The sequence below is a fragment of the Myodes glareolus genome, chromosome 3, assembly GCF_982192425.1.
Source record: "Myodes glareolus chromosome 3, mMyoGla1.1, whole genome shotgun sequence".
In the NCBI taxonomy this organism is placed as follows: Eukaryota; Metazoa; Chordata; class Mammalia; order Rodentia; family Cricetidae; genus Myodes; species Myodes glareolus.
In genome coordinates, this window is record NC_142028.1 from 78,746,129 (window position 1) to 78,807,958 (window position 61,830).

The 61,830-nt window shown below is 40.4% G+C and overlaps 1 protein-coding gene across 6 annotated transcripts; it reads right to left on the reverse strand.

Annotated features, from left to right (window-relative positions):
• Positions 1-9,816: 9,816 nt before the first annotated feature.
• On the reverse strand, positions 9,817-60,368 carry Stil (STIL centriolar assembly protein). 6 transcript variants are annotated; one of them, XM_048453405.3, is made up of 17 exons: positions 60,206-60,368; positions 56,691-56,776; positions 54,481-54,588; positions 49,530-49,642; positions 49,049-49,236; positions 46,728-46,975; positions 44,543-44,626; positions 42,970-43,056; positions 39,597-39,747; positions 38,629-38,738; positions 34,074-34,173; positions 31,081-32,019; positions 26,021-26,186; positions 23,348-23,576; positions 16,433-16,625; positions 14,112-14,362; positions 9,817-11,630 (listed from the first exon to the last, which is right to left on the reverse strand). In XM_048453405.3, exons 2-17 carry the CDS (start codon positions 56,699-56,701, stop codon positions 10,844-10,846), a joined length of 3,765 nt encoding a protein of 1,254 aa, XP_048309362.3. In that variant the 5' UTR covers positions 56,702-56,776; positions 60,206-60,368; the 3' UTR covers positions 9,817-10,843. The 6 variants fall into 6 exon arrangements, with proteins under 6 accessions (XP_048309362.3, XP_048309360.3, XP_048309361.3 ...); XM_048453403.3 differs by having other exon boundaries at positions 34,062-34,173; XM_048453404.3 differs by lacking the exon at positions 60,206-60,368 and adding an exon at positions 59,729-59,822 and having other exon boundaries at positions 34,062-34,173.
• Positions 60,369-61,830: the final 1,462 nt, after the last annotated feature.

The window sequence follows — 61,830 nt, forward strand, 5'->3', positions numbered from 1 at the left end:
ATCTTTCTAAGAGGAAGGAGGTGGAAGAGAGGGTATGAGTGTGGATGTTTTGTGCGAAATATTAAAGGTAATATTTAAGACCGAGTTTGGAAGAACTGGGGTGGAGAGTAAGGTGGAAGAATCCAGGCAACCTTGAGTTTCTGAGCAGTTACTTAAAAGGGGGCGTGGTAAGGCCTAGGGACTTGGAAAGGTTATGTATTTTATCTTGAACTCGATGACCACTGGATCCTTTTCCCGGGTGTGAATGGCTTTCTCCGGTGCTTCCAAGGTCGGTTAAGGAGTAGGGTTGGATGGAAGGTGCCGGGTTGGCTTCCCCACTTCTATACAGGCCTCTGGCATAGATAACTCCTGGGCCCAGGACCCCAGCCTGAGGCTGGGGGCTTGTGACGTGTACAGGCTCTGCGTTCCTTGTTTCCGACGGTGGAAAAAACGGAAACTGTGAGCTAAGCCGGGCGCCGCCCGAAATAGCATCTGGTGCCTGTCGGTCAGCGCTTTGTCCGAGCACCCCTGAGCCAGTGACGCGGCAGCCAGGAAATGCCAGCCCTCCTCCACCCACCCCGAGCCCGGCCTGGCCTCGGTCGGACAGGAAACTTCTGAGAGCCTCAGTGGGGGTGGCGCGGGTGTGGGGAGGTGAGGACCCAGGGAGTGAGTGAGTCTGTAGTCTGGTCTGGGTAGGAAAGAATGTGGGGACAGAACTCTGCTCTCCCAGGTCCTAAGTTGTCTGCACTCTAAAACCCAGGGTTAGCAGAGTTTTCAAGCCATTATAGCAAGAACGCATGCACAACCACCAACTCTCTGTAGCAGATGCTGATGGTCACCAAGACAGTGCCCAGACTCGTGACACATCAAGACAGTAGATGTGACTCCAGGTTCTGAGCACACACGCACTGAGCACCTACTGTGCGTACCTGTTCTGCACGTCTCCACCTGTCATCTGACTGTTCACAGTGGCCCTGCCTGCTGCTGGGGTGATGCCGCTTTGGAGGTGAGAAAACAGGCTCATTCACCCTTGGTCACTTAGCTGGTATGTTCCTAGGGCAGCATGACCTGTTGTCTCCCCCACTCTTGCTGGCTATATGACATTTCATCCTGTGTGAGAACTATTTTAAAATCCTCAGCTGAGCACTGTGTATAACTGTAATAAGTCCGAATTTAATTTTTTTGTGAATTTAGAAGCCACAATTTTCATGAAAAGAAACAAAGTTATGCCAGAGGAAAGGAAATTAAAGCAACAAGGAGCTACCATGACACAACCATTAAAATGGCTAAAATGTGAAAGTATGACAACACCAAATGTTGACAGGGATGGAGGTCATCTGGGATTGTTTTTTTAATACTGTACTCTTTTTTTTGAGATTTTTTTAATGTTCATTAGTATCTCACCTTCATGTATGTCAGATATCCTAAGCTAGAGTTACAGTTGTGAGCTGCCATGGGTGCTGGGAATTGAACCTGGGTCCTCTGGAAAAGTAGCCAGTACTCTTAACTGCAGAACCATCTCTCCAGTCCCTCAACTGGGATTCTTGTATATTGAGTGAGTGCAAGATTTACTCAGCCATCTTGGAGAAGACTTTGGTGGCTCCCTATAGATGTCTGCTTAATACATACATATTTACTGAAAGAAGTAAAAACGCATCCACAAGAACATATGTACATGAAGCCTTCTGCACAGTAGCAAAAAAAAGAAAAAGAAAAAAAGAAAAAAAAGCTGGGAGTAATGGTTTACAACTTTAATCCTAGTGCTTAAGAAGCAGAAGCTGGTGGATCTCTATGAGTTCAAGGCCACCCTGGCCTGTATTGTGAGTTTCAGGACAGTCAGAGCTACATAGTGAAACTCTGTCTCAAAAAAAAAGTAGAAATAATTCAAAAGTGTGCCACCTGGCCTATATTGTGAGTTTCAGGACAATCAGAGCTACATAGTGAGACTCTGTCTCAAAAAAAAAAGTAGAAATAATTCAAAAGTGTATTAACAGGTGGGTACATAAACTGGTACAGGCATGAAACTGAACACTGCTGAGCAACAAAAATAACTTCAGGTATATGTAAAAGCATAGAAAACTCCCTCCCATGAATGTTTGGTGAAAGAGGTCAGACAGTGTCTATAGTATCCGGCTACATTTACATAAAACTCTAGAAAAAGCAAAATGAATCCACAGTATCGAAGTTCAGAAGGGTAAGGAGCAATAGTGGAGGGGGTCCAACTTCAAAGAGACACAAAGGAACATTCCAAACAACATTCTACATGTTGATTATGGTAATGACTATAGAAGTGTGTGTTTGTCGAGTCTCAATCAATTGGTTACTGAAATGGTACATCTTATTGCACATAAAGCATGTCTTAACACAGCTGTTTACAAACATTCTTTGTGCCCTTCTTCAAGTTTACCTAGTCGAGAAGAACTTCCCTGTCAACCTGCCCTGTCTGTATTCTCTCTTCCTCTCCCTGGTTAACTTGTCAAGGAGCCTTCCATCCAGCAGCACTGGTGTTGCTCAGCCCTAGTGCACAAGGACAAGAGGAAAGCTCTGGAGATAAGAGAGAACCCGAACCGATGGTGTTTGGAAGAGTGATGTGCACATCCGTAGGAAGCAGGGCTACTTCTTCCTCTGACCTTCAGTCTTCCATCTGCAGCAAGGATGCAGCGGGGGACCCCAGGGTCCATTCCTTTCATCTGTTATCTTGTTCACTCTGTTTTTCATTTCTCCAGTCTCTATCTTAGGCTCGGACAAACCCTGAATCTGCTCCTCTTTCCTGTATAAAGCCCTTGTCTCTGCATCTGTCTTTAATCTATCAAGTCTGCTTCCTTCCTCTGTAGCCTCTGCTTGGGTTCTCAGTGAGAGCTCCAGTTCCACAGAGGCACCTGTGAAAGCAAGCTTCCAAATCTCCTCTTCACACTCTTCACCGAATGAGACAGTCATTCGCTGGATGGGGTGGGGAAGGAGAGGAAATGAAAAAGGTGTGTAGGAGGAAAGGTAGGGTTTTTAAAAGCGTCATTAAGGAGACCCATAGGTGTCTGGCAGACTGGACTCTTCCAGGCAGCTTTGGATCACCAGAAGCTGTGACAGAAGACATCTATCTCCTCTACATAGTCCTGGGTACCTGGCCTTGAACCCAGACCCCATGACATGACCTTCTAGCATAGGTAAGGGTGAATAACTGATCATCAGTGCACTCTAAACTAGAGACTCTCCTCAACCACTCTGTGCCTCAGTCTCTTCATCACTAAAAACATCACTATTCACAGGATTGCTGAAAAGACTGATATAGCTGTGTAAAAAGCACCATGTCTAGGCATTTAAGGAACAGATAGTTGTTGTTGCTGTTTTTAATGAGCCTTACCCTGTTCAGACCCTGTATTTAGGTGTAGAGACACTTTTATGGAGGAAACAGAAGCAGAGGCAAAGCGTTACCATGTAGCCTGATATGTGTTCTGCTAGAGAGGGGCGTTAAAAAGCACCGAGAATCCAGGAGAGGCTGCATATCAGACAGGCCTTTACCCTGGGGCTCTTAGCTTCGGACTATAATGGGGACAGAGTAGGAAAGACAATGAGCAAGTGGAAAGACACAGCACAGGAACTGGAAGAAACACTGGAGGATGGAAGAAACTCAGTGAGACTGTGGCTCAAGTTGTACGAAGTGGATTTGTGAGGATGGTGGGCCTGGACGAAGCAGTTTTGATCATTCTTTTGTTCCATTTACTACAAGCCTAGTTTTTGTCAGACAATGTCCTGCTGCCTGTGAATCAAGGATGAAAGCTCCCCTTTCTTGGGTGGCAGGCTATGTAGGAAGATAAATCCCTGGTTGGGGCTGGGGGACAACTTAGTTGGTGGAGTACTTGGCATGCTGAATCCCTGGTTTGATCCCCAGCAACCCAGAAACTAAGAATGATAGAATGCCCCTCTGATGCTAAGACCAGGGAGGTGAAGGCAAGATGATCAGCAGCTCAAGGTCATGGTGTAGGAGCTCCTTCTGTTTGTGTGTTGCCTTCATTGGGTAATGAATAAAGAAACTGCCTTAGCCTAGTTGATAGGACAGAACTTAGGTAGGTGGAGAAGACAGAACTGAATGCTGGGAAGAAGGGCAGAGTGGCAGACGCCATGGATAGCCTGCCTGAGACGGATGCTGGTTAGAATCTTGCTGGTAAGCCACAGTCACGTGGCGATACACTGATTAACAGAAATGGGTTAAATTAGGATGTAAGAATTAGCCAATAAGAAGTTAGAGCTAATGGGCCAGGCAGTGTTTAAATGAATAGAGTTTCTATGTGGTTATTGAGGTGTAAGCTAGCTGGGCGGCCGGGACAAACAAAGGGCCCCCACTCTCCTCAGTGCAACAAGGTCATCCTCAGCTGAGTGAATTTCAGGTCAGCCTTTGATATAGACCCCGTCTAAATGAAAAGAGAAAAGAAATTCCAGAGGGCAACCTCTGCCCTGCCTTGAAATGGTCTCCTCATTCTCACTCATTCTCTTCTGTCGGTTCATTTCGAGCAGTAGTGTGGCTCTTGCTGACTACCAGGGGTATGAGAGGTCTGAGTCCATCTAAGCTGTTCTCAAGGACCTCTTATGGTTTCTGCCTACTATAGGCTTGAGGGAATTTGTGATGTATTAAGTGGGCATTTTGCTTCTCTTAGGCTACCCATCATTATCTTGTTTCCCCAGGCCTTGAGGAAATCAGCCTTACCAAATTTGGGACGGGGGGGGGGGCAGGAAGAGGATGGTAAGCACCAATTTTCTAGGACAGAGGAGAGCAGTAGCAGCAGCAGCAGCAGCAGCAGCAAGGTTGGCCTGAACTCCCTGCAGAGCAGAAATCCCTGTATTCCTTGATTATTCCCAGCATGGTGCTAGGCACAAAGATCCTCCAAAGATAGGGTCATGCCCATGGCTTGTCTTTATATAGCATATCACAGACTGTGTGTTGAAGAAATCAATGGAGAATGGGGCCAGAGAGAGAAGAAATAAAGAAGATAAATACCCAGCAGGAACCTGGGCTTCACTTGGAGGAAGTGGAATTGTCTAGTTGCCTTGGCTCTAAAACCAGCCACAGAGCTGTCTAAAAGGGCACGCTGTCTGGCCTGGAAAGACAGAGAAAGGGATCTCAGATTGTGGTCACACTAGCCTTGAATGGTGCCCCCACCTGTTGCAGCCAGGAAATGCAGGTTTCCGTGGAGTGGCATAGATGCTTACTCCACAAGCAGTCTTGTGCTGGTGGAAGTCCGGGTGGGAAATCTGAAGTCACTCATCAGCAGTGACTCATCTGTGGCCTACTCCCAACCTCAGCTAAGACCTAATGCCACTTTATCAAGGTAGGGCATGAGTTTTAGGGAACCTAAGTTAATGCCTGCCTCAGCCCTCTACCCTACCTGTGGTTCTTCACTGGACAAGGGGGTCATACACCAGAGTACTCATAGCCATGAGTACACACACAAGATGGCTTAAGAGGACAAGAGGATCAGAGAAAGAGCTATGGAGTTTCAACAAAAGAGGGAAAAACAGTACTCCCACGTAAGGCCTCCAGGTTTCCTGTAGGATGGAGAGGAGGATGCAAGGGGAGGACATAAGCCAGGTTTTGAAGTGTTCTCCAAAACGTGGTTTGGAAGCGACAGCAGAGATAGAAATCTGGAACTGTGTGTACTGCCTTTATTCCTTTTCCGGAATGTCAGGCTTCAGTTGAGGACCTGGGTTGGACTGCTTGATTGCTAACTTGCTCAGACCCTGAGACAGATGATAGCATGCTGTGGAGGCTGCAGCTCTGAGTTCATCTCGGTTGGTGTACCCTGCACTGTGATCCAGACCAAGTCCCTGTTCTCCTCTGGCTGTGTCCTCAGGTGTACAATGGAGAGCAAGTGACTTTTTAGGACCCCACAACCATGACTCCCACGAATGCCTGATGTCATCCTTCCCGTTGTTTTTGATAAGTACCCTTGTCCTGGCCCCAGACCTCCCATGAAGAGGCAGGACACAGCTCTCCCCAAATCCATCCTTTTCCTGGAGTTCAGCCTCTGGCCAGGAAATGGAAAAGCAGGATTTCCTCTGAGGATGCTCCCCCCCTGACCCAGACGGCTCCGGTTACGGGAGATGGGGGTATAGGGGCATCACCCAGGCCTCCACACTCCCAGGCACCTTTTAGTGGGCCTTTCTTTCACTTGGAAATGTGTGAGATGTGGAGCCAACATGGTGGCCTTCTTTCAGCCAGCATTCCTCCACAATTTCTTTGTTGGGAAAAGTAACTCATTTTTTTCTTATTGTGAAGTATATTAAACATTATTTTAAAAATGAGGGAAATCTTTCCGTATCTACACCTGGGGAAACCTTCTGGGACCTTTCAGGGTGAGACTTGACACCACTTGCTCTCATCTAGAAAGTCCTTCCTCCCTCTGGACCTTCTTGGCTCTGTTCCTGTATTGTTTTCTTGTTGTTGTTTTGTTTGAACAAGGTCTGTCTAAAAAGTAGCACTGGCTGTCCCAGAATTTGCTATGTAGACCTACTGGTCTCAGCTCAGAGATCTACCTGCCTTTGCCTGCCAGGTGCCGGGATTCAAGGTGTGCACTACCATACCTGGCTCATGTCCTTTTTTTTTTTTTTTCTTTGTACCAACATTTCATGCACAGTATGTCACATAGGACTATCCTATCGTCTACAAAATCGGGGAACTAAAACCTCTAAGTTACCTACCTAGTGTTGAGTTTGAGGCACAGGAACAAGAACCCAGTTGTTGCTGACTCCCAATGCAGCCTTTTCGACTGTTGGCTCCCCACCCTAAGTCCCCTCCCCCAAAGCGGTCTGTTCACCTCTCCAATACTTTGTCACAGAGAATGTTTTCCATTCTCTTTCTTATCGATACCAAAAGAGTCTGGGAAAATGTCACTTTCCCAGAATACTCTGAAAACAGCCTCCCTCTGTTTCTTTACCATGCTGACATTTTTCTAGTTTTACTATAAACGCTTACCTGACTGCATCAGCCCCTGAGCTGTGACAAGGCATGGTTGCCTGGTTGGTCACTAAGTTCAACATCTTGGTCAATACCTAGCAGGATCCACACCCCTGTTGAGTACTGAGGGGAAAAGAGTGCTGGTGTAGAGGAAGGGGGGGGCAGTTGCTACTGGGTTAGAGGCTGTGGACGGACATGAGGCTGCTGACTTTGGCTCAGTTTTAGTTGGTACATTTTATCTTCTGTAAAGAAGCCTTAAACATGCCTGCTGTACAGGTTTTAGTGAAATACCTGGGGAAACACTTCGAAAGCAAAGTCTGCAAGTTCCAGGCAGTATTCTGAGATTGACTGTGTAGACAAAAAGATACCTCAGCCTGGGAGACTAGTAAGGGTCCTGCCCTTGTGAGCACACCTGGAGAGCAGGGATAGCGCAGACTCTGCTCATCTCGGGCCCCTGAACAGGCTCAGTGCTAGCTCAACACTAATCATTAGTGGAACCCTTGCCCAAAGCTAGGGGTGCCTCCCTCAGGACTCAACAAATGGTGGTTACTGCTCTTGGCCAACAGGTAAGAAATCCGCTCAGAAGGAAAGTGGAGTGGGCAGCTTAGACAGTGCAGTATCAGACAGTAGGATCTGAATCCAGCTCCAGATCCCTGTCCAGTAGGAAGCTAGCTCTTCCCAGATTTCTCTGGCTTCAGGGACACTTTCTTTCCCCATGGCTTCAAACATCTAGATCTTTGACAGTAATTTACATGGATAAGTGGGAATATCTCATTCTTTACATGGGTAAGCGGGACTATCTCATTCTTGAAGGTAACAATAGGAATTGCCAGGAAGAGTCAAAGAAGTAGGATGTGCTTGGTGCAGAGTCATGATCACACACATGTTCTAAAAGATAGAAGCTATCAGTGTGCCATGTTGGCTTACACCTTTAATCCCAGCACTCAGCAGGTGTGTCTCTGTGAGTTGGAGGCTAGCCTGGTCTACAATGGGAGCTCCAGGACAGTCAGGGATGTTACACAGAGAAGCTGAGAGGGGGAGGGGAATAGACACTATCACAGCGCTTTCCATCATATATTCTGGCCATTATAACTTTTTCTTTAGAATCTAATCTTTGCAGCTTTGCCAGGCGGCGGTGTACTTCTTTAACCTCAGTCCTTGGGAGGCAGAGAACAGAGTAAGTCCTAAGACAGTCAGGATTGCACAGAAAAACCCTGTCTTGAAAAAACAAAACAAGGGCTGGAGAGATGACTCAGAGGTTAAGAGTACTGATTGCTCTTCCAGAGGTCCTGAGTTCAATTCTCAACAATTACATGGCTGTTCACAAATCTCTACTGGGATCTGATGCCCTCTTCTGGCATAAAGGCATACATGCAGATAGAACACTCACACATAAAATAAATAAATTATTTTAAAAAAGAAAACACAGGGGGCTAGAGAAATGGCTCAGTGGTTAAGAGCACTGACTGCTCTTCCAGAGGACCCGGGTACAATTCCCAGCACCCACATGGCAGCTCACAACTGTCTGAAAATCCAGTTCCAGGGGACCTGACACCTTCACACCAATGCACATAAAATAAAAGATAAATAAATCATAAAAATTTGAAAAAAAGAAAACACAAAACAAAAAGAATCTTTGCAGCTTTTACAAGACTTATTTAACATGTTTATCCCTATTTCCAAGGGGCTGAGCACTGGGTGGGGTGAGGATATGTGAAAAGAGCCGTCTACAATCAACAAGCAGGGCTCTTAAGAGGTCAAGGGAGGGACATTTGAAGAGGGACAATGGACCAATTGGCCAGAACTCAGACTGGATAATCTAAATTCCACCATCTTCTTATTCCAATTGAAATTGCATCCATGATCTTATAGACAGTATGCCATGGAACTAGGAGACAGAAATTCTGAGAAATGCCACTTGGTGTGCAAATGTCTACAGTCTTTTAATTTAGTTTCTCCTGTACTAATGTTTCTGCCAAGGACACCCAAGGGAATTAACTTCCCCAGTAAAGGGCTTCTTATAGAACGTTCTAGGGTAGGCTTTATCGACTCCTTCCTAGCAAGCACTAAGTAGAAAAAGACGCTTTGTTGAAGTAATCTGTGGTCTAAACTCAGTTTTGTAAACTGCTTAAATATCAATCAGGTGACGAAATTAAACTCTTCCTAGCTCAGGCTGTTTGTACTGTCCTAACAGACAGCTTCTTGTCTGACATAAAAATGAGAGATTCACAGTAAGAGTTGTTGAGGCTGTTGATTAACTCATTAACATTTTTCTTTTTGATTGTCCTTTTTTTGCTCCCCTTGAGACACGGTCTCTCTTAGTAGCTCCAGCTGTCCTGAACTTGTTCTGTAGATAAAGTTGGCTTAGAACCAATAGAGATTCACCTGCCTTTGCCTCCCTGGGATTAAAGGCATGGGCCAGCATACCTGGCTTAATATTCTGTTTTCAAAGTGCAATACAAATGGCACCCACATTCCCTTTGTGGGTGGAACTTGAAGGCTCAATTTAAAAAGAGCATTGACAATTCTGCCACTTACTGGAAACTGCAAGGAGAACATAAAAGGAAACCCCACTGTCACTTCTGTCTTAATTGTGACTTGAAACTGCAGCAAAGAAGGGCGGGAAAGGGGCGCTAACTGCTCCCTGGCTCTGCTAACCAGCAATAGTTCTCCATTAGTATTTTCTCAGGAAGCCACAGCTGGGTTGAAAAACATTCAGAGAACAAAAGTCTTCCTTTAAGAGCCAAACTTTAACACAAGACAACCTCATCATAACCTCAGCAGAAACCTTCATCTTTTAAGCGAATGAGGATATTTTTCCTTTATATTTAGAAATACCAATTTAAAACAACTGGGGGAAGCAGAAGTAAAGAATTACTGACACACAACACTTGGATAGCTCTCAGGACATTATTCAGAGAAAGGCAGTAAATTTCAAAAGGTAAAATGCTTAAAAAAAGAAATTTTAAAAATACAGTTTTGTTTATGTAACATTTTTTAAATGATAAAAACATTCTGATGATGGAACCATCAAGGGTAGGGACTGAAGGGTTTTAGGTTACTGGAAACCATGTGATCTAATTTCATGGGTAGACACAAAGCATGCAAATCAATGGTACACCTCATGGACTCAAGTATAAAATTCAGTGCAAGAGACTTGGTGTGGGGTCCTGGACTCAAACCCCAGCCTGCTTCTTCCCACCAAATAACAACTAAAGGCAATGAAAAGTTCTGTGGTTCACTCAGTATCATGCCTAATGTCATTTCTCAGTTTTGAAACTTACTACGACCATGTAAGAAACCTTCTTTGTGAGACACTGGGTAAGCTGCATACCTGAGCCAGATGTGGAAGGCAGAAGGAGAAATCTCAAGCCAGCCTAGGCTACATACTGAGACCCTGTCTCAAAAACCCCTATAGTTAAGGATGTAGCTCGGAGGTGGGGCTCAGTAACAGAGCCCATTAGTACATGGGAGGGCCTGGAGTACAGGGGGTACATTTGAACTTGATTTGCTGCAATACCTGATCTTAGGGTTATTTTACTTCTGTTTTAGGCTCAGTGACACAGAAGGAGCCCAGCCTTCCCACTAAGCAGCCATTTCATAACTGGGTCATATAAAGGCTACTGTAATTAGCTGCTAACAAGAAACAGACTCTTACAGTTATTAGAAGCCCCAAAGGTCATGGCCAGTGGTGCATGCTTCTAATCCTACCTAGCACTTGGGAGGCAGAGGCAGGTGGATCTCTAAGTTTGAGGCCAGCCTGGTCTACAGAGCAAGTTCCAGAACATCCAGGGCTACACAGAGAAACCCTGTCTTGAAAAACAAACAAACAACCAAGCAAAAGAGATCCCAAAAGTCTGGCTTTCTTAAGTGCCGTCAATACACACTTAGTCCTCACATCACAAAGGAGGAGCAGAGCTAAAATAACTTCGGTAACTGTCTGAGACGCTTCACATCTAAGAAGGTGCCCACTGAATTCATGCTATTCAGATGCTTCAAAGTCTCAGGAGGCTGCAAGGTTTCAGAAAAAACTGCAACGTCACTTTCATTTTCCTTCTCAGGATGTCGAGTAAACTCTGCTTTTCCAGTTCGGAGGCTCACTGCAGGATCTGGTGTAAGATTCCTTAATGAAAAAGCAGAGTCTTCACTCAGCTGCTCTGTTGCTCTTGGCTGCACAGCCTCATTTGTGATATTTCTCAACACTGGCATAGCTGGGTGCATGTCCTCAGAGCCACAGTCAGAACACTGGGCTATTTCACAGGCATTCTGAGAAGGCGCTTTCTGATGATCAAATTGCACAGGTCTGCATGCAGGGTTTCTATTCAACACATGGTCCAGCTCACTATCTGTGTGGCCAGAAGGCTCTTCATCCTCACTATTGTCATTGCTTTCTAAGAGCCCATATCTCTTCATGTATTTTTTGGTTGCAAATGACATGTTGCTTGGCGAAACTAAGCTAAGGCCAACCTTGCTTTTGTCTGAATTAATATGTAGAAGGCCAAAAGATGGGTCACAGTTATTTTGGTTTGATCGCGCAAGAGACAGTTGTGACAGCTGATTTTCATTCAAGTATTTCAGAGCTATAGCATTTGCCTCCATGCTCAAATCCACACCAGTGGGACTTAAGCCGCTCATGCCAACATTAGCAAATGACATGTAGTTTAATCCAGAGATCACTGCTTCCGGGCTGATGCATGCCAAAACACTGCAAGACACAAAAAGTAAGGCAGCTTTTAACCTTATTTTAAGCAGTAAGAGTTTCATTTTGCAAAAGTAACAAAGGTTTCAGCTTTAAGCTTACTGGGGCTTTTTTACTGACTACTCAGACTTAGTCCTCATGGGCAGACACACATTCAGGGTATTCATTATAACTGGGAGGTAATCCCTATTCACAGACTGAATGCAGATTACTGGCTGACCAGTTCAGTGTTTTACACCAACAGCATGCACGTAGGATGACTATCATGAACGTATTACCAAGCCAGGTGTGGTGATGCAGGTGCAGGTCCGCTATCCCAGACCTCGGGAAGCTGAGGCAGGATAATCAGTTCAAGACCAAGTTGGGCTACACAAGAACCTGTCAAAAAGTATAACAAAACAGAAAGCAACAACAGAAAGAAAGAAACAAAGAAAAGAAAGAGAATGAGAAAATACATTATTACATTATCTAATAGTTACCCACTAATGGGGTATTAATCATGCCTGTAATCAGGAAGAGGCTGAGGCAAGAGAACAATGAACCTGGGCTGCATAATGAGTTGCTCAAATAAACATAGATGTGCATAGAAAGCATGGGAAACTTGTGAATTCCAAAGGGTATATGTAGTTTTTTCTCATGCTTTTTTCTTAAAGATTTATTTTAATTTTATGTGGATGAATGTTTTGCCTGTGAGTATATACGTGCTTCACATTGTGCCTGGTACCCTAGGCCAGAAGAGAGCACCGGATCTCCTGGAACTGGAGAAAATACCACATGGTCACAGATGTTCAGAAATAAAACTCAGGATTTTTGAGATGGCTCCACTGGTGAAGGTTCCACTGGTGAAGGCACTCACTGCCGGACCTAATGAGCACACGGTGGACGAAGAGAACTGACTCCAAGCTGCTCCCTGGTCACGTATACACCAGCACACACACACTCACACACACGGGGGGGGGGGAATAGAGAATGAGCAAATAAATAAATAAACAAGTGAATAAATGTATTTTTTAAAAAATGAAAACCTTCAAAAATGTTAGCTTCATTCTCCTGTAATACTGGCAAGGATTAAAATAAATATAAATATTTGGCAAGCAATGGTAAAACATCTATTATTATAACTTTAATTTGAACAAGTACTTGCAGAATGACATTTATTTAATACTGATTTAAATTGTACAGAAAAGATTTGACCTAAAAGTCCAGTGATAAAGGATGAGGGTTCACTATCTTATAGTGCATGTGCAAAACAGAATATTATACAGCTATCAAAAACACGAGAAAGGGGCTGGAAGATGGTTCAGTGGACAAGAGCATTTGCTGCTCTTCCAGGGACCCAGTTCAGTTCCCAGCCCTCACCCAAATAACTGTTCTAGAAGAATACAAAATAAATGCTTAAAGTAACCATGAACGAGACAGACTGAAGAGTTTGAGGAGACAGGAGTTTTTGTATTTTATCTTATATTGCCCCATACTGCTTTAAAAACAACAACAACAACAAAAAAAACGACTTGTTTTTTAAACTAGGAAATTTTGTTAGTTTTCTCATAACAAAAGCAATTATCAGAAAATTTACTAGCTTACTTATTAACTTCCAGATTTTATCCTTGTCGTGGAATATTACTTTAATTAGGAAAAGATGTGTTACATTTGTTTATGCTCCATTTGTTTAACTAGGTGAAGGTTTAACTAGGTGAACTATTTTGCCTTGCCTGGCTGAGGCACATGACTGTAATAAAAAGCTGAACAGGTGGGACTGGTGGACAGAGGGAATAAGTAGGAGAGAAGGAGGGAGAAAGAAAGGGAGACCCCCAGGGTCAGTCAACCAGGCAACTCCAGTCAGACGCAGAGTAGGACTTACAGAATGAAAGGTCAAAAGCCCCACAGCAAAATGCTGATGAAGAGAAACAGGTTAATTTAATTTAAGTTTTAAGAGCGAACGGGACAAGGATAAGGCCAAGCATTCATAACTAATACATCTCTGTGCCATGATTTGGGGGCTGGTTGGTGGCCCAAGAGAAAACCCACTGTATATCCTCTTTTTAACAGGTGTATATATGCTGAGGTTGTCTCTGGTAAAGCATAATTTAGACAGAAGTGTCTAATAGTTGGCTGCACACTACCAAAAGGAATGCACATGCTTTCTACCAGCAGTGTGTGCGGCTGAACACCGGGAACTGGCGGATCTCCACTACCTCCAGGGAGACTTTCAGATTGCCAATAAAACTCATTTCTCTTTTCCAGCATTCTGATGACAACTTTAGGAAAGATAGCACTAAAAGAATAAATCAACAGAGCAACCATCCTCAAGTGACTTTTCTATGTCACCTCATCCCACCAGAAGACTGGAAAATATAGAGATGATATTTGCATTCCAGTATAGCGGGCTCTCAACAAATACAAACCAGTGGACTGAGGGGCATGCACACACCCTCCACAACTGCAGAAACACACTGCCATGCATTCATCCTTTAAAAGTCAAGTTACCTGGCATGGTCCACTTTCTGGGCATTTTTCTTCACTTTAGTGGGGGAATCAATTGTCACTCCCAAGCTCCTTAGCTGTTTAATAGTTGCACTGAGCACACAGTCTTTGTCTACCAGCCCTGAATTGTGCTTTTTTTTCCTTACGTGGTGAGTATTTGGGGTCTTGGTGCATTCATGGTTGATAACTACTGCTTTGGTAGGTGGTTGGTCAATTTCTTGGGAGGATTTATTTAGTAGGTGGTTCACTTTACCCTGTGGAAAGAAAAAGAATAAAAATTAAAAAGATAAAAATTTAAAAATCACTAACAATCTTAAGGTCTTTGTAAAAATAATTTACTCATTAATTTATATATATGCCTGTGTGCGTGTGGGTGCCTTCAAAGGTGGACTGTAAGTGGGTGTGAGCCACCTGACCTGGTGCTGGGAACCAACCTCCAGTCTGCTTAGAGAGCAAGCTTTCTGAACTGCCGAGTCCCCTTTCTAGCCCTCAACCTTAAGATTTTAGGATAATGCCACAAAGAAGGCTAAATAATATCTTGTCAAACTCTATAAAGTGTCTGGTATACTTGCAATTATACAAGTTTCTTTGTCTTTTCTTTCTTCCTTCCTTTCTTTTGAGACAAAATTTCAAGGCTGACCCTGAGCTCATAGAGATCTACCCCCTTTCTGCCCACTGAGTGCTGGGATTAGAGGAATGAGCCACCACAGCAGCTGGCTTATTGTTTACTTTTAAATGGGAGCCCATCCTAATGATTTAATCAGATCTTACAGGAAAGAGGAGATCCACTTAAAAGCCAACCGTGAAGAGGGGAGTGAGGGATGAACATGAACCTATTTGAAGTTCTTTATTTATTTATTTTGATTTTTTGAGACAACTATATAACTCTGGCTGTCCTGGAACTCACTATATAAGCCAGGCTAGCCAAAAACTCACAGAGATCCACCTGACTCTTGCCTTCCAAGTGCTGGGATTAAAGGAGTGCACCACCACACTTGGTTTGTATAAAATTCTGAGAGAATGAAATAAAAAAAAATTCTCATTAACAAATAACAAGTGTAGGAGCTGACACCTATAATCTCAGTAACAAATAACACGTCTAGGAGCTGACACCTATAATCTCAGTAACAAATAACAAGTGTAGGAGCTGACCCCTATAATCTCAGTAACAAGTAACACGTCTAGGAGCTGACACCTATAATCTCAGTCCTTGGGAGGACGAGACAGGAGTCACAGTCCAAGGCCAGCTTGCAACACATAGTAAAACCCTGTCCTCTGGCCTCAAACTTTACAATAAAACAAAAAAGCAAAATGAAAAATTACTAATATACTTAAATCACGCACTTGCAAGCTGGCAATGTGCTTCTTCAGGTTACAGAACAGACTTTCTGTTGTGCTTGCAGCTCGGCTCTTCTTCACATTCTGTAAACACCGGTGACGTAAGTACCCTGGATTCATGACATTTGAGCTGGCAGACAAGCTAGCACTAGTCTATGCACAACTTCACTCTTATCTGTTACCTAATCACCAGCTACAAATAGGGAAATAAAACATTCCAAGTCTTCCAGCTGGATGGATGTGAACCTTCAGAACCCACTCACAGCCGGGTGGTGGCAGTGCGCGCCTTTAATCCCAGCACTTGGGACATAGAGACAGGTGGATCTCTGTGAGTTTGAGGCCAGTCTTAGTCTACAAAGTGAGTTTCAGGACAGCCGGAGCTGTTACACACAGAGAAACCCTGTCTCGAAAAACAAAACAAAAAACAAAAAAAAAGAACTCACTCACCTTCTAAGTTAGCTAAAAAGATCTATTTATTCTGTTTTGCTTTACTATACTTCTCAACCCATCCCGCTTGTCACTGGTGTCCCTGTTAGGATTTCCCCTCTGTTCTCAAAGGCACAGACTACACTGCTAGAATACCTACTTAGCTTAGTCTCCTTTCTTAAACTAAGCAAACGTTTATTAATTGTCTGCTTACCTGAACTGAGATTAGTTAATAGTATCATTAACTATTTTCAAATTCCTCACAAACTTAATTTGCTTGTCTTTTATCCCCTAGTTCCAACTATAGAAGGAATTTAGCAAATAGTAACACTTATATTTTTAAAATAAATATTGCTTTTTTTTTCTGGCTAAGCATCTAATGAATACAAAGCTTACAATTAGTTATCAAAATTTATGAAAAGCTGAAAAATTACATATTGTTAAATATGTCTAAAGTGATTCTATTTCAAGGCTTCAATCAATTTAAAGCTAGGGAAAGCTTAACGAGTATTCCTATATTAAATAACTACCTCACAAAAGATGAACTGGTCTACACTTACCAACAAGTCCTGGTAAATTTTCTGGTTATCTGCTGGAAAGTCAGGCTCAACTTTTGGTCCTTCTGGTGATTCAGCGCTGTTACTGGCTCCCTCTGTTGGCTCAGTCTGTAAGCACATGCTCACACTCTCAGCCAGCAAGGCATTTGGGAAGAACACAGGCACATCAGGTTCTTTTCTCTGCTCTGAAGTATTGCTGGAAAGGGCATGCAGGGAAGAAAGTAGTAAGACCTAAGCAGCACTTGGTTGTATATTGAACTTTTTTGTTTATTCGTTTGTTTGTTTTTTGAGACAGGGTTTCTCTGTGTAGCCCTGGCTGTCTTGGAACTTGCACTGTATACCAGTCTGGCCTCAAACTCAGAGATCTGCCTGCCTCTGCCTCCTGAGCGCTGGGATTACAGGTGTGCGCCACCACTCCCACTGCCCAACTATATATTCAATTCTTAGCAAGGCAAATAAATATCGTCTTGACAGGCTGCTCATAAACCAGACCACAATACTGTTTTATTAAGTTACCTGTTACCAATTTATTAAGTTATATGTTGTCCCAATTAAGATGACTTTCATTGAAGGCTAGAAACAAGGTGATATCGTCTACATTTGATGCAGCAAAACTTTTTAGGATATCTAAACATTTTAAATATATAATTTGCTCACTTTGAACTTTAAAATAGAATTGATCCTTGCCAACTCAAGGTTCACACGCCACAACTATTAATCACATTATTTAGTTGATAGCATTTCTTCTTTATGCTTTTATTTTTTGACTTTATTTAGAGCATTTATCACCTTCAAATTTAAAAAAAATAAAATGACTGGAAGAAGCATTATAAGCTCATTTCTTGTTAGCAAACTAGCCTGTGGGTCATGCGGAAAATAGAGAAAAGCAGCTAGGTATGGTGGCACAGGACTGGAATCTTTTAATTATTTATGTGTTTGTGTGCCTGTGTGAGTTTATATGCACCATGTACATGCAGGGGTTCAATGAGGCCAGAGGAGGTAAAGCCCCAAGGAACTGGAATTCTAGATATTGTTAGATGTCTGAGCTAGGAAAAAAAAAACAGGGTCTTTGTAAGTTCAGTTAGTGCCCTTAACCCCTGAGCCACCAAAGAGTTGTTTTTACATTATGTGTGTATGTGTGTGTTGGTATGTGCATGTGTGTGCGGGCACCTGTGGAGGTCAGAGCCACCATTGGATCCTCCTGTGGCTGGAGTTACAGACCCTTGTGAACCACCTGACTTGCGTGCTAAGAACCAAATTCGGATCCTTGAGAAAGCAGTAAGAATTCCTAAATTCTCAGACATCTCTCCAACCCCCATGGGCATAGTCTTGTCCCATAGGAGACAGAAACAAGAGAATCTTGAGTTCCAGGTGGCTAACAACCATCCCAAGATAAAATCAGAGTTGCTTCTGGCAGTGTTTGCCCATTCTCTGTCATGTGACTTCACTTAGGTCTTTGTTCTGGACACATCACACACACTTTACATTGTGCACACTCATCACACCTTGATACTTCAACGGAAGCTGTTGAAATGCTGTGGCTCAGATCCAAGATTACTGTACGCTATAAACTACAGTGTTTATATTGTATATACAAGGTTTTCTATTCCTATAGAAACATAATGGTTTAAACAAAGACTTTTCTTATTATCCTTCTTCAACGTGTAAGTATTAAATGAGTATAATTTTGGATTGTATTGTGGTGGAAGAGTTGACTTTGAAATGACCCTAAATATATTTGTCATTTTATATTATATGTTTATGTGCAGTAGTGTTCTCAGCACTGACCATTAAAAATCAAAACACTCAACTCTTAAACATGTTGAAGATATGTTGGGCATGGTAGTTTATACCTTTAATCCCAGTGGATCTCTGAGCTCAAGGTCAATATGGTCTATAAATTAAATTCCAGGATAGTCAGGACTACACAGAGAAACCTGTCTCAAAAAAAAAAAAAATTGAAGGTTCTGTCTTCTATACTATCAACTATTCTCTATTCTGCCAAGATTTAATTCTTTACATAAAACAACCACACCCATCTCATTACTATAATATTTTGTTTCTATATCACTAAATGTTTTGTACACCCATATAATATACATATATCCAGAGTCATGCTAAAATTTCTCAGGGGAAAGGGATCATTTGCAGGTTTAAAAAGGCCTTGCTAGCACAGTATCAGCTATACATAGTGGGGTGTCTGTGACTGTGAGTCTTCCTCATCTACTTCTGTTCCCCCATGCTGTGCCCCAAATATATGACTGCATACTAAGTAGCTTCTTCACCTAATAACTGTACCCTCTAATTCAGCCTTTAAGGTTTGTCTGTCTTTCCAAAATACAGTGCCATCAAGATGGGCGATGGTGGTGCACACAAGGTCAGTCTGGCCTACAGAGAGTTCCAGGATAGCCAGGGCTGCCCAGAGAAACCCTGCCTCAAGAAAACCAAACCAAACAAACACCAAAACCAAAACCCAAAAACTATTGTCATCCAAAAGCCAGGCGTGGTGGCTCAAGGGTGGTCTGGCTTACACTGTTCTTTCTAGGGCATCCAAGGCCACACTGTTTCTATTCTAAGGGAGAAGCCATGTCAGCTATCAAATTTGTCTTATTCCAGTGTTAGCTAATCTTGGCCATCAAGATTAAACACTGTGATGATTAATAGTCTTGGCTGCCAATTGGCCTGAGGTGCCCCCTAGGAGGTTCCTAATGCATATTTCTAGGTGCTCTGAATGCGGACAGCACCAGGGGGTCAGGGTGAAGAAAATCAGGACAAAGCCTATTTATGGGCTCAGGTTCTGTGTCCTGCGGAGTCCCACTTGCCATGAGGTGAGCAGCTGAGCACTGCCATGTGTGTCAGAATCACCAAAGGCCCACAGCAATGGAGCCAGCTGCAAAGACTGAAACCTCTGAAACACTGAGCTACATCACTTCTCCATTAACAGGTTCTCAGTATTTACCTTCCACTAAACGCTGGCTGCAGAGCTGCAGACACTGTTCTGACCATTTTATATATATCAACATTTAATTCTCACAATAACCTCAGAAGTATATGCCTTTACTATTCCCATCTTACAGATGAGAAACAATCAACTAGAGACTGTGAAAGCAGTCTATGGCCATATTGCCATGATTTAAATTAGAAGCTCAAACCAGAGTGTACTCATAATCAATGGGCTACACTGTGTGCTCAAGAATTTAAAAAGATTTAGCTGGGTGTCTAAACTAGTAAATAAAAACAAAAGCTGGAAAAAATGACATGAAAAACTTTAAACCTCAAAAAATGTAAGATGAAAACAAAAAATGTAATGGATGATTCCAATGTCAGTACATCCAAAAGCATCCAAAGCATGGCTTCATAAAATTGCTTTAAATAGATGCCTTAAACCATCACTTTCCATTGGGAAAGAGTAATCAATAATCAATTAAGCTGCACAGCCAACAAACTTATCTTCAGAGACTGCTCCAACACCACAAAGACTGATCTAGCAGGGAGCTAAGTGCCAATACTCAGCAGCTAAGTGCCAATACTCAGAGCTAAGTGCTAATACTCAGCCACGAAAGCAACAGCATGAACCAGCGGTCAGTCAGGGTGCAGAGAAATACAAGTCCACCATGCATAGAGCTGAAAATAATTTCTTTTTAGGATAGGGTCTTTCTATTTAGTTTGTGATGGCCTATGACTGTCTTTCCTCCTATTCTAAGTGCCACCACATCTGGCCTAGAGATATTGATTCTAAATCAATATATTATATGCGGAAAAAAGGAGACTAGATCTACATCTTGTTAGGTGTTACAATCAATAAAGCTGATTAATTGTTCTGAAAAAGCAATTAGCTTCAGTCTATCCGTTAAATTAGTTCCTTTTCTGAAGTTAGAAACTATCAAAGGATTGGAGATTTTCAGATCTGAAAACCTTAAATCTAGAAAGCTTTCTTTCTTTCTTTTTTTCTTTCTTTCTTTCTTTCCTATATATATACACAACATTCTGCCTCCATGTATGCCTGCACGCCAGAGGAGGGCGCCAGATCTCATTACAGATGGTTGTGAGCCACCATGTGGTTGCTGGGAATTGAACTCAGGACCTCTGGAAGAGCAGACAGTGCTCTTAACCACTGAACCATCTCTCCAGTCCCCTAGAAAGTATTCTTTAGTTTACAGAATTAAGTAAAAGAAGGGGCTAGAGAGATAGGTCAGTGGTTAAGAGCACTGGCTGCTCTTCCCTGGAAGACCTGGGTTTGGTTCCCAGCACCCACATGACAGCTCACAATCATCTGTAACTTAAATTCCAGAGAACCTGCTGATAATGCCAATAATGTTCTTGTACACTGTAAAGATTTGTCACTCATATTGGTTTAATAAAACAGTTTGGCCTGTAGCCAGACGGGAAGTATAGGTGGGGCAACCAGACTAGGAGAATTCTGGGAAGAGGAAAGGGAGAGAGGCAGTCACTGGTGTTATTCCTTTTGATCTCTGGTCCCTTTAAGGGACAAGCCACGCCCACTCCCAGCGACTCCTGACCTCTTGTCACCATCTTGGTCTCTTTCTTTTCTCTCTCTTGGCGTGTGCACACGTGTTTCCCCATCTCTCTCTCTTTTTTCTCTATCTCTGTCTTCCTGTCTCTCTCCTTTAAGTAATAAATGTTCAGCTTTATGTCTATTTACTATGTCTTGTAAGCCTTTTATCTGCCCACTCGCCTGCTCTCCAGGCCGCATGGCAGAACCAGCCTGCCAGCCTGCCTGGGACATGCTCCTGTCTGCTCTGTGAGCTCGCTGCCTGTTCACATGGCCCCAGGGACCCACAGCTGTCTCTGCCGGACTAGCGGACTAGCGGCTGCTCTGGGTGCCTGCTGGGGGCACGCCATTCATTTTTTAAAGTATAAAAACTGGCCAGATGCAGAGGAAGAGAGAGGAGAATGCCTCACGAGAAAAGGTACCAAGCCACGTGGCTAAACACAGATAAGAATTATGGGTTAATTTACGTTGCAAGAGCTAGTTAGTAATAAGTCCGAGCAATAGGGAAACAGTTTATAATTAATATAAGCCTCTGTGTGTTTATTCAGGACTGAATGGCTGTGGGACCAGGTGGGACAGAAACGTCCATCTACAAGGACTTGATGCCCTCTTCTAACCTCTGCAAACACATGATGCACATACATACATGCAGGTAAAAACATTCACTCATAAAAATTAATTAATTAAAAAAGAGAATTAATTCAAGACAGATAAAAGGTAAATCACGGTTCATTCTTTGAGTTTTTAACATTTTTTGAAATAAAATGTATACAGACTTGGGGCTTTTCTGTCAGGAAACATTTATTTAGAAGCTAACATGAGCTGGATATGGTAGTGTATACCTATAATCCCTGCCCTCAGGAGGCTGAAACAGGAGTATCATGAGTTCAAAGCCAACTTGTGCTACATATCAAGTTCTAGGTCAGCTGGACTGACTGAATGAATAAATGGCTAATGTGGGAAGATACTATGTCAAAGACAGAGAAATAAATATGACCCAGGAATTCAATTTTGCTGGGGAGATGTATGCAAAAGGTTTTTAAATAAACTGCTACTCATATGAACCTTTAATTGAATCTGTGATTTAAAACAGTTTTATAAAATAAAAACACAATTCTCTTAGCTTTTTAGACGTACATATTCATGGATTTAACTATTACATAATCAATAGTTTAGAATACTAATTAGTATCACAAGGCTTTTAACTGAAAAAAATAATCTGCTGCTTGTCCTATGCTATTTCAAAGAATACTTGCTAAATTTTGTCAAGTTTACTGAGTATCTAAATTACTCTAATTTAGTAGAAAATTTCACAATTGAACAACTTCAAATATAACTGAAAACTGTTTAACAAAACACTATATACAGTGTTTTGAAATTTACCATTTTAGCCCTTGGTGTTGGTGCATGCCTTTAATTCCAGCACTTGGGTGGCAGAGGCAGGTGGATCTCAGTGAGTTCAAGGCCAGCCTGGTCTACAGAGTGAGTTCCAGGACAGCCAGGACTGTTACACAGAGAAACCCTGTCTTGAAAAACAAAACAAAACAACAACAAAAATTACCATCTTGTCAATTTTTTTTTGTTTCTGTATTTAGCCAGTTCATCTATTATTTTGAAGCAAACATATAAAATGACATTTTATATTTAAGTATTTAGTTGTCGCTTTCAAATATAATTGCACTGCCACTTGGAATCCTGTATTATCAGAATCTCTGAGGTAATGTCTAAGTACAGAGAATGCTGAAGCTTTTTTTGGATGTTGTGATTCATTCAGATTAATATGTCCAGCAGCTGACTTATGGGTATAGTTGAAGAAAGTTGAGAATTCTCCATTATACTGACACTTATTACATAGACATTAATGAAAATATAGTAAATATATAAATCTCTCAAAGAGGAAGAAAATGTACACATTAGTGACTAAAATAAATAATAGTGCATACTGTATTTCAGAATTATAGAGCACATTTTAAATGTTTTCACCACAAAAAGTATATGAGGTCATAATTTTGATTGCCAGATTTATTTATTCTATACTATGTATATAAATGTAAAAATCACATTCTAAGCTAGGCAAAGGGGAATGAACCTTTAATCCCAGGAGGCACTCAGGAAGCAGATGTAGGCAGATCTCTGTGAGTTCAAGGCCAGTCTATACATAGTGAGGTCCAGGACAGCCAGGGTTACATAGGGACCCAGTCTCAAACAAACAACAACCAACCACCCCACACAAAAAACAACAACACATACACAACCCCCAAATATAAAATATATTCAATCCTAAGCACTGCAAAAAAAGAAAGTGCCATATATATATGTGTGTGTGTGAGTGTATATACACACACACACACACACACACACACACACACACACGTAGGTTGAAACAGAAAATAAAAGGCTCTTACTTAGATTCAGGAAGCAGATGATTAAATTCTTCCACAGCAACGGTGCTTTCTTCAAAACTGGGAATGTCAACTGCTTTTAATGAAGATGCGCTACCAGGAGGACTTGCCACTTCATTATTAATATCAACAGAAAAGTTCATGTCCTCACTGGAAATCTTGGTGTCATCTTGCTTTAGCTGTGAGTCAGGCTCCTGATCATCACCTTCTGCATTCCAAAACAAGCTAGCACCTGGAGGTTAAATGAGTTCAGACACTAGAACAAAGGTTCAACTAGAAAAAAGAATAAATGTAAAAGCTTGCAAAGACTATCTAAGTTATCTTAACAAAATTACACTGTCTCAAACAACCTTAAAAAGAAATGCCACAAAGAGAAAGAGGTAAAAGGCAGGAAGAGAAAAAAACCAGTGGCAAAGGGAAAGGGAATATCCTGTGTCCTGCTTGCTCGAGAGGAGTCTTCCTTCTCAAATTAAGGTACAGAGGTACGCTGTAATTCAACACTCAAGAAACTGAGGCAGGAAGATCTTGGATGGAGGGCAGCCTGGGCTATGTAGCAAGTTCAAGGCCAATGTGGGTTACAATAGTGGAAGTCTGTCTCAAAATAAAATGGAAATACTTCAGGAGAAAACAATATACATGCAAAAGAAAAATCAAAGATCTCTAAATTTATAGGTTTTCTGGGTTTGATCCTTAAGTAGAGTGTTCTAAGAAATTGTATTAGAGGTGTACAAGGCACAGACACTGGCAGGTATTTTAAAATCAAGTGCTTTGGGGATAAGGAGACAGAGCAGTGTGTGAACTGCTTGCACAAGGACCTGAATTTGGATCCTGAGTACCCATGTAAACGCCACCTGCTGGCTAGCAGCCTACCTGAAAGGGCAAGTTTCAGGTCTAAGAAAGGCTCTGTCTCAAAAAATAAAGCAGAGAAGCAGATGAGAAGGCAGACTGATGTCAACTTCTGGCATCTATTCATGCCTACAAGGTTCAGCAACCTGTACACACATGTACACACATGCATATAAAACACATACATGCTTAAACCAAAACAAACACCCAGTGCTTCTCTAACATAAGCCATTTGTACATGCTTTCTGAGCCAACCTACATACTATTCATTTATACTTTGTTACATAAACTCATTTTATTTTTGCCAGCTTCACAATTTCTGTGAAGTCACAGGTTTGATATGCTAGTCATACCTTTTCTATTACACATAAGAAAAACTAACTGGGGCTGGAAAACAGGCTCACTGGTTAAGGGCACCTGTTCTTGCAGAAGACATGGGATTGGTTCCCAGCACTCATCTGGTGACTCACAACCATCCTTAACTCTAGTTCCACAGGATCTAACGACTTCTTCTGACCCCTGCCAGCATCAGACATATAGCTGGTGAACATACATACATATATGCAGGTAAAAAAGTCATACACCTAAATCTTAAAAAAATAGATTTACAAAAATAAGATGCTCATTTGTACACTACGTCAAATAATCTCTTGTACCATGATACATGTAACTTTTAATGCAATGGTTTCAAGAAATAAAGAAAAAATGTAAGATGAAATGGTTTCTTTCTTCCTTTCCTTTTATTTTATTTTTGATACAAAGTACAGAGTTCAACCTGGCCACAAACTCAAGACTCCCCAGAGCACTAAGACTATAGGCGTGCACCACCATGAAAACATTTTCTATTCTGAGAGACTTTATGAGATAAATCATTAACATCAAGGTTTAACTTTGTATTTGTATATTTTTTTTTGTATTTGTATATTTTTTTAAGAGAAAAAAAGCATTTAAAAAAGGTGCACTAGATCCTGCCTATTCTATATACCTTTAGAGAAAGTTAAGTATACAAAAAATAAATATGTTTCTAAAAGTCTCTTAGTTCAAATGACTATTAATAATTTGTTTTGGAATTGAACAGTGGTTGTGCATGCCTTTAATCCCAGCACTCAGGAGGTAGAGGCAGGTGAATATCTGTGAGTTTGAGGCCAGCCTGGTCTACAGAGCGTTCCAAGACAGCCAGGGATACACAAAGAAATTCTGTCTTGAAAAAACTAAAACCAAACCAAACCAAACAAACAAACAAAACTACAATACAGTAAATATAGAAGTTTTTTTTAAATATTTATTTATTTTATTATGTATACAATATTGTCTGTGTGTATGCCTACAGGCCAGAAGAGGGCACCAGACTCCATTACAGATGGTTGTGAGCCACCATGTGGTTGCTGGGAATTGAACTCAGGACCTTTGGAAGAGCAGGCAATGCTCTTAACCTCTGAGCCATCTCTCCAGCCCCAATATAGAAGTTTATAATACAGAAAAACCCCCTTGGTATGTGTGAGTATGCACATGTGTGTATGCAGGTGTGAACACATATGTACAAATACATATGGATAGCAGAGGTCCCTGTCAGGTGTCCTTCTCCACCACTCTCCACTCTGTATTTTGAGAACTGAACCAACAGCTCACGGGCTGGGCAAGACTCGCCAGCCAGAGAGCCCCAGGGATCCTCCTGTCTCAGTCTTTCCAGGACTAGGATTACAGATGTACATTACTGCACCTGGCTTTTTATGGTTGTACGGCAGACACTGTACTAAGCATCTCCTCATCCCCTCCTCCATGGCTTTCTTTCAAAAGACAAATGTGAGAAGCATTAAAAACTAAAGTTACCTGTGCTCACGGCAATGCTTACACTTTTTCTCATGTGCAAGCCAGGAGAAGACTGTGCTTCCATGGAAACCAGCTCCACTTGTCTTGCCGCTTTCACAGTGTCTTCCACAGTGGTGGTCTTAGGGGAGCAGGAATTTGGAGACTGGGCTTCTAATAAGCGCTGAATCTGTATCAATTAAAAACATGCATTAAACAGACAACAAAGCAATCAACAAAACTGGTGGTAGAGTTTAGTAACAAATTTCAACTACTCTAGTTATTAGAGATGATTTTTAACTTAGGTGTTCTAACAATACAATGAAATCATACCACAAGACTCATTCAATGCAGAAAGCCATTATCCTTAGTTACTAGACCCACTTTCATTAATATAAATTTAAAAGTGAAATATACAGGTGGTTGGATTAGTATTCATAAATTGACACATACAGAAAGTCTGAATGGCTTCAAATAATACTTTTTATTCAAATACTTCAAATCAATGCATTTTATTCCTAATTCACCATACATCAAGTGAGAACAGGAGAATTCTGGGAAGAGGAAAGAGTCAGTCCACAGTCATCACAGGACAAGCAAGATGAGAATGCTTCACTGATGAAAAAGGTATCAAGCCATGTGACTAACACAGACAAGAATTATGGACTAATATAAGTTATTCGAGTTAATAAAAAGCCTGAGCTAATAGGCCAATCAGTTTATATTTAGTGTAGGCCTCTATGCGCTTATTTGGGACTAAACAGATGTGGGACCTGGTGGGACAGAAAACTCAGTCAACAGTATACTATTAAAATTCATTTTACAGGTGAAAAACTTAAACATTACAGTTACCTATTGAGATTGTATGACAAGGGGCTGGAGAGATAGCTCAGTGGTTAAGAACACTGTCTGCTTTTCCAGAGGACCCAGGTTCAATTCATAGCACTCACATAGCAGCTTACAACTGTCTGTAATTGCAGCTCTAGGGGATTTGACACCCTTACACAGACTTTGGTATAATACCATTATATTTGGTATAATTTGGTATATACCAATTATTTGGTATAATAAATAATATGTATTTATTAATACATAAAATAATATGTTTATTTTATGAACATAAAATAAAAATAAATATATCATAAAAAAAGATTCTTGATAAGTAGCAAAACTGACCTCCGAAAACACCAAGTCTTCCTTCCTCCTTCTCAGTGAGGTTATTTATGAACCTTAGAATTTACCAATTCTGAAGTTTATAGTATATTCATAAAATATGAAACAATAATTGCTATTAATTCCAGAACATTTTCAAACCCTAAAAGTCTCTATGTCATTCAGTCATTTCTTACCACCTCTCTCTCCTGCCCTTTGCACGCACTAACACACCTAGCTCACTGCCTTTGCTGATTCTGGGCATTTCATACAGACAGAACTAAGACTCGAGTCTGGCTCCTTTTTCTTTACACAAAGCTTTTAAGATTAACTACAGTATTTATCATCGCTTCTGATTGCTGACTATTCCACTGTATGGATATGATCACTGAGTTTATCCATCTATCAAGCTGATGGATAACCAGGCTGTTTATAATTTGGCCTCTTGTGAATGATAATATTGCTATGGACATTTATGCACAGAGTTATTTTGTTTTATTTTGATTTTGTCTTCTTGTTTTAAGACAGTGTCTTGCTAAGTAGTACCAGCTGAACTAAGCCTCGCTCTACCGCTCAGGCTGGCTCCCAGCTTGATTCCCCTCTCCCTGCATCTCCTGAACGTGAGTACAGGGCTTTTCACTTTTCTTGAATATATACTGGAGTGAGGAACATTTCCTTTTATTTGTTTTGTTGTTGATTCTTTTTGCTTTTTCCCTAAATATTTTGATTTTCTATTTCCCTATAAATGGGACCTTCTCCAGGACCCATGTGGTAAAAGGAGAGAACGACTCCTGTAAACTCTTGACTTTCACATGTATACCGTGGTCAACAGGAACACACACAAGCACCTGTGTGCACACACACACAGTAAAATTTTTTAAAGTTTACTTCTAGGAATCTATGGCACATTGCTATTAGTATATATGCAGCTAAAAATGTGAATAAAAGTTGCAAGTAAGTGGGCTGAAAAGATGGCTCAGCTGTTAAAATGTATAACTGAAAGAAGAAAAAAAATGTAAAAAATACATAAAATTAAATACAATGAAGAAAAAACAACCTATGAATATCAGGATGTCCACTGGTGCACTGACTACAACAGAACAGAGTTTGAAGTGTTGACAGAACAGAACAAAACAATTAGAAAGCCCACGTATACTCTGAGAAAATGACCCAATACAATAAAGCTCTCTATGGACTCACAATGGAAGCAGCTTAGCTGGTAAAGTGCAAACATGAGGACCTGAGCTTGATCCCGAGCACCCAAGTAAGAGTCCCGTGTGATGCGCACCTGTAATGGGAACACTGGGGAAGTGGAGACAGGCAGGTCCCTCGGACTCACTCACCAGCCTAAGCCCTAGGTCCACTGAGAGACTGTCTCAAAATTATTTTAAACACACAAAAAACCACTGGGTTGTACACTTTAAACAGCTAAATTGTATTATATGCATTGATAACATCAAAACATATTTACTCGTCACCTCATTATCCTCCTGAGATACCTCAAATCCTTCCTAGAGGAAGCTACTATCCACAGTTCCATGTTTCTTCTGTGTGTTTCCTGTTCCTTCAATGAACATTTAGACATTTGAGTAAGGCTTTAATCCACTCATATATGTATTACTCTGAAATTGCTATCATCTACAAAATATTTCTTGTTCTTCTTGGTCAATAAGAGCAACAGTACTAATTAATAATAATGGTAAACACAAGGTGTGCAGCTCCTGAGGAAAAACATGTAAGGCTGACCCTAGGCCCCCATTGTGCATGCACACACATGTGCACCCATATCTAGAGTTCCTTAAAAAAAAATTTTTTTGAGGAAAATAATGTGTATTTTCAGAAAAAAATTCTGTTTTGTGTAATGATAATCTAGATGAGAGCTCACAGTCTATAAGTATACATTATAAGTAGTTAATGTTTCTAAGTAGCTTAGTGAATCTCTTTAGGTTGATTAACCTTGTTTAAAACAAGACAAAATAAACGATAATTATTTTCAAAGTAAAAATATTATTTAACTATATTAACATTTTTGGTTTAGTATCTAGTGATTTAGTAAAATAAAAATTTATGTAAATCTCCAAGAATTTACCTCTATTTAAAAAACAGAAAAGCTGGGCCGGGTGGTGGTGGTGTGGGACACACCTTTAATCCCAGCACTTGGGAGGCACAGGCAGGAGAATCTCTGAGTTCGAGGCCAGCCTGGTCTACAAGAGCTAGTTCCAGGACAGGTTTCAAAGTTATAGAGAAAACCTGTCTCAAAAATGAAACAAATAAAACAAAACAAAACAACAACAACAACAACAACAAAAAAAAAACTGAAAAGCTGGGGCTGGAGAGATGGCCCCAGCACCTGTATCAGGTGGCACACAGCCACCTATCACTCTAGTTCCAGGGGATGCAATGTTCTCTGCCTCCTTTGGCACAGGCGTGCATATGGTACACATAAGTTCATGCAGGTATATACACACATACACCTAAAAAGTCATTTAAGCCGGGCGGTGCCTCTAGTACTCAGGAGGCAGAGGCAGCTAAATCTCTGTGAGTTCGAGGCCAGCCTAGTCTACAAGAGCTAGTTCCAGGACAGGCTCCAAAGCTACAGAGAAACCCTGTCTCAAAATAAATATATAAATAAAAATTAATAATAATAATAATAATAAGTCATTTAAAAATAAAATAAAGTAGAAATTTCTCAGGGGTCCTATACAAAGAATTTGAAGTAGAATTTGAAAATCTTTGTCTTTTTTTTTTGTAAAATGCAATTTTATTAAAGATTTTTAAATGTTATTTATTTTTATTTTAACCACTGAGCCATCTCTCCACCCACCTTTCTTTTTTAAAAGACAGGGTATTAGCCTGGGATGGCCTCAAAAGACTTTAAAACAAAGATTTCCCTAGATCACACATTATGTATAGCACTCACGTATTTGTATAGTTACAGGGCCAAGAAAAAACATCAAGTTATTTTCACTGGCACTGGCTGCAAAGAGAACAACTGGTTTGGTAGATGTATGTAGAAGAGGGATGCTGATAAGAAATGAGGGGGAAAGGCAAACCCAGACAAAACTTTGAATAAAGCTATATTAAGATATTAAGAACCCTGTGATAAAAGTCCTGAAGAAAGGAAACATTGCCAACAAAATGATTGGAACAAGCCTTATACAAGCACAGAGAGAGCTGGATGTGGTGATGGAATAACATCTGTTATTCCAGTGTGCGGAGGTGTATGCAGAGGGATTAAATATTCAAGACCAGTCTAGGCCCCAAGAGACTGTGTGTCAAAAACCAACACAAATAAAAACAAGGAGACACACAGAGGTTGTTAACTGGTCTCAATACAGTAGCAAGCAAGGTCCTAAAGACCCACTGGCTAAGGGGAGTATACATACTAGCTGACAAACTAGAGACATGCCAGCCTTTGTATTCAGCTGCATATAAAGCATTAGAGGAAACGGAAAGAAAATGCAATTAAGTTATAGGTTAAGATCTACAAAGGGCTTGTTCTCTGGTCCTACCCTACTAACCAGCAAAACTGAGCAGGGTTAAATTATTCTTTCTAATCCTCATTTTATCTGTAAAACAAGAAGGACTAGAATTCAGCTTCTAAGGCTTTTCTGGTTCTAGTAGTCTACACTGCTATAAAGCATAACTCACTGTAGAGTTGCCAGATATTAAAGGAATATATTAAGAATTTAAGAGCACATGGGGGCTGGAGGGATGGCTCGGGAACTGGAGAGATGGCTCAGCGGTTAAGAGCACTGGCTGCTCATCCAAAGGTCCTGAGTTCAATTCCCAGCAAACATAAGTTAGCTTACAACTATCTATAATGAGACCTGGTGCCCTCTTCTGGCCTGCAAGCATACATGCAGGCAGAACACTGTATACATAATAAATCTTTAAAAAAAATTTAAGAGTATCAAGAAAGCTTCACAAACCTGTGCCTGAAGTAGTCTCAGCTGCCTGTCTTGCTCTGTGACAAAGCGATATGCATCAGGAGATAGTCCCATCATGCCATTGTCTGGCACCGTGCTGGGCGTGTGCATGCACATGGCACAAGTCTGTGGCACACATGAGTCCATATGTGAAGGTCCTGCCACAGGGGATGGCTCTCCATTGTTGTGGGGAGAATAAGCACCCGTGCCTCCCTGAGGTTTCATGGCCACAGGGCTGCTGGAAGAGTAGATGGCATTATGACACAGAGATGGACATCCACTTGAAGGAAACAATGCATGTTTTGGAAGGGCTTCATTTCGGAGGTCTTGAATGGACCCTACTGTATTTCCCTGCCAAGAATTTATTGTACTATACTGAATATGGCCGTGATGTGGACAACAGTTGCAGATGTTTGTGGAATAGTAAGATGGTAGTGAAGGTGTAGGTACTTGAAGTTCCATTAGTCTTGCTGAATTATGGGGTGAAAAAACAAAATTGTGTGGGTGGGCTTGTGAAGCAAGTGAGGGCTGCCTAGAATTCACTGTTGAGGGTCTCACAGGATAGTCTTTCTTTTGCATGTTTCCAGCGGGAACTGCTGGAAGTTTCTCAGATACCTCAGGAGATGGTGCATTAAGAAATGGTTTAACATTGGTGTTCCTGAGATGGGGCCTTTCTTTCTTGCAAGTTGGCGATTGCTTCCCTCTGGACTGTCTCAGAGCAGCATCCTGGTTTAGCTGAGTTGGTTGTCCCTTCAGGGAAGGCTCACCAGCGTCAGCTTCTGAGCTGTGTTTGTCATCACAAAGCTCAGCCTGCAATGGCCTCATCAACAAAGGATTCTCCACAGTCATCACCTCCAGCGGATTAGATTGAGAACTCGAGCCTGTGAAGCTGCTGTCTAACACAAGCGAGAGTTCAGGGACAGATGGCTGGATCTTTGAAATCTGGAAATAGAAGCAAAGAGGAAATTCTTAGGAAACTTATTTGCTCTATTTCCTTTACACTCGCATTTCCCAAGTGATATTCAATTACATATTAAGACTTACTCATTATTTAGACCAACAACAAATATTTTCTAGGTGGCAGAAATACAACTGTGAGAATAAACAAGGCTGTTGCCCTCAAACACAGGAAAATATTTCCCTGACTTATTTAGTTTTTTTGAGACTAGGGGTAGTAGTTTGAATGTATTTGAACCCTATAATCTCACAAGGAGTGGCACTATTAGGAGGTGTGACCTTGTTGAAGTAGGTATGGCCTTGCTGGAAGTGTATCACTGTGAACTGGGCTTTGAGGTTTCCTATGACCAGGATACTGCCCAGTGTCACAGTCAAATTCCTGTTCCTTGAAAGTCAAGATGGAGCCAGAAAAATTGGCCTGCATACCACCATGCTCCCTGCCATGAGAAGGGACTGAACCTCTGAAACTGCAAGCAAGTCACCCCAGTTAAATGTTTTCCTTATAAGGTTGCTATGGTGATGGTGTCTTCACAGCAATAAAAACCCTAACTAAAACACTAGGTCTCGCTACATAGCCTTGCCTGTCCTGGAACTCACTCTGTAGACCAGGCTGGCTAACTCAAGAGACTCACCTGCCTTTGCCTCCTGCTGGAATTAAAGGCATGTGCCACCTCCCCCACTCCCCTACTCGCCCCAGGCTCCCAAACTTATTTAAAATGGAACTCCTTTATTATGACACGGATTGACACTGTCTAGATTACAGAACAAAAACATGAAAAAGTGTATTATACTACAGTTTCTTACCCTCACTCTGCCAAAAAAATTACCAGGCAGAATGCTTCAACAAATACAGCAGCCCATGTAATGTTTCTTAAAGAAATAACACTCTGCCAGGCAGTGGATCTCTTGAGTTTGAGGCCAGCCTGGTGTACAAAGAGAGTTCCAGAACAACCAGGACTACACAGAGAAACCAAAAGAAGAAACAAACAAACAAACAAACCCAAAACAAAAAAGCCAAACAATCAATCAAAAAAGAACAACAAACCAAAAAACCTACTTCAATAACTTCTTCAGGATATTTCCACGGAGGCCACTCGACTAGCTCTCTTACTTATATTAAATAAAAGAGACGAGAGCCAACAGAAAATCTGTTACAATTTTTTTTTGAAACAGTGTTGGAAATTGCAATACAAATTTTAAGCTTGAGGGTTAAGAGAAAGAGATGAAGGGCTGGAGAGATGGCTCAGTGGTTAAGAACACTGGCTGCTCTTCCAGAGAACCAGGTTCAATTCCCAGCACCAACATGGCAGCTAACAACTGCCTATAATCCAGTTGTAGAGGACCCGATACCCTCACACAGAATATATATATATACACATATATATAAGGGAAACACCAATGTACATTAAAAAATTAATAAATCAACCTTTAAAAAGAGAGAGAGGGAGAAAGTGATGTTTGGGAAGAAATTTAAAACACTAACAGTGGTGGGTGTGGACTTCTCAAGGGAAAGTCACCAACCATATTAATTTTTTAAAATCTTTTCCATTTCTTTTCCTTTCAGTTAAGTCCAATTAAGGTAAATATTTCTAAAATAGCTCACTAATATGACAAGTAAGAGTTACTGGCACCTCTAAATGCAAGCAGGATGTTTTCTCTGAGTACAATAACAAAGCTAACGCCAGAAGCGTGTGAGAGAAAGCAGAGTCCATTTGTGTGCTGGAAGCACCAATGCCGAAGCCAAAGCCCCAGAATGGCAATCCCAGTGTCTGCTTACTAGTGTGTGATCATGAACAGCTAACCAACTGAAACCTCAGTTTCCTTACACTTACGTACACATTCTTACCTATATGTGAATATATGTATATACCATTACTAAATTATATGTACCTGTGAGACATATACATACATTCCTACATAGAGGTATATAATAGCTAGGATAATCCATATATAAGAATAAGGTGGTATTTAAGTGTTTTACTATATAAGATTTCTAGCTGAAGGTGAGTTCACTTTGAGAGCACTACCTTCTCACTCACTGGGTGAGGACTGGGAATCGGTCTTGGAGAAAAGTCATCTTCAAAGTCAGCATCATGTTTATTTGTGGGAATTTTCCCAGGAGATATTTTTTGAGGAGATCTAAAGAGTAGAAGAGGAGACAAAAAAAAATCTTCAGTCAGCCAGGGTTGTTTGAAATGTGACAATGTTATTCAGTAACTACTAATACATACAATTTAGTACCTGACACCTACAGATGATTTTCTTAGATCAGTGTTAGTTTACCAGGAAAGCTGGTCTACTCAGGGTTAGTTATTAACAGCCCCATTTACCCAATCACTTGAAGTAGCCCTACTTTTTGAAATGCTACAGTACATCAGTGGTCACTGAACACCTTCTGGTTGACCACACTCAACAACTAGAAAGAATGTGCATTATAGCGTGAAATGTACTCCACAGTACTCCTGTAGTATTTTGAAGGCCACAAAACCTTCAGGAGGTAGTGGCTGTTGGAAGTAGGTCGGTTAGGGAGGGCCTTTGAATGTCACCTTTGCTTCTGATTCTGTTCTGCCTTATGTCTCCTGGCCCCCCATGTGAAGTCCCATCGCTGTTGGGTGGAGCCACTCCTGTCACCATGCCTCCCCAGTAAGAACTGAAATCACTCTGAAACAATGAGCCAAAATAACCTTTTCCTAATAGCTGTTCTATCAGCTGTTTTATTTGTTACAGCAATAGCAGAAGTAACTAAGACACACTCCAACAATATTCAACACACTGTATTAAACATCCACTGTGATAAGAAGGAAAACCACTGAATTATGTTTTTCTGTGTACTTCTAAAAAAACATGGGTGGGTAGGGTGGTGCATGACTCTAATAACAGCACAGCAGGCAGATCTCTATGTTCTACATAGTGATTTCCAGGCTAGGCAAGGTAAGAACTTGTCTCAAAAAAAAATAGCATTATTACATTTTAAAACCCTATTTTGTATATCATGTGTATGTATGTGCAACACAAAGAAGTCACAAAGCAACTTTCAGAAGTTGGTTCTTGCTCTCTCTCTCTTTTTTGTTTTGTCTTGTTTTGTTTTGTTTTGAGAGAGGGTTTCTTTATGTAGCTTTGAAGCCTGCCCTGGCTTTCAATCTGTGGACCAGGCTGGCCTCGAACTCACATAGATCCGCCTGCCTCTGCTTCCCAAATGCTGGGATTCAAAGGTGTGCGCACCACTGCCCAGCAGTTGGTTCTCTCACATCAAGTAAAACCTAGAGATCAAAACTCACGTTATCTGAGTTGGCAACAAAGTCATCTTGTTTTACCCACTGAGTCATCTTGCTGGCTCCTAAGTTCTTTTTAAAATTAATTTTTAAGTTATTATACAAAGTTATAGTTTATTTTTATAGCACTTTCATATAGATGTCATTATACCAGTTCTTATTCATCCCCCTTTCCTGTGTACTAATATATACAGTGGGAACATACTTAGAAATGGAGTACACCTCCTATTTCATCAGCTGTAGTCATTGTATCCCAGAGAGCATGCTACACCCAAAGAAAGGAACTCTGATAAGGTTGGGGACATAGTTCAGTGCACAGTGGTGGACTGGTACATGCAAGGCCCTGGGCTCAATCCCAGCACTAATGAGAAGGAAGGAGGGAAGAAAAAATTTTAATGTTGGCACCCAAGTTTCAAAGGCTAAAATTAAGGTTTAAGATCAAAGATTTCGGGTTTGAGGGGGTAAAGATTTAGAATGTATGTGCATAAGGGTTTTGTTGTTGTTTGTTTCATCTCAATAAACAGACAAACAGACATTAGGATGCCTTAGGGAAAAGTGAGCAATAATAAAGTAAGAGAGCTTAGAATTAATGAGGTTCCTAAAAAAGTACCCTGTTTTACATGAGTTGACGTCTTCCTCAAAAGGAAAAAGGCTAAGAATCTACAAAGAATATTTGAAGCTCTGACAGAAGACAAGACCTTCCCAACTCCTGGTGGTCTAGGGAGAGAAACAGTTACAGGAAAGCAATGACGATGTCTGCATGACATGTTGGAGCAGATAGGCAGGGTCTGTATCAGTCCCATTCGGCTCTCCTACAACATACAGGGACATGTGGACTACACAACGATATTCCATGTGCTCATGACACAGAAAGTCAGCACCACAACAGGCTCAAAGAACTTGTAGTAGGGCTAGAGAGATGGCTCAGCACTTAACAGCATTGATTGCTCTTCAGAGGTCGTGAGTTCAATTCCTAGAACCCACATGGTAGACTCTTCACGATCAGAAGAGTCTAACCAGAGTCTTCTGGTCTGTAGGTGTACATGCAGACAAAGCACTTGTATACAAAAAATAAATCTTAAATATATATATACATATATATATATATATGTATATATATACAATTTAAAAGATGCTTAAAAAAAAGAACTTGCATCAACCTGTCAAAGATTAGATACAAATGGACACATCTCAGCAAACTGCAGTACGGACAGATGAGAATCACGCCACCTTTTTTTTTATCAGTAACCATTAATCTCTTCTACATAAAATCTCAGAAGAAAGGGGATACAAAGATGGTGAATTGACTGTAATCTGAACAGAATAAAAGAACAAGTAGAATAGAGGCTTAAGGTAGACAGTTCAATTATGGAGGAAAACAGGACACATTACTTTGCATACTTGAGTTTCTCTGTGGAATACTTTTACTACATTTCTTTTATTTTTCATTTTATTTTACTTTTCATTTTTGAGAGAAGGTTTCTCTGTGTAGCCCTGGCTGTCCTAGAACTTACTCTGTAGACCAGGCTGGCCTCAAACCCGAAGATCTTTCTGCCTCTGCCTCCGAGTATTGGGATTAAAGGTGTGTGCTATTACTGCCTAACAACATAACATAATCTTAAGGGTTAGGGAGAGGGTTAAGGAAAAGGGGAGGGAGGGAGAGATGTGAAGATATGCTGTTGGCTTTGAAAATAATATAAAGAGCTTTCAGACAAGATACAAATGGCTTCTAGAAGCTAAAAGAGTAAACAAACAAAGCCAAAAACAAATTGTCCCCAGAATAGAAAACACCATAATGAACACAACCTGCCAATACTTTTAATGGTGTTTTAAATCCAAACACCATTTTTAATTTCTGATCCTCAGAACTGTAAATAAATACTTGAACACAGATAGATCTGATACCAGCCATTTTCTCAATAAAACCAAAGCATTCCAACAATCAGCGAAAATTTTCGTTGTATCAGTTTATTTCTCATGCAGTATTCTAAACACAGAACATACACAGAACTGAAAGGCAGGTTCAGGTTACATTTTAAAAAGCTAAGGAGCTGCAGAGATGGCTCCATGGTTACTTTGTAAAGGGCTCCTTTGGATCTAGGTCCCCACATGGCACTTCATAACCATTACAACTCCAGTACCAGGAGATCTGATGCCCTCTTCTGACTTCTGAAGGCACTGTATGCACATGGTGCACTAAAGACATGCAGACAAAACACTCATACACATACAATGAATAAATCTTTTGAATTAAAAAAAGTATGTAGCTCAATAGTAGACTACTTGACTAGTATCTAAGAGGCCCAGGGTTTGATCCCTGGTATTGCATCATCATCATCAAATTATAAAACAAAACTTACCTTAGCACTATTAATAACAGTCAAAATAAGAAGCAACCTAAATGTCCATCAACAGAAGAATGAATAAAGAAAATGAGTTTACTCAGCCACAAAGAATGGAGTAACGACATTCTCAGAAAAATGGACAGAACAGAGGATAATTTAGCTGAAATAAACCAGATTCAAAATGATTAATGCTGTATGTTCTCTCTGATATTAGGACATAGATTTAGCTACACACGTGTGTGCCTAAAAACCAAGTGGGAAGATGTAGCTCAAATTCTAATTCCTGTTAATAATTAAAACCCGGAGTCAGATATTAGGGGGTGAAAGCTGAGAGAACAGAGAAACAGAGCTGACAGTCACTAGAGTGTTCTTACCTCTACACTCTGCACTCTGATCTTAAGACAAACTTTCTTTGTTAAAACACAAACAAAATATCACTACAGGACAATTTACGGAAGAAGGAAGGAAGTGCGTGTGAATATGAGCAAAGCACAATACACATGTGTGAAAATATTCATAAATCTTATTATTTTGTATTCCTACGAAACAAATGAATAAAAAATCTGAGAAGCAGACAAGACAGATGCTAGGACAATTTAAAAAAGTTTCTTACTAAAGAATCAATGAGCAAACTAAGATTTCAACAAACAAACAAACGATCCCCAGCATTCAAAGACAGCTTTGAACTGAGTTTATCAAATAACTTTACCAGAAACAATTGGAGGTCTTTTTCAAAAAGCTATGTTTATTTATTTTGGGGTGGAAGGGATGCATGCCTTTACATGTAGAGGCCAGGGAACAACTTTGGGGTCACTTCTCTCCTTCCACCTATACTTGAGATCCAGGGATCAAACTCAAGTCAACCGCAAGTGACTTTACCCACTGAGTAAATATTACTGGCCCTGAAAATATTTTAATTACTCAATAAAAACTAATAAGTAACAAAGATATACATAGTAATAAAGATTATCTTTTACCTCTTAACTGAAAGATTCTTGGAAATCTTGCCAAAAAACTCTTCTTCTGCATCTTGACTTGCGGCACTTAGTTCGAAATGGATTGGATTTTTGTCAGAAGGTTCAACATTCTGAAATGGAGTAGGTCATATTCTGAGATCTGATTTACAATACCAAAGAACTCTATCTGAATAGTGGCTCTGGATCATTGCCAGAAGGAACACTTTCAGTTTCTGTGACCTGCTTCTGTAGAATGCCTGGCTTCCTGCTTTGTAAGTGAAAATAAAAACCTAATCCTGTATTATGAAACTCACTCAGTAACCATGGACTCAGTGACTATAATATGTAAAAACATTAAAAACATATTCATGAAATGATACAATCTATAAATGAATTCAAAGGAAACAAGGGGAGCTGAGTGGAACCACCTGGTTATTTGGAGTTATTCAGTACTCTTATAATAATAAAATACTGAATATACTTTTGCTATTTAAGACCTAAGATAAACAGTAATTAATTTTAAAAAAGTAGTGTTTAAACCAGAAACAATGGTAGACCCATATAGTCCTAGGTACTCAAGGAGGCTGAGATAGGAGGATTATTTGAGGCAAGGAGTTTGAAGTCAGCCTGGGCAAAAATGAGAGGTTGTTCTTTACTTTTTTATTTGTTTGTTTGTTTGAGCAGGGCCCCTCTACATAGCCATGGCTAGCCTGGAACTCACAATGTAGACCAAGCTGGCCTCTAACTCAGAGATCTGTCTGATTCAGCTTCTGCCTCCCGAGTGCTGGGCATGAGATACCACATATGGCTTATCCTTAAGTATAGTTTTTATATGACAGTTTCAAAAGCCTACTTTTTCTGTAATGATCACCTAGATGCTGCAGCACTTATTTTTAAAGGTAAAATGCAGGTCTGGCTGTCCTGGAACTCACTATGTAGACCTCTGAACTCACAGATATTCACCGTCCTCTGCGAGTCTAGGCACTTACATTGAAAAGATGCAAAGTCTCCTTGTTGGTTAGTAACTGAAACTGAAGGCCAGGCTTCCTACTGTCACAAGGAAGGCATTCATAAAATTCAGGTTCCTTATGCGTCAGTGAATAAAGAACTATGATGAAATTTCCAGATTCTGAAAAAACCCTGAACAACAACAAATAATGGCATTGAATTAAAATCTAGTGCTAAAGATATTATACTGAAAGATCTCCCAGGAAAGTTTCCCAATCTCGTCAACAAACTCTTTAAAGTACAACGCTTACCTTTTGTTGTTATTTTTTAAAGATTTGTTTATTTTTTAATAATATATTTAATTTTATGTGCATCAGTATCAAGATGTCAGATTCCTTGGAACTGGAATTGTGAGACAGACAGTTGTGAGCTGCATGTGGGGGCTGGGAACTGAACCCAGGTCCTCTGGAAGAGCATCTTCACTGCTGAGCCATTTCCCCAGCCCCCAAAGATTATTTTTGTTTTATGTGTATCAGTGTTTGTCAGTATGTATGCATCTGCACGATGCGCATTCCTGTTGTCCTTGGAGGTGCAGAGCCAGTATGTGGGCACTGGGAATCAAACCAGGGTCCTCTGCAAGTGCAGTCAGTGCTCTTAACCATTAAGCCATCTCTCCAGCCCCCAAAGTTCTTAAATTTAAATAATTCTGTAATAAAATATATAAATATTCCTTGCAAAACATCAAGATATGTATAAAATGGAAAAAGCTTCCTTTTAACAAATGAACACACACCCATCAAGACTGTGCACACAGTGGTATATACCTATAGGTATGCGGAAGAGAGAAAAAGGATCATTTGAGTCCAGGAGTTCAACACCCACCCGAGTTTTTACTGAATATTTACTGTCTATCAAAACTTAAAAACAAGATGTGTAATTGATAGCCAGGTGGCGGTGGTATATGCCTTTAATCCCAGCACTTGCTGGGAGAGGCAGGCAGATCTGACAAGGCTACCTGACCTACAGAGCATGTTCCAGGCTAGCCAGGACTATGCAGAGAAACCCTGTCTCGAAAACTCAGTGGGGGGAAAAAGATGAGTAATTGATAATAAAGCTAAATTGTACTAAATCACAGAAAAGAGCCCACAAAGCACATTTAGCACCCTAGGACTAAAGAGATGGCTCAGTGGTTAAGAGTCCTCACTCCTCTTCCAGAGGACCAGGTTCAATTCCCAGCACCCACAGGTGCCTCACAACCATCTGTAACTCCAGTTACATCCTCTTCTAGCCTCCATGAACACCAGGAATGCATGTGAAACATAGACAGACATGTAGAGATACCCATATACATAAAATAAATAATAATTTTTTTTTAAAAAAAAAGAAAATACTTAGCACCCTTCTCTTTTTGTCTGTCTGGGATAAGAACTCACATAATACACACTGGCTTGGAACTTGCTATGTAGCCCAGGCTAGCCTCAAACTGGTCTTCCTGCCTTAGCCTCTCAGTGCTAGGATTATAGGTAAGGTAGGCCTCATTATGTCTGGCTTGTTTTTGTAACCCCTCTTTCCCCCCCCCAAAAAAGAAAAAAATCACTTAGAAAGGAGAATAACATATAAAAAGTATAACTATAAAAGCATCTGAAAAAATACAGGAATTCTTTTATTTTAGTAAAACTCCAAAAGTGGGAAAAGCCTAAGTGAGAAAGAAAAACGATAAATTTGATTAAAAAAAAAAAATCTTGGGGTTCAGCCTAGAGATGACTCAGTCATTAAGAGCACCTGCTTGTAGTAATATTTTGTTTGTGTTTTAATAAATAAAGCTTGCCTGAAGATCTGAGTGCAGAGCTAAGCCACTAGAGGCCAGGTAGTGGTGGCACACACCTTTACTCCCAGTACTTGGGAGTCCCATGCCTTTAATCTCAGCACTAGGGAGGTGGAAACAGGAAGGGATATGGCTGGGCGGAGAAAGAAATATAAGGCAGGAGGAGAAAGAAGCTCAGATGCAGTCTGAGGTTTAGTAGAGATGGATGCAGTCCGAGGCAACAGTCTGAGGAGGCAGTCTGAGGACAGCATCACTCCTTTGGTCTGAGCATCGGTAGAGATAAAAGGTCTAGTGGCTGGACACTCGGCTTCTCTGATCCTTCAGCTTTCACCCCCTGATAACTGACTTTTTTTATTATTACTTTTATTATTAAGAACAATTAGAACTAGTGCTACACGTGTTACTCTTCTCGAGGACCTGGGCTTGATTCCCAGCACCCAGTTGACAGTTTACAGCCACCTGTAACTCCAGTGCTTGGTCTACAAGGCTCTCTTCTAGCCTCTGTGGGCACCAAGTATGCAAATAGTACACAGACATACATATAAGCAAAACACACTTAGAACAAAATAACCAACACAACACAACAAAATAAAAGCTTCAGTATAGGTCAGAGATATACAAAGTTTTGGCTTCGAGACCCAGCACAATGAGGAAGAATACAGCTGGGGGAAAAATATTGTAACTAAAATGAAATGAAGTAACAATTCATGGGAAGAAAGGTTTGCTCTAAGTATTTATATGCTATATGGGCAGACAGAAATGGGGAAAGAGAAAAAATAGGGAAGTGCATGACCTTACAAATTAATATGAGAAAGAAGCACAATCCAAGACAAAATAGCCAAAGACAGCACACAGAAGAGTTCATAGATGCTGGAAAAGACCATGCTGTTTCTATTAGATGGGCAAAGATTATCAAAATTTTTTGTAACCAGAAACAGCAGCTTATGCCTGCAGTTATAACACTCAGTGGCCGGGGCAGCAAGACTGCCCTGAGTTCAAATTCAATCTGGGCTACACAATGAATTCAAGGCCATTTTGGCTAGAGGTTAAGACTGAAGAGAAAGCAAAGGCTTTCCGCTCACCTGTTTTGAGCTCATATCCTGCTTCTCTGCCCTTCTGTCTGGCCACACTAGCATCCTTACTGTGTGATTTTTCATTCAGAGCCTCTAAAGTTAACGCAGCCTATGCATATCCACACTAGCTACAACTTACCTTTCTACTCTGTAGTCTCATTTGATAAAAGAAGTATTTTTCTTTCTTTCTTTTTTTAAAGATCTGTTTATTACGTATAGTGTTCTGTCTGCATGTCTGCCTTCATACCAGAAGAGAACATCAGATCTTATTACAGATGGCTGTGAGCCACCATGTGGAAGCTGGGAATTGAATGTAGGACCTCTGGAAGAGCAGTCAGTGCTCTTAGACTTTTGAGCCATCTCTCCAGTCTAAGGAATATTTTTCTTAAAGTGTGCATTTATTAAGTATTATAAAAGATTAAAACACTCTATATATTATACAACTCATTATAATATAAACTAATAAAAATAAACAGGGAAATAAACTAAAACACTATAGGATAAAATATCACTTGCCTTTCCTGAATAGAAGAACTGAACATGTATCTCAAGCAGCAAGCCCAGACCTGAGGGCTGTAGATATGTATAATTCCAGAAAGCCAACTAAAAGAAAAAGACAGAAAGTATATCATCAGTCAAGTATGGTGGCACATGCCTGTGGTCCCAACACCTGGAGGCTGAGGCAAATTCTAGGGCAGATCTTACCTCAAAATAAAAACAAAAATAAAAGGAATTTTTGTTTTAATAAAGGAAAATATATTTTTAAATTTTTAAATTAACATGCTTTAGATTACATCATTTCCAAGATTGATTCTTGATGCTCAACAGCAGCACATTCAAAGCTTCACAAATAAGAAATCACATTAATAATACAGAGGCAAACTACATCAGTACCTACGGCAACATTATCATATCCCATCTATATACAGAAAGAGGTGAGTATGTGCTCTTTGTTCTTTCACTTGGATGTGGAAGAGAAAACCGGTTTGTGGAGATAAAAGCAGGATGTCAGAATAAATTAGCCTGGACTAGAAAAGGGTTGAATTAGAGATTAGAGAAAACTAAAGTTTGTGGCTTAAAATTAAAATTGAAGAGGATCAAATGCTATAACTATACATAGAGATAGCCCAAAATATAGAGATACTTACAGGAAAATCCCCACAATTGCCAGGCAGGGTGGCACACAAATCTAATCCCAGCACTTGGGAGGCAGAGGCTGAAGGATCTCTGAGTTCAAGACCAGCTTGGTCTACAGAGCAAGTTCCAGGAGAGAGAAACCCTGTCTTCTGTCTTGAAAAACAAATAAACCAATGTCACAGAATTCCTTTAAAAAAAAAAAAAAAGACAGGACTTCTCTATGTAGCCTTGGCTGTCCTGGAATTTGATCCATAGGCCAAGCTGGCCTTGAACTCAGAGATATACCTGCCTTTGCCTCCCAAGTACTGGGATTAAAGGTGTGTGCCACAACCACCTAGCCATAATTACTTATTTTACACTGTGTTCATTTTTTATAGTGGTCATTTCATAGGTAAATCATATACTTCATTATTGTCTATCTTTTTCTATTTGTAAATATCTTAGCACTTCAGTTTGAGTATAAATTCCTTGAAAAGGGATTTTAAACCCTAACACAGAATTAAACATTCTATGCACACAAAAAGCATGTAATAGATTGAGTTTCTGAATCATCTTTCTCAATGTCATTAACCCAGTAACTGTAGAGAAAAAAAATATTAACACTAAAGGGAATTCAGTTAGAATTCAGAAATACTGTATTTTAATTGATTCTAATAGTAAAATATAGAAGCTTAAGAATCACCAGTTTTTATGGCTTTTATTATAAAATGAGCTCAAGCCAGACTCAGTGACATACTCCTTTAGTCCCAGCACTCTCGAAGCAGAGGCAGGAGGATCTCTGAGTTCCAAGGTAGCCAGGGCTACATAGAAAGCCTACCTCAAAAAGAAAAAAAAAAACAAACACAAAAAACCAAGAACAAACGATGAGCTCAATATTCATAATACATTTAATTTTTCTTATCATCTGGATACACACCAGGCTGAAAGGATTTCTTAAGAGAATAATACTTACATTCCCACTAATGGTAGAGAATAAACCTTGGGATCAGATTCCAACAAAAGTAACAATTTTCGTGTTTCATCCATGGTGATATATCTAAATAGAACAGACTTACGTAAGAATAGTTTTAAGTATATGCTTTTAACCCAAAACAGGCAAACTGAGTCCTGTAACATATTTTAGGTAATGGATGAAAGAGAGACCACAGAGACAATATGTAAAACTTTTCCATCTATTAAAAGTCATTTACGATTTCACACTTAAATATTTTACTCCTTAACATTACTTACATGCTACTTTTAAATAATGTTAATATTAAAAAGGACAATTTCAAAACCTACTAAGTTACTGGGAAAAGTGAAATTCCTGTTACTGGAAGTGTGCAAATATCCCGCTTGGTAAGAGAACTGTGACTTCTCAGGGAAAAGACTGATAATGAATCCTCCAGACACATGCCTCCAGCCACTGCCAAAGTGTATGATAACAAAACTCAAAATCCACTTCCCCAAAAAGGACATTATAAAACCTTGGGCTGGATACAACACTAAGCGAGGGGCTGATGAAATGGCTCAGTGATTGAGGGCCCATACTGCTCTTGTAGAGGTCCCATGTTTGGTTCCCAGCACCCATGCTGGGCAGCTCACAACCACTTGCAACTCCAGCTCCAGAGGATCCAACATCTTTTGGCTTCCTTAAGCACCTGTACTGACTTATACAAATCTACTCTTAGATACACAAGCATACATAATTTAAAAAAAACAAACAAACTAAAACTGAATATCCCACGCCCTGCTTGCTACCAAGAGATTGCAGATAGGTAATGCAAAGACAGTTCATTCTGTGTGAGCAAATGGACATGAACACAAATAAAAGGAAAATCATCTGATGGTTAATGTAAAAAAAATTCTCATGTTAAAGAACATTTAATTATTCCAAAAGATATAAATGCTTCATTCAAATAGTTTTTGGTCATTGTGGCTTTTGATCATTTGTAATATAATTAATACATTTCCTATTGTGCCATTTCAACCAGCAGACATGATTCTAGTCAGAATGTGAATTCAAAATGGGATGTCCTTGCTACTCAAAGGCAAAAGTCCTTTTTCTCTTCTTCTGTTGAAGAGTAGATCATATCGTGGCAAGTGTTTTTGACTCTAGAAACCTAACAGGAACTAGGGTGGAGTCAGTGGGAAATAAAGCCAAAAGTGTAATGAATGCTTACAGCCACTTCTGCTCAAACTTTCAAGCCCAGGTACTTCCACTGTGGAACCCTGTTCAGTAGATGTTAAGTAAATGACAATCCAGGAAGGCAGTCCTGCGGAGGATCAGAAAGCATGCATCTTGACCTGGGAAACTCAGGGACAGTGAGTCAGGACTCTGTTCTGCTACTTAAGGGAAGACCACCCTTCAGCAGGTGAGCATGTGGTGAGCAGGAGCACTGCAGATTCTTCCTGGCCTTGTTCTCTACCTGCAGTGCCCATTACCAACAGCTAAAGCACACACTATGCATAAATTCTCCAGCATTTTTTAGATTCTATCAGATCTTTGTTAATAAAAGAAAATAACTTATAAGGTGGGCAAAATACAACTTATTTTTCCCTCCACTTATTTTTTAAAAAAAATCAAATTATGTATCAACTGACATATTTTGTGTGGTATTGGGGACTTGGAGACTGAATTTAGACTCAGACTTACACATACAAGTACGCTATCAGTGAGCCACAATTCTAACTCCACAGCCAATATTTTCTTTCTTTTTTGGGGAAGGATCACTATATAGCCCTGGCTATGTCTGGAACTCACTATGTAGACCAGGTTGGTCCCAAATGCACAGAAATCTGCCTGCTGCTACCTCCTAAATGCTGAGATTAAAGGAGCCTGACATTATGCCCTGAAATCTATTTTAATATAATTTTTTAATCACCAATTTTTTATAGAGTGAAGCACAACTATGTAACCAAAATAAGACTGTTACAATACAACAGCTGATTGCATGCTTAGCGTATGCAAAACCATGGATTCAATACCCAGCAACAAATATTTAGAAACAAGTAATTTTATCTCCCCTTATTACTGACCAAATAGTTGGATCTCTGACATGAAAGTGACTACAGTATTTAGTACTATGTGGGTATCTTGAGAAATATATTAATTCAACCAATATTTATGAGCTTAGACTAATGGATTTTTTACTTACCCATGTTTATAGGTTCCTTGAATTTGAGCAATACTCAGATTACTACTCAAGTTTCTTGCCAGAGCTGTAGGAATAATGGGGATAGGCTTCACAGGCACACATTTGAAAGAATTTGCCAGCGTTATTGCTGCCCAATGCAAGTCAAAATCCACACCATCCAAACTCTCCCTGGGGGTGATTTGAGCTCGTAGGGAAAGCAGTTTTCCACAGTCCAAGCAGTCTTTGCTACATACATGGCATTGTAAAGCCTGCGGAACCAATAGCATAAAATTATAACTTTGAAACGCATCCATAGCTTTAAAGTTCTTTAACATTGTTATAGATACCTCTGTAATATCTTACAATGACAAAATTAAATTCATTCTAATTAACATTTCAATTCTCATTTCTTCCACATGATCAAAAGATTATGTGAGTAATTTAATCAACAGTCTTAAGCTCCATTCTAAGTTTCCAACTTGGATGTCCAACAGCTCTTCAAATCCTCTTTTTGTTTTGTTCTGTTTTGTTTTTAAGACAGGGTTTTTCTGTGTAGCCCTGGCTGTCAAACTCACAGAGGTCTGTCTGCCTCTCAAGTGCTGGGATTAAAGGCATGCATCAACACTGCCCAGCTACTCTTCAAATTCTTGCTGGGCAATTATCACCTCTAATAAATTTTACTATACTGGGGGTAAGTGGTGGTGGAGTATGTAAATTAATTATGACTCAGCCTTAGAGAATCTCAATCATTCCTTTTTGGTTCCTTTTTCATTAATATCCAAATTATTAGAGTAACCCTTCTTCCATATTTATCCTTATCTACTATGCCCTTCTATCCTTACTCCTACCACTGTGTGTACATGTGAGATACATGTATACATACACACACAGACACACACACCTAAAACACACCCAACCTAGTGGACTATTCTCTCTGATGTCAGTCAGCTTTCTTGATCAGATTTGACAGAACTGTCTTTTTAGAAACCTCTAATAATTAAATACACAAAAATTTTCTTTACCTAAAAAAAAAAAATCTCTCTATAATCTGACTAAACAAATATTCCAGTCTAATAGCCCTTAGCGAAAGTTTATATACTACTAGCAACCTTGAGCACTTCCTGAACTTTCCTGTCTTGATTACATCTCTTCCTCTTCTGGAATATTATGCATATTCCTGATCTATAATCTCTGGCCTCAGAAACCACATTACCTTGGATTTGTATGTGCACAATAATTCAATCACAAATCATTACAAATAATTCTCAAATACAAACTTGTTAAAATACTATACACCACACACAGTACAATTCTTTATACGTAATTAAAAATGTCATCTGCACATCAGACACAGGACTCAGAGGACCTGAGTTGGACATGACCCAAAGTCTCCTCCCAGAGGACTAGCTTTCACACTACTAGAGGTGCCATGCAAACTTTCAAGGGAGGCAAGCAATTAGTCCTACCTACTTATGACCTATGAACCACAACAAGGAAGCATGGCACACTAACCATACAGGAGTACTAGTGGCATGGTGTAACCAACAGCTTTCTAATTGGACTTCAAACCAACTCAAGAAAGAAATTATGTCAGTACTGGAAATATGGCCAGCTGCCCAGGGCTAGAAAAGTCATGGATTCTGGAAATCCTTCAACTTCAAGTTTACTGAACTACATAATTCCCAAGTACAATCTAAATATTTATCCTTTCTCAAATTGTTGTAATTCTCACCCCTCATCAAAGAAACTTGTCTTTGAAACACGAGAGCATTACAGAAAACCACAACCAGTCAAAATTTAGAGAGTAAGTTCCAACGGGTACTTCTATAACACAACCCCTGTATCCAAGGCCCAGGGATCATTGCTGAAGAGGACAGAAAGATTGTAAGAGCCAGAAAACAGGGCGTTTGCTGTGAGATCGTCTCTACTAGAAATGTCACAGAGGCTATACAAATGAAGTCTCACCAACATGGCTGCCTAAATAAGTCCCAAAGAATGACAACACCACCAATGAACATGCTACCATGGAAGGCAGAACTCTTGTGAGGTCTCAACCTTAGACAAAAAGCTACAGGCAACTGAGAATGTGCGTGGAGGGGGGAGTCTTCCCCAGGGAAGAAGACACTAATTGGTTATCCAATGTTAAGTGGTTGGCCCTGAGATAACATTATACAGACGGAGTAGGTTGAAGTTGTGTATGTGTATGTGTGTGGAATCTGTAACAAAAGTCATAAATTTGAGAGAGCAAGAGGGTATACATGGGAGAGAGGAAAGGGGGAGATGATGCAATTATAATTTCAAAAAGTAAAAATTGTTATAAAAATGTTCTGAGTGAATTTCACCTTTAAAGTTGAACTGAAGTCATCTGCATTATGAACTATCATATCTCTTGAACAAAGTCCTTGAGTATGAACTTTGCAGGGGACCAGAAAATCTCCAGGAAGAGACGCAGTAGGAGCTCTTTCTAAGCACTCGGGGACGGCTCGGCCAGGATCGAAGCGATCCACTGTCAGTGTCACACCCTCTTCATCTGCAGACACAACATCAGCCATTACATAGCATGCTAACTACACAGAAAACACCAAACCAAACCACATTTTAGCAAGTGTTTTGATCATACTGGTAGTATACTAAAATCTTACATTTAAAAAATGATTTGCTTATAGTCTACAGATGACTACACCATGAATTCTGTAATGGGCAGTTTACTCATTTTCATACTCACGGTGTGTACCAAAGATATTAGTAAAAACATATACAGCAGCTGGCTGAAACAAATGTACATTCTATAATAGCCACACAATATTTTTAACAACATATTACCTTCATCCACTGTGAAAGAACCAAGTAAGAAGCATGGCACGTTGTTTTTATTCTGCTTAGCGTGACGATAAGCAAGTCGGATGGCCTTTTCAGTTACCACAAGTTTTGGCTTTCTGAAAAATAAGAAAGTCTCTTATGAATGGAGTATATCTGATGTCCTAAAAATAAAACCCTTCTATAATGGACTGACTAAAATATAACACAGAATCTAAAAAAAATACACAAGAAGATTATCATCAGGAGATCCCTAGTTATTGTCAAGTAACCCCATCATAGGCAAGGCCACCTGAAAACCATATTGGCCATAAACTGATAAGAAAGGTACAATGTCCCCCAAGCTCTGACCTAACCTGGACCAGAGCACAAACTGATAAACCAAGAGGCCAACAGGTTTCTGTAAGTAAAGTTTAAGAGAAATTGTCACTTCCACTTGTTTACTTGTCATTTATGTGCAATAACAATATTCCTGAATACCAAACATAAATAAATATATTTAAAACGAAAAAGCTGGTCATGGTGGCATGCACCCTTAATCTCAGACCTCAGGAGGCGCAGACTTCTTTTGAGTTTGAGGCCAGGCAGAGCTATGTAGTCCCTATCTTTAAAAAAAGGTGTGAATGTCTGGAGGGATGGCTCAGTGGTTAAGAGCTCATACTGTTTTTCCAGAGGTCCTGAGTTCAATCCTAGCACTGTCAGGTAGCTCACAATCACCTGTAATTCCTGTTTCAAGCAATCTAGCCTCTTCTGGCAACTGCACTAACAGGATTAAAAATGAGCACTAACATGATTAAAATAAAATTAATCTCCAGGCAGTGGTTACATACACCATTGATCCCAGCACTAGGGAGACAAGAGGCAGGGAGATCTGTGAATTCAAGGCCAGTCTGCTGTACAGAGTGAGTACCCTGTCCTAAGCAAATGAACTCTATAGTATATTTAACTTTCTCTCACATACATTTTAATTCTTTGAGTCAGGGTATCTACACCCCAGACTGGCCTCAAACTCCCTGTGTAGCCAAGGATGACCCTGAACTTCTGATCCTCCTGCCTCCTCCTGAGATTAAGGCATGCACCAGCAGGTAGTTTATGTGGTGCTACAGATTGACCACAGAGCTTCACGCGAGTAAGGAAAGTACTCTACCAAATGAGCAACACCCCCAGCCAAGTTTAGACATGCTTGAAAAAGAATCATTCAAAACTTACAGAAATAAAAGTTTAAATCGATTAAAAATTCGAAGGATTGGGGCTGGAGAGATGTCTCAGCATTTAAGAGCACTTACTGCTCTTCTAGAGGACTGGGGTTCAATTCCCAGCACCCACATGACAGCTTATAAGTGTCTGTAATTCCAGTTCCAGGGGACCCAACACCCTCACACAGACAAATACACAGGCAAAACACCAATGCACATAAAATAAAAAATTCAAAGGATTATATAATCAACTGGAAACAGGTATACAACTGTTTATTATTTGATAAACTATACATACATATCATAAACATTCCTTCATACATATGGCATATCTACTTCCATATTTAAAAAGCAACCTAAGGGGCTAGAGTGATGGCTCAGAGGTTAAGAGCACAGGCTGCTCTTGCAGAGGTCCTGAGTTCGATTCCCAGCAACAGCATGGTGGTTTATCACAATCTGCAATGAGATCTGGTGCCCTCTCTCTTCTGTTATGCAGACAGAACTCTGTATACATCATAAATAAATAAATAATCTTAAAAAAAGAAAAGAAGAAAAAAAGCCACCTAAAACTTAATGGTGGAACACTTGCTTAGTCTGCAAAAGCTCTGGGTGGGATACCCAAAATGCCAAGAAAAACAAAACAAAGATTAAAGTACAAACCACCTGAATGTACAAGCACAACTAAAGAGAAAAATCAGTTCCTAGGAATGGAAGGAAGAAAGAAAGAAAGAAAGAAAGAAAGAAAGAAAGAAAGAAAGAAAGAAAGAAAGAAAGCAAGCATGAAAGAAAGAAAGAAAGCATGAAAGGAAGAAAGAAAGCATGAAAGGAAGAAAGAAAGAAAGAAAGAAAGAAAGAAAGAAAGAAAGGAAGAAAGGAGAGAGAAAAATCAGTAGAACTAAAAATAAATTATTCAAATACATTAGCACAAAAAGCTGACCAAAAGTTAAAAAATGGGGGAAGCTGGGCGGTGATGGTGCACACCTTTAGTCCCAGCACTCAGGAGGTAGAGGCAGGTGTATCTCTGTGATTTCAAGGTCAGCCTGGTCTATAAAGCGAGTTCCAGGACAACCAGAGCTGTTACAGAGATAGATCCTGTCTTGAAAAAGAAAAAGAAATGGGGGAAGGCAAGCATAACAAATACTTAAACTTCTACAGGTCGTTGCTCATGTGTGTGGCTGTATGTATATGTGAGCCATGTGTGTGCCTGGTATCCATGGAGGCCAGAATGAGGGCAACAGATGCCCTGGAACTGAAGTTACAGATGGTTGTGAGCTGCTGATACGGGTACTAAGAACTGAACAGGGTCCTCTGTAGGAGCAGCAAGTACTCTTAACCACTGAGCAATCTTTCTAGACCCAAGACTCTCCTTAATTTTTTTATTACACTTATTTATTTGTAGAGTTGGGGGAGGGGTGGTCCTGCACATCTAATATAATATGTAAGGAGGGGGAAAAAAAAGACAATTTGCAAGAATTAGTTCTCTCCCGCCACCATGTGGGTCCAAGGGATCTAACTTAGGTCATCAGGCTTGGTAGCAAAAGTCCTTATATTGAGCTATCCCACTGGATCAAAGCCCTTCCTTTTCTTGTCAATGGTAGCATTCTTCCCTGCAAACTACTTTAGAATTTGAATATTTTGACTTGTATATCCTCTATTCTCTAATTAATCATCAAATGCCATAAAACGTTTTCAAAATACCTTGTTTTAGCCAGGTATAGTGACATATGTCTGTCCCAGCATTTGATAGACAGGCAGACTGTTCAAAGTCATCCTAGCTACATAGAAAATATGAGTGTAACCTGGGTTGCATAAGACCCATAAGACCCTGTCTCAGAAAACAAACAAACAACAACAAAACCCTTGTTTTACTTTTTCTTCTGATCTGAATATTGCTGATTATTCTTATTACATATAATAAACACTATTTTGTAATTTATACTCCAGGTACTGTGCTACCTATTTTACAAAGCCTTTCTCATTTAATCTTTGTAAAAGTCTATGAGGCCAAGAATGGTGGGGCATGTTATAATATTAGCATTCAAGAGGCCAAGGATCTTGAATGCAAGAGGATCAAAAGTTTAAGGTCAGCCTGAGCTACATAGTAAGTTCAACTCTAGCTTAAATAGTGAGATCCTGTCTCATAAAAACAAACTAAAAAACCAGGATGGTGGCATGCACCCTGAGATACAGGCAGATCTCTGTGAGTATAATTAATAATTAAGGTCAGTCTGGTCTACATAGCGAGTTCCAGGCCACCTGGAGATGTGTAGTAAGATCTTGTCTGGAAAAAAATTTAAAAGTACCAGGAAAGAATCATATGTTGCCCCTATAGGAGAGTGTTTATTTAGCATGCTCAAGTACAGGAAACACTCCAAAGGCTACACATGATCTTTTCATGGCACTTTTAAATTTATTTCATAAATAAGTAAACTGATAATTAACTACTTTATTTAAGTAAGAATTGGTTAGGATCAACCCTGTTTTTAAAATAAAAAATAAAAGGGTAGGGTCAGGAACTGAGGGTCCAGACAGCCTGATTCCAGTTAAGAGTACCTTAAATCACCAAGGCAAAATCTAAGATGGGTGGCAATGCCACATGGTTTTAATCTCAGCACTCTGGAGGCAGAGGCCAGCCTGGTCTACATATCAAGGTCCAGGACAGCCAGGACACAGAGAAACCCTGCCTCGAAAAAACAAAACAAAACAAAACCGACCCATGATTACTGATAAGTACCTACAAACAGACAGACTTGGCTCTCAACACTATAACCTATCCTCTGTAGGACACTTCTTTTAGCAAGTAAGTCCTTGGATAACATCTCAATTGATTACTATTGCTTTTAAGTTTAAACTTCCTCCAAAAGGTACCAAAGAGAACTACATTATATGTCTTCTAACCTACCTGATCAATTCTGTCTCAGCTCCGTGTTCCACACAAACGCCATGCTGAAGCACAAGAGACATTCCTACGATATTTAGAACCTTAGATTTGCAGAACATTTTAACTATGAAATTAGGATTCTTTCTCAAAAATATATGGAAGATTTAACACAGAGATGGAATTTTTATCTGATAGGAACTTTTAGTGAAAAAGTAAAGAAAAATGAATACATCTGAAATCATCGAGACCACAAGTACTTCAGGTTTGGGAGTATTTGCATATACAAAATCTTGGTGGTGGAACTCAAATCTAAATATGAGATTCACTTATGTTTATAAACACCTATAATATGAAGGTAATTTCATACAGCTGTATTTTATACATGGGCAAGATGCAGAATGGAGCACTTTTAGTATCTTGTTGACAGTCAGCAAGTTTCTGATTTTGAAGGCACGTGCCTTTGCCAGCCCGATCATCTTGTCAGTCCAAGTTTCAGACTCTAGAATCTGGGGAAATGGTTCCTACCAGGCAAGCACAAAGACCTGAATTTGGATCTCATAAAGATAGGAACAGTGGCACTATCTGTATCACCCAGTATTTGGAGGAGTGGGGTGTGGGGGTCTAGCAGTCTAGCTGGAAAGGCAAGTTCCAGATTCAGTGAGATCCTGTTTCAAAAGCTAAAGTGGAGAGCAACAGGGGAAGACACTGGACATCAACCTCTGGCCTCTACAAGTGGACACACACACACACAAATCAAAAGAAAAAACAGTGGACTTTGGGATTTAGGCAGTCCAACTTATAATTAGTAATAACACAAGTCTGTCTTAATATTCTTTAATGATTCATGCTATACCGGTTTGATTTGAAAAGAGAAACATACCTGTAATAACAGAGATGCAAGTAGATGAAATCTCCAATTGGCATTGGGTTCCAAAGAGCCAATTTTGATGGGGGAAAGTGAAAAGGTACCATCTTGCTTGAAGAAAACCTTTTAACAAAAATCAAAGTACAAGGAAAAGCAAACAGTATAAATTTTATAAGAAACAGTTAATTCTCTTTGCCAGGCATTCCAAGTCCTTAAGAGACCAAGACTAGGAATTCCAGGCCAGCCTAAAAAACAGCTGAAGGGAGCAATGTGAAGGTCTTGAACAGCAGTGCTTTCTCTGAAGAGTTATGTTGAATGTTGAACACGTATGTAAAATGCTTCAAAAATAATTTCTAATCCACTGATAAGTATTTAATGTCTTTTTCTTTCATTTTCCACTCTACAACACCTTTAAAGATCAACCTATAATAATACTTTCCTCAGTACAGTAAAGAAAGGGTCATGCCAGCTGAAATCCTAACCAAAACTCTTATTAACTATATAATAGATTGATCAATACCTCTATGTTGTAGTTTATTAATTAAAAAATATTGCATAGGGCCAGGCATGGTGGCACACACTTGGGAGGCAGAAGCAAGCAGGTCTATGAGTTCAAGGCCAGCCTTGTCTACATAGTGAGTTCCAATAGAGCAAGGGCTATGTAGGGAGACTCTGCTCAAAATACGAGAGAGAGAGAGAGAGAGAGAGAGAGAGAGAGAGAGAGAGAGAGAGAGAGAAAGAGAGAGAGAGAGAAAGAATGAATAAAAATACTTCAGTAGTGTGATACGACAGAAGGGTCAAGATTAAAGTAAAAGGAATACGATAGCCTCCCTGATCATGTTTCCTATTGTCTTTATCAAGAACATCTGGCACAAAGGAAGCAACAGGGAATAAAAAAGCTACCCATGGGCACAACTGTAGTTTAGAAGAAAAAGAAAATCCATATGCCAGCATTAATTGTTCCTCTCTAGGGGCAATAAAATGATCCAAAGAACTAAATCACCTAAGTCAGTGTGTCAGGTCCTCCATGTAATAACAGACTAAGAAAAGCAGGGACAGGTGGCCAGCTCCTCCTTCCTACTCCACTTGGGAAAACATGGCTTGGGAAACATGAGGAAACTTGGGATAACCAATGTGAGATGGTTACCAGCAAGGACTCAGTGCTCAGACAGAAGGAACCAACACTTTTCCATTCCTCTACGATGGAAGTAAGCAATCTTCTAATTTACAGCCTCAGTTCAAGTGATTTCTCACCAGTAAAACATCTATGTCATTAAGTGAGAGAGAAAAGAGAGCTAATATTTAATAAGTATTTACTATATGCCCATTCCTTTAGTTTAATCAGCATATTTAATACCTTCCTGGTAATCGATTAAAAAGTGAGCCCCTTTCTCAGGGGTCTTTTGTTACTCTGCAGCATATTGAATTATCCTTCCCATTACCTTGGCAACTCAAACAAGGACCCCTCACATGCTGGTGACTTTGAGATGATGGCACTAGCTGCCAAAAATAGATGATAATTAAAGTATTTTAATTATTAAAAAAAAATGTGATCCCCATCCTCATCTTACAGTGAGTGAACTAGAATCAAGGGATCCACCTAATTAAAGTAGGACCAGATATTCCTGATTCCGAAGTCTGTGTTCTCTTTCCCTTCCAGTATTCTGTCTCAGGTCAATGTGGGTAGCTGTAGTAAAACACTGCATGAAAAACATTTTGAAGTCAGGCATCGTGGCATGTGCCTGAGGTCCCAAAGCTTGAGAGGCTAAGGAAAGAGTACTTAAATGAGTCCCGCATTTCAAGACCAGTCTCAGTAACACAGCAAGACCTCCATTTCAAATAATTAAACAGTCAGGCACAGTGAAACATGCCTATAATCTTAGGAAGGAGAAGAACTGGGTGAGTGTGAGGCCAGTTAGGGCTATATATCAAAAATATATAGGGCTATATATTTGACTCAAAAAAATAATAGAACCTGGAGAGATGACTTAGCGATTAAGAGTACTTGCTTCAAATAGCAGAGGACCCAGATTTATTCTTAGCACATGTATGGCAGTTCACAATTATCTGTAGCTCCAATTCCAAGGGATCAGATACTCTCTTTTGGCATTCCTTGGGCACCAGGCATGTATATGGTACAAATACATACATATAGGCAAAACACTCATACATATAAATAAAAAGGAATAGTTAAATATATAATCAATCAAATAACATGTCTGTACCTGGTATTCATCTGGTACTTTTTATAGAGGAACTACAGGCTCTTTACTTGGTGAGTGATTTTTTTCAATTTTCGGTACTCAGTGTCCTAGAGAAATAAAAGGATATTGTTAATATAGAAGAAGAAACATTACTTAAATACATAATAACAAAATTAAGCTGCTTCTATGAAAAGTAACTATGGAATAATAAAATTAAGTACTATAAATATTGGGTAGGATGTAGCATATTTGCTACAAGTGCAAGGTCCTATGTTCAATACACAGAAAAATAAGAGATTAAATGTCAGCAATAGGTTTTGATTGCTTTCATACTTAAGTCATTCAGTCTAGCCGGGCAGTGGTGGCGCTCGCCTTTAATCCCAGCACTTGGGAGGAACAGGCAGATGGATCTCTGTGAGTTTGAGACCAGCCTGGTTTACAAGAGCTAGTTCCAGGACAGGCTCTGAAGCCACAGAGAAACCCTGTCTCTAAAAACAAAAAAGCATTCAGTCTATACACTAACTTTAATATTTAATTTGGTATACCTATTCACTAAAGAATGCACATATTAGGCCAGGCAGTAGTGGCGCACGCCTTTAATCCCAGCACTTGGGAGGCAGAGGCAGGCAGATCTCTGTGAGTTCGAGACCAGCCTGGTCTACAAGAGCTAGTTACAGGACAGACTCCAAAGCTACAGAGAAACCCTGTCTCAGGGGGAAAAAAAAAAAAAAAAGGATGCACATATTTTATCCCAAAATCTTTTCTTTCTTTCTTTCCTTTTTTTTTTTTTTTTAAAGACAAGGTCCTGCTGATGGTGGTGTCACAGGTCTTTAATTCCAGCACCTGAGAGGCAGAGGCAGGTGGATCTCTGTGAGTTCGAGGCCAGCATGGTCAAAAAAACGTGAGTTCCAGGATAGCCTGGGCTGTTACACAGAAAAGGCCTGTCTTGAAAAACAAACAAAAAAAGACAAGGTCTCACGGTGCACAGGACTTAATCCCAACATTTGGGAGGCATAAAGAGATGAATCTCTGTGAGTTTGAAGCCAGCCTGGTCTACATAGTGAGTTCTGGGACAGACGCTGTTATACAGAGACCCTGCTCAAAAAAAATAATAATAATAAATGCTGACCTATATAGAAAGGACTAGACAGTCTGTACTTTGCTTCATTAGTATTTAATAAAACTATCCAGTGGGATTTTAGACATATGGATTTGAAACTCAAGAGAAGTAGAAGCTAAAGGTTTACTGTGTGGATGAGTGGACACAAAATATTATTGAGAATACGCAGCAAGTGTGTATTTGGATCCAAACAATGAACACAGATTCTTTCACAAGTCAGTTTGTGGGGACCGAAATTTCCTGTTTATTGTCTCAAGAATGAGTTTGTTGAGTTCATTATAGCTATTTATAAATTCATTCATAGGTTTTCCTGTTTGGTATGTGTGTGTGGTTTCCTAGGGGTTATGAGGCTTGTCTCTCAAGTTCTGGGATACAGGTATGTACCACCAAGGCCAGCTAGCATTCATCACATTTTTTTTAAAGATTTATTTATTTATTATATATACAACAATCCTTCCATGTATGCTTGCATGCCAGAAGAGGGCACCAGATCTCATTATAGATGGCTGTGGGCCACCATGTGGTTGCTGGGAATTGAACTCAGGACCTCTGGAAGAGCAGTCTGTGCTCTTAACCTCTGAGCCATCTCTCCAGCCCCTCATCACATTTTTTTAAGTCTAATTTTTAACCTTGTGTGCATTGTTTCAATTTTAGCAAAAAGATATTGCCTGAGGCAGATGAGGCAGCTTAGAACTTGCTGTACAAGGCTAGGGACCTGAGTTCAACTCCCAGAATGTAAGATGGAAACAAAGAACAGACTCTGGGAAGTTGTATTCTGACCCCTGCACCACACTCTGAGGGACACGGATTCCTGCTCTCACATACACATATCACACACACAGCACAACAACAGCAATGATAACAATAGATAAAAATCTATGGCAAATAACATGACTCAGAGTATAAAGGTGCTTGCTGCCAAAACAACTGGGAACCTGAGTGCCAACTAACCCCTGCAAGTTATCCTCAGATCTCCAAATGTACACTGTAGTATACGAGCGATACACAGGCATACACACACACACACACACACACACACACACACACACACAGAAACACAGAGAGAGTAAATTTTAAACTCTAATAAAGATTTTAAAAGGAATTATCTGACTCAATTACTAAAGGATTACTAACTCAAAAGTTAAGTCATTTAGAAGATACCTTTGCCATAACATCCAAGGCTGAAAATACCTGAGAGAACAAAATTCTGCAGGATATGACCTTTAAAGATCAACAAAATGTCCCCCATAGAGATATTTCAACTTCTTGAAATACAAGGAAGAAGAAGAAAAGAAGGAGGAGGAGGAGGAGGAGGAGGAGGAGGAGGAGGAGGAGGAGGAGAAGAAGAAGAAGAAGAAGAAGAAGAAGAAGAAGAAGAAGAAGAAGAAGAAGAAGAAGAAGAAGAGCCTTTCTTTAGCACTTGGTTGTCATGGCAACAGTAATCACACTGCTACCTCTACCTCCACAAAGTATATAAAGTGCCATTTTCCTTCACTAACAGGAATGTTTTTAAAGGCCTTATCTGTCTCTCATGTCTCTCTTATCTTTCATGCATTAGGCCTTTTTCATTTGAAAACGATCAAATGAGATTTGATAAACTAGTTTACCTTGACAGTATTATGTAAAGCTAATGGCTAAAACTGCACAAAACATATACCTAGCTATATAAAATAAAGTATAAAAATACTCTCCTCAGGTAGATGTTATAATCGTATAGCAAACAAGAACCATTAGGTCGTCCTCATCTCTTCTCCCTCTTACCCAGAGTAAGTTCTTTCCAACCTCCCACCTTAGTTGAACACATCGGCCAGCCGGGTTCACGGGCAAGTCCCTCCAGAGCAAACACAAGTGTGTCTATGAACAACAGGTTTTCTCCTTATAAAGTCAATGGCTTTTCTTCATATATAGAATTAAAAGGCCTTCACAGCTACGGCCTTACCCAATCTGCACCCAAAACTCCTCGCCATTCATCCTCCACCTATCAGCAGTCTTCGATAGGACTGCACAGGCGGTCCTCCCCCTTTACTTCGAATTTCCTACTAAACCCTATTATCCAACTTCCACCTCGAATGTTAAATCTCTTATGGTGACATCACCGCCCCTGTGTTCTGCCACGGTATTTCACACCTCGCTTCTGACATAGTTCTACTTCCTGTAGATCACCGATTATAAATACTAACAGTGCGGGCCAGAAAACGTCAAGAATGCAAGAACAAGGATCAAGGTTTCAGTCCCCAAGAAATTATTTACAGTGAAAGCAATCTGAGGCACGTCACAAATCTAAAACACTTTCGCGTTCTTTAGCAGACAAGAGGCAAGGTTCTGACGTCCGCTTTTTTTCTCTCCTGGCGGCCCTGTGGTCACCCGTCCCAGAGCGCTAACGCGGACCGTCCCTCCCAGGCCGCTGGTTACTCACCGTGCTTCCCGGGCCCGGCGGGCGCCTCAGGGGACCAGGAGCACGAAGATCCACCGTCGCTACCGTCACGGCCGCCGCCAAGCCGGGATTTGTTTCTAGGCACCCTAAGGCCGGCTCCAAGAAGCGTCCCAGATGACTGTGGCCCCGCCTCTGGGACGTTGCGGTCGCGGGAACCTAGGCGGCAAATGCCCGCAGGAGGAAACCGAAGGGCGCGCCGCGCCTGCTGATTGGTTAGAAGCCCGGCCAGTCCCGCGACAGGGCGGTCTAATAGCGTTACGTAACGTCTCCGCGGCCCTCTGCTGTGACAACCAATCGGATCCCGGCCTGGGATTCGTTTGCCCAATCCCAAGGCTCTTTGGAGAACCGAGGGCGCCACGAAAGAACCGGATCACAACTCAGATGATTTAAACCTACATTTCCTCAACGGTTAAGTTCCGGGATGGGTTGGCCAAACCCAAACGCATGCGCAATTAAAAAAAAAAAAAATCCCTGCTGACTAGCTAGAAGTGCTTCCTGCACTGATTGTGCTCTAATGGCTAGGATCCTATAGCCGAACTTGGTGGTTCTTTTCCTGTTATTCTTGCACTCTGCTGAGGCACGGGGATCGCCGCTAGTTCCAGACAAACTGAGATTGGGATTGTTTTAGAGACCCTGCCTCAGAACGACTAGCGTCCTGTGTAGTAGTGTACCGCGATAATCCCAACCTTCAAGAGGTGGGTGGACGCAGAAGGATCTGCACGCAGTTCAAGGAATCTACGGCGCAAATCCAAGAACAACTTGGTTTACAACCCTATCTCAGGATTTAAAAAAAAGTGTTTTCAAGAGCTTTAATGGACAGAGATAAAAATAAAGAAGGTTATGTTTGTTCCAATTTGTTTCCTAAGTAGACTCAACAATTTTGGGAAATTCTTTCTCGTTGAACAAGAAAACCTGTGGAATTTATACTTATTTCCAGTGCTAATAATATTGGGGACAGTTGTGGTGTGTGATTTGTGTGCGTGTACCTTTGCATTCGTACGTGGAAGCCTCATTTTTTTCTTTTTTCCCCTGTAAATCTGAGCTGTTTTCGGATGCAGACTGGCTTCAGCATAGCAGTAGTCCACCTGCTCAGCATATGCAGGGTCCTTGGTTGAGTCACTAGCACCACCTAATAAGTAAACACTTTAAAAAGTAAACTCTGACGGGTAGTGGTGGTTCACACCTTAAATCCCAACACTTGGGAGGCAAAGGTAGGCAGATCTCTGTGAGTTTGAGGCCAGGCAAGCACCAAAGCTACACATAGAAACCCTGTCTCAAAAAACCAAAATAAAATAAAGTGTAAAATCTGGGGCTGTAGAGATGGTTCCATGGTTAAGGGCACTTGGTGCTCTTGCAGAGGACCTGGGCTTGGCTGGGTGGATCACAGTTGTCTTTAGCTTCAGGGGACCTCTTCTGGTCTCCTTGGGCACCCCCACCCCTGACTGGCACATACACATACATCAATAAATCTTTTAAAAAAGAAAAGCTGGTGTTGGTGGTGCATATCTTTAGAACCAGCATTCTGGAGGCAGAGGCACAAGGAGGTGGATCTTTGTGAGTTCGAGGCCAGTCTGATCTACAGCGCTAGTTATAGTCAATGCCACATA

What these genes read in the sequence shown, in the direction of transcription:
- Stil (XM_048453403.3), bottom strand. An exon ending in CAAGGAACCTATAAACATGG is followed by an intron (nt 44,627 to 46,727) that starts GTAAGTAAAAAA and finishes TGTTCTATTTAG; the next exon opens with ATATATCACCATGGATGAAA. An exon ending in TCTCTACCATTAGTGGGAAT is followed by an intron (nt 43,057 to 44,542) that starts GTAAGTATTATT and finishes TTTTTCTTTTAG; the next exon opens with TTGGCTTTCTGGAATTATAC.